This window comes from Nannobrachium achirus (assembly GCF_963921795.1).
Source record: "Nannobrachium achirus genome assembly, chromosome: 20".
Taxonomy (NCBI): Eukaryota; Metazoa; Chordata; class Actinopteri; order Myctophiformes; family Myctophidae; genus Nannobrachium; species Nannobrachium achirus.
This window is the reverse complement of record NC_137827.1, coordinates 33861511-33933599: the sequence shown is the minus strand read 5'-3', so window position 1 is coordinate 33933599 and position 72089 is coordinate 33861511. Positions and strand designations below refer to the sequence as shown.

Genomic DNA, 72089 nt, shown 5'->3' with positions numbered 1-72089 from the left:
CCAGTGCCAAAACATTATAAAGTCTGAGCAGAGGAGGCACAGCAATATATCCTTGTTTTTGGATGAGTGCACTATATGGGCTGTTTGTTTGTTTGCTCGGCTCAGTCGGCTGCATGCTTGCTGTTGTGCAGATGTTTCTTTTTGCATTTACTTGCCCCTCTGCCAGATGTTGTTATAGAGTCAGGAAGACAGGCAGGCCACTGCAGGTGTTCTCCCTAATGAGTCCCAATCCATAGAGCCGGATTGTCCAGGCACCATGCAGGAACGTCACAAGGGGGGGGAAAGTGGGACTGAGTTACTAGGGCCCAAGGTGGAGGGGCCTTGATTATTTTATACTTTAGCTATTGAAAAATAGCAGATCTACTAGCTTACGGCGCGGCACTGAGTGCCACGCTGCGAGCTTGTAGATCTGCTATTTTTTTAAAGTCGTGAAATATATGTATTTTCTAAGCGAACATTTGCAACTCAAATTTTGATTCTGGGGGGTCCCTGGAACTAAATATTTTTAGATGGGGGTCCGTGACCAATTACATATCATTTTGGGGGTCCTTCACATGAAAAGGTTTGAGCACCACTGACATAGAAACATAGGTTTTTCAAAAAACCTTAGAAGGATTTGAAATATTCAAAGACTTTTCACAATAATAGCAGATATACAAGCCCGCGCTGTGAGCTTGTATATCTGCTATTTTTCAATAGTTAAAGCACAAAATAATGCGTAATAATGCGTTCCCAGTCTAAATGGGCTAAACCCCCTCCCACTATGAAGAACATTCATGGGAGGCCTACAGTGAATCCTTGTACCCAGGGCCCAAAATTCGGTGCGACACCCCTGCCAGGCACTACACTGTACACTCTACACAGAGACTGGTCCAGGCTGGATTAGGTTACAGTTCTGGAGGATGACCTTTGATGGCCTCCTTCTCTCTCTCTCTCTCTCTCTCTCTCTCTCTCTCTCTCTCTCTCTCTCTCTCTCTCTCTCTCATGCTCTCGTCTCCCTCCATTTTACACTCTCTGTAACTCTCTATCAATGTCTCTCTCTCCATCTTAGTCTCTATCTCCATCTCCCACTAGCTCTCTCCTCCATTATTCCGTCTTGCAGATAAATGCACAGGAGAGAGAGAGACAAAGACGCAGAGGAAATCAATTAAAGCCCAGTTCACAGAAGCCAAGGAGAAACCATTTCATTGCTTTGATTGGGCTTCCTCGTTTCCTTGCTCTCTCACTGGGCGCTTGTGATTAAATCCAGCCATGGGAGGTATTGGAATAATGGGACTGTATTGTTAAAATAACCCTTCCATAGCATGTTAGTCAGACAAGCATGGGTGCAATTGGGTACACCAACAGTAGAATAAAATAAGGCAAATTGCCCAATCATAGTGTTTCCCTGTGCCCCAAACGTGTTTCATTAACAACTGGTGCCAATGTTCTGTGGTTGATGCCTGTCTACCTCCCCCGATACCAGCCAGGGCAATGATGTTTCAGTAGATCTTGTGCTGTTTGTTGGAATTGTATGCCTTATTCTGACTCACGCAGAGCTATGGACATTCTGACCTCCAAATCCATGGGATCCCTGTGTACAGTGCACATAATAGCAATTTATCTTCTCACTCCAGGAGCCACTCAGATCTACTCAACCCAGCTCACTGGGGCATCTCTACAGTAGTGATGTAAAATGTTTCTAACACATTGTTATCACTTAGGCCTATAGGAATACTATGAGTACCACAATGATTAGTAACTAATGTTGGCTGCAGCTTGGTGAGGAACAACACATTATTATTATTAGACTTATTATTATTCATAAAACTAAATCTACACTACAGCATGTATTGTCATACATTTGGCTGCAGGGGGCACTGTTGGTTTGATTATGATGATAAATTATACACTGAGTACAGGCAATCACTTGATTTGACACCATATCCATGTAAATAATTGGACACACACTATGCGACTTAACACAGCTTTCAGCTCAAATATTTGTTTTCCCCTAGGCAATTAAGACAACACCCCAACCCCATTCCCAGTGTCAAAAAAACCCTGCAGTTATGATAGCATCCAAACAGCATGTCCTATGTTCACCAGCCGGTGGCGCTATTGACACGTTTATTTTATTTTCCCATGATATGCACCCTTTAAATCAATTGTGCATTTAAAAAGTGGTCTGCCGCAAGTCTTAATGGCGGAAATGACACTTGGGTAATTGGATCATTATGAATTCTCAGACAGACGCCCAGAGCTTAGACTCCATGCCAAATGACATAAATTTAGCCTGCTAATCCAAACATCCCTCATTATCGCATCATTATTGTTTCTCTGCAACTGTGTGTTGTTGTTATTATGTTATTCATTTGAGAAATACTGGGTATATTGTGCATGTGCATCTGCCTGAGTTTTGTCTGGGAGCTTAATATGTTCCCTCTGCTTTGTTCCCTCAAACCTTACCTCAAACCTAACCCCAATCCCAAAATTAGGGAACATAGGGCTGACCCAGGGGGCTGACCCCTGCCTAGTCTACCCACGTTTGAACCCTTTCTAAAAGCATGCGTGTGTTTGTGCAGATTAACACAGGTAGGTTAGGTGTGTAAGCTACCATGACTTGATTATCTCTGTTGAACATTATGAAACAGAGCAGCCATTGTACTGAGAGATGCTTTGTGAAGAATTCATTTGGCACAGTCTTCTGTTGCACAAGAACTGGTGTTACATGGCCCGGTTGGAAACAGACACACTTTAAAAGCCTCTGAAGAATATGATAGCCTTAATCCAAAGGGATTAACTATCTTGCACATGTGGGCTATTGATACTCTGACCTTCCCTGAATGAAAATGCACGAACAGTAAGACAAGAGGCACAGAGGCCTAGTAGAGACGGCACGAGACATAGCGGCAGACGGTGAAATATGTGGCAACCGGAAGCACACCCCTTGCAGTCGCCTGAGCAGCCAAGGAACAGCGTCTCTCCATCTGCCACGCCCAGTAGGGGAATCCTGCTACTGAGTGACCACCCTCTACTCCTGGCCCACCGTGTGCCAAGAATACCAGGAGAGAGCCACACATTCATCTGAGCAACAGCTGGTCAATTTCCAAAATGCCTCTCAATTTTCTCAAAGGGAAACGCTGGCAGTTGGAGAGGAGGCTGCACTGTGTGTGGGGAAACCACGGCATTTTCTGAATGTAGAAAAGAAAAAGAAAAAAGGCGTTAATGGAAAGGCAACTGGCACCACAGCATTCTGAATGTGAAAAAGGCATCAGTGGAATGGCAACTGGCACCAGAAAGTCAGATGTTGAATATCCATATGTCTGTCTGACGTGTTTGTCATTTTATTGGTTGATGCCATTGAGCTAGATCTGCCACCAATAGAAGTAAAAAATACTTCATGCGCAATGCGCAAACTCAGCAACTCATCATGAAGCATTCTTTATTATGTGTCTTCAGGGTGGTCATCAACAGAAACATGAACCTAATGCACACGTAGTCAGTCATTTCTTTCTCTCCTGTTCTCTTTTCCCTTTTCTCTAATTCTTTCTCCCTCGCTCTCTCTTTCCAACACAGACAAGCATGACAAAATAGTTCTATCTTGTAGCCACTGGAATGGAACCTTGAAATTAATCACTTAAACTGCTGAGTGCTGACCGATCAAAATAGCACAGAGAGGTTTTTGTGGAGCCATGCTGCTATTTAAGTGCTAGGCTATAAGTGATAAGAAATGACCAACTGCATCATTCCCCCATATGGACTTTTATTGTGGAAATAAAAACATGGCATTTCTGACATATAAACCTGAAATAGCATTTCAAGGAACACGCCAACATATAAATGAAGTCTCAATTCTACTGCTCTAGACCAGTGGTCCTCAACCTTTTCTGGCCGTGACCCCCAAAATAATCACATTTTAACTGGGGACCCCCCACCCTGACGAGCACTAAGAGTTGAGACATTACATTTTGTATAACACGGTTCTATTGTAAAATAGCAGATCTACATGCTCACAACGCCTCGTGTTGCGAGGCGTTGTGAGCATGTAGATCTGCTATTTTCACAATTTCTGCCTCTAAAATTTGAGAATTTGGCCCATGTTTAATTTGTCATTTTAGATGTATTAAAACATCCTTCAATTGTCACTTTATAAATGTGCAGATACCCTCTATCTATACACTTAAACTTGATGTTGGTTTGTTTACTGTTGAGTGAGAAAACAATGTTGCACATTAAGATAATCATCTGGAGACCCCCCAAAATAATTTGGGGACCCTCCTGGGGGTCCCGACCCACAGGTTGAGAACCACTGCTCTAGACTACTAAACACTGCACTGTTTCTGAACACAATCAAATTATTATTGGGATCGTACTGTGCATGGAATGTGGGTAGTTGACATCCTAGACTCTTCCTCCAGGCTCCCAAACTGTGGAATAAACTCAATTGCGCAGTCAGAACGGCATCACATCCAATTTTCCAATGCAGTCTACAGAATACTCCACCTCACCTCTAGTAGCACTCCTGTATCCTTGTATCCCTTCTGCTCACCTTTTTTTGATAGATGCTAGTTCATTTATCAGATATGTTGGTCACTTATTCACGTCTTTGTTATTGTCTCCTAGAAACTCCCCATGTAGGCTCCGGCCATATGCGTATACATTTCGTCCAAAACTCACACAAATCCGTAAACATTGAAGTCAGGTGATCAAGGCATACCAGACTTCTCTAATTCCATTCCGATTGGCTATGATTGACTTCCAAACTTTGCAGACCCTGTGTAGACAACCTGGTCTGGTGGACACCTGTGCTCAGAGGATCGCTCTTTCTAGTTTTACACTTTTTTTGACCATGACCACACTACCACAGAGGTTCTGGGTTCGATTCCATCGTGGTGCATCCAGCTTTGTCAAGCATCTATGCAAACACAATTGTCCTGTGTTCTGGGGAGGGGAGCCGGGTGGGGAGGGTGATAGCACCACATTTATTCCTACGGGCTGGGGCAGCACCTGTCAGCAGGAGGTTTGGGGTAAGTATGACAAAGGCTCTTCATCCTCTCGGTAGGGGCTCCTCACTGGCAGGTGAGTCAGTTGGAAACAACAGCAGCGACAAGACACAAATGTGTGTGGGGAGGAATCAATTGGCAAAATAAAACCGACTACATTTAGGGGAAAAAATAAAAAAATAAAAACGAATGGAATGTAGATAGCATGTTGTTTAGACATAATGCTGTTTTATGTTTACCTGCTATCGTAGTTTCTTTGCACTACATTGTTCTCTTTGCACTAGACTTACTGTATGTGTCTTACCCTGTTGTTTGTTGACTACTGTATATGGGTGCTCAGTTCACTTAGATCTGTTAGTCGCACTGGATAAGAGCGAATGCTTACTGTAAATGCCTGAATTGTAAATTGTAAATTGAACATCCCACACAAAAGAATTTACACTTTCCATACACATAAAACAAAGTGGGCATAATTGATGTAACCCCAGCAGTTCTACTGCAATGGCAACACAGTAGATAGTGTACTCCACACAAAGATTTAGCAACAGAAGAGCAGTCTCCGCCACCCAAGACGGGAGATTAAGTCCAGACACTAAACAAATGCTGTGGTTCTGTTGTATATTCTAACATCCACTTTGGCTGTTGATGATTACGAGGTGTTATTTTGTACTGCTGTCGAACATAAAATAGTAAAAGTGAATGGCAAATTTGTGGATGCATGTTTTAGCAACTGTAGTTGTAGTTGTTCATCATCCAGCAAGGAACAGAGACAGACAAATCTCCAGGGGTCTCCTATATGATGGACCAGCATAACCCCCTAATAACAGGATGGGACCTATAAGCACCACTCTCGGACAACAAGGCTTTGTTTTTCTATTGCACCACAGCCCAAGTTGAGAGCGCCTAATTATAAACCAGTGGACCCTGCTCAGGGTGCACTGCAGGTTTTTCTGTACATGAAGTGGAAAAAAATTGTTAAAACGCTGAATGTGGCCATAGTCAAGTTTGACTTGATCCCTGCAAGCTCTGCAGGGTAACTCCGTCTGAAACGTCCCTTTCGTGTGGCAGGAACAGAAAGCCTTTGTCTGACTCGGAGCTAAAGAGACTTTCCAATGTTGATCCTTCCTTTTTTATTATGAATTCTGGACCCTAATGTGCCATGCTGGAAAAGTCCTGTCACCATGACCAACACTTAAAGAGCCTATATCGGATATGTGAAAAACCAGGCAATGAGATCCTTTCTCTTTTGATGGCACTCTTTTGACACCAACCCTGATTTCATGCATCTCCATAAAGTTAATGTTTCACATTTATTTGATTCTATAACACTCTTCATCAGTGTTAAATTAGCACAAAGGGGTTTACTGTGCATCTGAAAACCCTCTCTGCACCACACGCTTGCAAAATGTGCAATTGTAGCTGTAGCTCTCCAATGTATTGTGTTTAAAACTATGTTTTGTGATCAAATCTTCACAGTTTTATCTGAGAGACATTTTCTACATACAAACTGTGTAACTGACAGGGATCACAAGCTGTCAGCATTTGGCAGAACTGAGAACTGAGTCCCTTGCTGAGAGCCGCAGTATACTGTAAAATGATGCTCACGGAGCACGTTTAGTACTGTTAACTTTGGCTGAGTCAGTCAGAGTCTTCAAGAGCAATTAATCACTGATCAGTGGTATTGAGTACTAATTATTTACCCTTAACAACATGCCACTGTAAAAAAAGAAAAAGAAGAAAAAATAATAATTCATTGGACATTTGACCAGCTGGACAAAACCACAAGGACTTTCTCTGTGTGTAATCAACATACTAAGACAGTTAAAAGTTGCAATAATAATGGTTGAAATAATCCACTGGGAATATCTTGGATGCTTCAGTGACCTAGTAGGCTAAGTAAGTAAATTCATTCAGTGACCTTCAAATTCCCTTCATTAATGTACTACTTATAGCCCTTGTAGTTATCAGCTGTTGTACAAAGTGTGACGACGGTCTACTAGGATGCCTTTTAAGGAGCTGGGGAGATGCTTTGAAACATGACAGGGAACTTCGTGGCAGGGAAGATCACAGAGCATGTGATATGCTGTAAACATTCTAGATCAAAACCTTGCCACCTCCACCCAACCTTCCTTCCACCAGGGCCCTCGTTGGGAATCACCATGTGCACCACACCCCTAGAGCGAGCAGCCATTGGAAACAGCATGTCACGTGTTTAGTTTCCCCTTCATAAGCTTTGTCAACAAACATAGTGTAGTAGAAAATAAAACGACAGATTTATAAGAAGTCAGACTTAAAATAGAGACTTTTAGATTAGACATGGGAGAAGTCAGCGAGAGGGCAGGGGGAGCCTCCCTGGAGAAGCCTGCAAGACGTCTGCCGCGTGAAACAATATATACCCACATTACTCAAAATGACAGTCGATGGAATCTCAGATACACACAGCCCCAGTGGATGCACGCCTGGATTGTGAGGCTTACCCTCCTGTAAAGAAAACAAACGCAACAAACAAAACAAAAGACAGGATGACGGAGTTAGCAGAAAATATGTATAACCTAGCCAATACAATCTCTCTGAAGAAATATGAAACAACTTCATGGATCAACTCCAGTGTTCCTCAGGAAGGATACGAAATTGGCATGGCAATTATTCAAAACAGCAATCATTTACCATACAATACCACCCCTTTGTTTACTCTGCTGCGGTTATGTGGAACGGGTTACCTGCAAGCCTTAAGTCGATTAGCTCTATTGTTAACTTCAGGTCCTCCATAAAGAGCTGGCTGAATAGCAAACTAGACCTAATTATAACCATTAATGCAGAGTTGTAGCAGGTTCCATTTACAGTACCCATGCTGTTTATCCCTAAACGCATAGCACAGCGTTTACACACAAACTAATAGAATTCTGGTTTCATTTCCATTTCAGGACAGGAACTAGAAAGATTGCAGAATACATACACTTGCCAAATAAGCATCATTTACGCTTTGTAGAAACCAAAGAGTGACTTCACTGTTCCCATAGTCCGTCTTTTCTACAGTCTATGTGTGCATGCATGCATGTGCGCACGCATGTACAAATATATGTATTTTCGTCAATACAAATGTCAATCAAACATCAACATATAACTTATACGGATAACTTCATCCTGCTTCTTAAAATACCTCTCAATACATTTATTGCCAGACTATCAACCTGCTTTCAAACTACCTTCCTCACCCAGGAGTCAGCCCAGCTCCTCATCCAGACATCAGTCATATCAAAACTTGACGACTGTAACTCTCTCCTCACTGGCCTCCTGGCATGTTAATCTTCTCCAACTGATCCAAAATGTTGCGGCACGATTGGTCTTCAACCAGCCAAAATTCTCACATCTTCCCCCTTCTCCACTCCCTCCACTGGCTCCCAGTTGCGGCCCGCACAGAATACAAAACTCTGATGCGTGAGAAAGTATGGCACCTCCATACCTCCAAAGCCTGATCAACCCCTACAACCCCACCCGTTCACTCAGATCAGGTAACACAGGGATGCTGACAAAACTCTCGCTAAAAATCCCAGGACGAAAATCCACTTGGCCCCCAAACTGTGGAGGGTGACAGGTTTCCATTCTGACACATCCCCATTCCGAACACCAGGTTAGCATTCATATGTAACCGGAATAAACTCCCTGTCCCACTTAGAACGACAGACTCACTCCCTATCTTCTGCTGTGGCCTGAAGACTCACCTCTTCAGACTCCACTTAAGCCCAGCACTTACTGTAGCACTCGACTAACCCAATGACCATACATGCTAGATAGCATTCTTATGTTTTATATAACGTTTTTTACTGATTAGGTGCTTGGTCTACCTACGTATTTTTTTCTAGATTGATATTTCTATGCATTTGATGTATTAATGTATTACCTTGCTTATTGTATTGATGTATTACCTTGCTTATTGTTAAGTCGCTCTGGATTAAGAGTGTCTGCTAAATGCCTAAATTGTAAATTTTATCAACTCATTTTTAGGAGACAAAAATTGGCCCGGCTAGTACTCAAGGTCAAAGTCTTGTCCAAAGAGACACCAGGCACTCAATCCCTGAAGTTTCCTGATAAGTGGAGTAGACAGTTGCGTCAAGATAGTCACTATATCTAGCTATCATGACAGCTAGGAATGTACAAATCTATTCTCACAACAGTTAAAACTAACTGTTAGGCATATGTATTGTAGTAGTATTTTGTAGTATCTTAGTAGTAAGCAATTGCCACACACTGCAGTGTGTATGACGGGAACATTTGAATAATTAATTCTCCCTCTTTCTCTTGCTCTCTCTCATACGCACATGTAGGCACATGCGTGCATTGCATTCCAAATATAAACACCACGCACACAATTCACGTGCCTATGACCCCTACGTGGGCACTTAGATGTTTGGAAATTCCTCAGCTGTTTGTGGCTTTTTTAAATGATGTCCCTCTACACATAAACACAGGTCCCAAAACCCCACAATCTGCCTTAAATCATCCGGTAGCCTCTCTCACACTTGTGCCCACTTGCTGAAAAGGATCAGCAAGCAGTGGGCTCAGGCTGGCTGTTATGTGGGCTCCTCAGTGCAAACGCTATGTAGCGTGTCACATGGCTCACGTGGATTATGCCTGCATTTGCATCTGTGAAGCCAGAATGCGTGATTGCGCGCTGGGAGGATGGGGCGGGAGGAAACAGGAAGGAGGGAGGAAGGAAGCAAAGGCGGAGAATCTGGATTGTCGCTGTCTGGACGAGAGATTTGGCACCTGTTAGGCCCCTAGCCCCTATGGATTATATAATGGCTACTTGGGGTGAGGAGTGTCTGGGGCAGGTGTGCCAGGAATTCAGAAGCTTAACTTACACACTGTCATACGACTAAGTATAAAGTAAACCAGCATCTCTTTGTTAGTGACTGGTTCACTTCCCTGTGCCAAAGTCCTGTATAACTAAATTGGTAGAGCACATGTGATGTTCATACCACATAGCTTAGCGTAACTCCATAATGTAAACAAACTTGAAATATTCCTCATTTGCAAAGTGCTATTGGATCCTTTTTTTCCGGAAGGGGATCGGATAAGACACATTCCATTTTCATGGTCATGTGATATTGGTGAGTGGGGGCTTTTTCTTCAAGTGAGGCCCAGGACAAAAAAGATATGGTCTTAATATGCTGAACAAATATTCAACTAATGGTATGATGTTATTTATAAAGAAAAATGTTCCTATTGTAACTACAACAGATATTTCAGAATACTAAAACGTCTCTGGAACCAAAAAATAAATACAAAAACTCTTATTATTTCTGTGCTGTCTGTCTGGCTTGTCTGTCTGATGTAGCTCTACTGGAGCAAACTCTGTGTCGATTTGTAACTGAGTGTAGAAATGTAACCTGGGACCCTTACGGATCCATTTGGTATTTGCACATTATCAGAGTCAAATGAACACTGAGGATTTGGGCTCCTTGAATGCGTTGAATGTTTCGTGGTCACTTTATGTATATATTCTTCTTTTTTGCAATAGCTTTTCGACACTTTATGTTTATATTCTTCTTTTTTTGTGCTTGCTCTTTGGACTGTATACTACAGTACTCTTTCTTTTTCTTACTTCTTTGTAACTTGTAACCTTAAACTGCTGTGCTGCCTCTGGGCAACTGAATTTCCCCTGTGGGATAATAAAGGTATCTATCTATCTACCGTATCTATCTATCTATCTATCTATCTATCTATCTATCTATCTCCTTGAAAGAGCCATCAGATCAAAAGTGAAGTAAATGACCTGGATCTGTCCACCCCCTTCAGTCACACAGAGCAGTCTAAAGGGCCATTTATAGTTACGTATGGTTGATTTTGTGTACGTTTTTGGGTGAGACAGTACGTACGGTAGTTACGTCGACATACATAGTTGCTCTATGCTTTATGTACGTGCCGACCCACTCTCCGCTCCAATTCTGCTCCCGTTGGAGCCGCGCGCCACATGGAGGGGGTCTTCTGCACAGCACACACGTGTAAAAACCGAAGCATTTTTAGCCAAAATATGTAGAACCACAGAATTTCTTGACCCGGCGACCGACGTGATGTTTTGTAAGAGTCTGGACTGGTTCTGCAGCTGCTGTCTGTCGCAACATTATCGCGGTAAATGCAACTCCGCGAGGGTACAGATTTAACCACCCAGACTGAGTAATAATAACAACACAGTGCACTGCACCCATCTCGCTTTTGGATGAGAGGCGGTGTGAGTGTGTGCGCGCGCGTTTGTGTGTATGTATTCTCATGCCAATGCACAGCCGTTCCTGTGAGGAATGTCTTCTTGGTTGCAATGACGTTCCTTTTTTTTACCGTTTCTTGCTAAAATTATATTTCTTGTTGGGACACATATAGTTTGTTTCAGAACCGCTGTTATAAGTAATTGTCCTCACTACTGCCACGGTTGACAAAAGTTTGCCACGGCCGGGTAGTTCAAGCGTACGTACGTTTTTATCGGTTTTGATCCGTCAGGTTGAGTGTTGTCCGTAAGGTTACGGAGACAAACAATTACGTCCGGACCTACGGAGCAACCGGATTAAATGACTCTCCCCCTCCGTTTCTTGTGTATTCCGGCGGTCCTTATGTATTACTATGTGTAACCATGGCAGATTTACAACATAGTAATAACCTCGACAACGCCACTTTGGGAGTTTCGCCCAAAGAATAAAGTGCTAATACAACCACATTGAATAGCAACACAGGTTCGTTTGTAAAGTAAAGGGAACAGAGACGTGTTTCTCAAGATATCAAAATATAGGTTTATTCCAAGCCTTTATCAAACAGTAGTTTAAAGTTAGATCGATCAAATGCATGAGGTAACAATAAAATATCAGCTTTATTTATCACAAGTCAGATGGTTAAAAGTTACTATTTACTACTAAGAGTGAAGACTAGGGGGGAGTAGAGAGAAATAGAGGCGATTAGTATGGTGAGGGTTCAAACTATTTCACTACAAACACACACTATAAAAACACACTTACACACTGGGTGGGTTAGGTGCACACTAAACACACAGCAAAAGCATGCAGTGGACAGAAGGGTGGGCAACGAGCCCTCCGCACAGTTCTCCCCCCACAGTCACCTCCAACTCAATCTGAGTAAATAAGGAAACAACAATTAATATATAGCAGTTGGGTTATCAATGAAAATAAAGTACAATGCAAAAGAAACCAACTATAAAGAAAAGGGGCAAAGGCAGCATAAACGGAGCTTATTCCTATAGGATCAAACAAAGATACAATTAGCTCTCATGTATTATAATTATATACATTAAACACATCAACATATGGACTCCCATTTTACCTCAGCAGTTAAGGTCATGTGTACAGGTATCGAGGACGTCTGACTCATGGCAGTTCACAGTATACAGGGACAGGAACACCAAGGGCACAATGGCTGAGGCAGTTCACACAGTATACAGGGACAGTCAGGAACACCAAGGGCACAATGGCTGAAGCCTACAAATATAAAATAGTATTAAAACCACAATAGGGAGGCAGAATATATATAACAAACACATTATTCCACATACCTCAAATTAGACAAGGTTTGGCCCTAGCACCTGGACTACAGAGTTGGCATTTAATCCTCAGTGAGGCATGGAACAGGGGGCCCCTGAGAAACAGGACCATTAAAGGTAAGTACACTCATTTACACCATCATGTTAAAGCCAAAACACCACCATTGCCTACCTGTCTCAGACAAGCCAACCGCCTCTACAGAGAGCCAAGAAGGAATGAGTGCCTGAACACCAGGCTTTATAGGGGAGGGGTAAATGAGTGATTACTCACACCTGTGCGAGTTGGACGTGGACACAGAGCCCTGACTGGAGGCAGGTCTCCCTGTTACATATGCATGGTACTTAATGCTACCAGTATGGCAGTATACCATCCTCTATCTCATCATCCATTTTCACCCTCTCTGTAAACTGAAAAAGTATGTTTTTGCTAACTTTGTATTCACTTACTCTTTTTCAACAATTACAGCCCCACAAATGTGTGTTTTATTGCCAGAGTTAGACCTCTGAGTATATGGCTCTAGTGGGAATCGTATGATCACCACTTTCTTTCCCCCCTAGCCCTGCGTGAGCACTGTGTGCAGTGAACCGAGTAGGACTACAGAAAAGAAAACGATGGCTCTTCAGTCTCAATCCCCTGCCCCTGTGTGTCTGTCTTTATAGTGCATTTGACCTTCCCTTGCACTGGGCCTGATTCTGATACCGCAGCTGAACTGGCAGCAAACCTGCAACCACAGCAAACCGCTGGAGGTCAAAAGTAATGGCCTCTTTGGAACAGACACAGTCATCGCTGAGGGAGGCAGACAGCCCCTATCTACTAGCCTGGCATTAGCCAGACTGACAATGTGGATTCACTCTCACGTCCCTCTGCACGGTATCAGTCTGGACTTCGGCCTATAGGCAACGAGTATGAGAAATCAGAAAATGATCGGGCCAATCAGTGATAGTATTTCACTGTTCAGTTGAAAGGCACTGATTGGCCCGATCATTTTCTGATTTCTCATACTCGCTCCCTATGGGCCGAAGTCCAGACTGATACCGTGGAGGAGTGTGTGAGTGAATGCACATTATCAGTCTGGCTAATGCCAGGCTATAGATCTACTACTGAGGGTAAATAAGGCAGTATTTTTGGGCAATCTAGACGTTCAGTGTTTGTAGAAAGAAGGAATAAACAAAGCCAAAGGGTCAGAAAAATAATATATTGAAATGTTTCCTGGCAACATGACGTTCCTATGTTATTAAGGCACACTCTTTTCTTATACTACCTGTCAGAGTTGCAATGAAATAAATGGCTGTGTATTCTGGGTGACTTAATGGTTCAAGTAATGTCCCAGTGATGAAAACATCACGTGTTTGAACAAATATGTGGCTACTAAAAGTCACATAAACGGCCCATAATCAAGACACTTAAACCCTGTGAGGTTGAATGCCCAGTGCCCACCAAATGCCTAAAAATGAACAATAAACGACACGCGACATTTCCCCCCTTAAAAGAGCCTCAGCAGTACAGTCAGTCTGCCCGGTTGACAGTTAGACGTAACGGGTTTTTTAAAACAGTGAGCTAAGCAGAGATAAAGAGGAAATGGTCAAAGGCATGTAGCCGGTGTCTAATCAGGCGGGACACTCGCACACAGCTGTGGGAAATAACTGAAGAATGTGTCCGTTGCTGTACAACCAGAACCTGCACTTTGTCACCGAGCAGACAGACAGCACCGATGTGTGAAAGAATGACCTCAGTGACACGTACACTCACAAGGCCCTATGGAAAGATCCAGCACACTGCTAGAGGTGAACTGATAGTCATGTGAATGCGTCTTTCGCTTTCATCATGTCAAAAGTACAGATGCAACTGGTTCATTACTTTAATTAGGCAATAGATGTGAAAATCAATGACAAGTCATGTGGCTGGAATTTATTAATTCATGGTAGCCCACTCTCTCAAGTCTATCTACTCTGTGTGGGTAATGGTCTAAATGCCAGGACGCAAGAGGAGGCAGTCTAAGAAAGATGATCTACACCAGCCACGTTTCAGTGACTTGCCTTTCCTTTCCCAACGCATTCCTCCTGGTCACTCACTGTGAAAGGGACCATTGTCACTCAACTAAACACTGCCCACTCGTATGATGAAATAGGGAAAAGGAAAGTGGGTGTACGTGTGCCCCCGTAAACTATTCTACCGGCCGTCTGAGTACCCTGGCTGCTCTCCCGCCTGAGTGACTTGGTTGCAGGCAGTTCCAAAGAGAGTGAGGGCAGATTCAACTGTAGATCCCATAGCCCAGGGTAGGTGGTCGCGTTGTGATTGGCTACTTGATTTTTGGGACACAACATTGTGCACCTTTTGTGGTAACAACAAAGAGCCTCTCCAGTCTCCTGGAGGCAAATAATGAATGCTTAATTGACGCTTAATTCATTATTAACTCGTAGGCCTGGATGAATTTATGATGGATTTATAATTAATTTATTCAAGATTTGTTTTTGGGGCTTTTATGCCTTTATTCGAGAAATGGGGGGAGAGATGGGGAGTGACATGCGGCAAAGGTCGTCCGGATCGGGAATCGAACAGGCAACGCCGCCAGGCATCAATGCCTATGTGGCAAAGGCTGCCTTATGTGGTATGCGCCTGGACCAGTAAGCCAGCAGGTGCCCCAATTTATAATTAATTCATCATTAATTCCTGTTAATTAATGGTGAATCAATATCACATAACCAAAGTTATTATCTCATTAGTTAAGGGCCACCCTGGTGGGTTTGTGGGTGTGCTGTTTTCGGTGGCTTCATATGGCCAGGATGAGTGTTGTTCATAGGCAGTTACCTAATCTTACCTGCATGATGAATTAACGTTTAAGTTAAATTGGTAATAGTCTGAAGAATGAGACTGCAGTGGTAGAAGTTTAACACAATGGTATTTTCTCTGTGAGATCCTAGAGGTGGCTATTAGCCAACTAGTTACACTTAAGAGAAATTGGTTTTATGGTTGTAAACTCAGATAAATTACTTAAAACTAATTTATAAAGTTATAGAATTATTGTCTAAAAAATGTATGTGCTATCGATCAAAAACGGTGTTTGAATGGGTGACATTTAATTTTGGAAGCTATATTTTTGGAGCGGTGAAACTGGCTCCCTATACACTGGAATGTCCGTGGCTGGCTATGTGGCTGGCTATATGTATGTAGCCTGGCAATACCTCTCCTGACCCCCCCCCCCCCCCCCACACACACACACACACACACGTTAAAGGAGGACCAGGCACACACACACATTAAAGGAGGGCCAGGCACACACACACGTTAAAGGAGGGCCAGGCACACACACACATTAAAGGAGGGCCAGGCACACACACACGTTAAAGGAGGGCCAGGCACACTCAACACTCACACACACACACGCACACGCGCACACACACGCACGCACGCACGCACGCACGCACGCACACACACACACACACACACACACACACACACACACACACACACACACACACACACACACACACACAGTACAGTACAGTTCAGTACAGTCTTTGACTTCGAACCGAGGTTTGTTTTTTTTCATTCAGAATGTTACTGTTTGAAATTAAATATAATATACAGTCATACACATCCATAGTTGTTTTGAAGTGCAGTTTCCCAATTTCCAAACAAAGTCCTGTTCTGACCAACTGGACAACTGTGCCAATGATATGGTTTACATTTTGAATGCCTGTAGTTTCATTGACTTTGAAAATTTGGTCAGGAAAGGTAATAATTTGTAATAGTTAGAACACTGACTAAAACATTACTTTTTCTCTGCCATAGCATAGATAGATAATTAGTATTTGGATCATTTGTGAAAATAATCATAATTTTCATACAGGCAGTCTGTGGGCAGCACCTTCTGAAACTTGTGCCATAAGTAGTGTTACTGAAGACAGAACACATAATGTACATGTTAAATGCCAAGGGCTTGCTTGATCCTCTTCGGGATGAAAGTTAGAATTGAATCAAATCCCAAGAACACGTTTAACCCCAAAGGTGGGAAGAAGTTTATTAAAGATTCCATAGGGACTAAACTTTGTGAAAACAACCCTTCAAACCCAAGTACAATGCACAGAGCTGTTAGTTTGTTAAGAGTGGGAGGCCACAAGGAAAGAGAGATCATAAAGAACCATTATAGCCAAAGATGAACAGGACTCTATGAAGAGAAGGCAGGGATAAAGAAAGTAGAAAGCAAGGTATGGAGCAAAAGAAGATGAAGTTGTCAAAGCAGGAGTAGAGGAAAGAACAAAATGAAAAGAAGAAGAGGAAACAGGAGTCAAGTCAAATACCAGATAATCTGCCTCAAACGAGTCAGGGAGGTCATTAGAAGAAAATATAGTGACAGAGATAACAAGAACAAATTGTTGAAAGGGTCGATTTCTATTTCTTGATATTTTGTCTTGATGCTGCAATGTTGAGAAGCAAGACTTTTGTAGGTTTGTAAAATATGTGGGATTAACAATAAAAGTATTTTTTAATCTTGAAATTACTTATTTTGTGGATAGATGAAAGAAATAGCATATTCCAATGACTCGAGCATGTGCTGCAGTGTTTTGTCTTTGAGTTTGAAGAAATGAAAGAAGATGTGAACCCCGAAAAAGCAAGGCAGAAATGTGGTAAGTAAACTCCTACACTATACAAGGAGGTTTTTGCGGGTGTGATACAGGCTAAGCGGGCATCATCTCTAAGCAAAAGCAGCCATGTCAGCTGAAGTGATGGAGCAGCTGAAGAGCCACTCCTTTAAATGCCTGTATCACAAAAACCTCCTTGTATAGTGTAGGAGTTAACTTACCACATTTCTGCATTGGAAAGTCGGAAAAGCATTAATTGTCTACAACTTGTCAACATGTAATATCATTCAAGAAGGCCTGGAGACAAACTGACCTCCCTTTCAGAAATTAACGTTTTACTTTCCCATGGCACAGAAAGAGCAAGTGATCAAACATTCTGTGGTGCATAACGTTTCCTGGACTTCTTCCAGTTTGCTCCAGACAAGCTCAGAGAAATAAGTGGTGTACATGGTGTACACACATGACCGATTATGAGAAGCCATAAAATGTATTTGGCATGGTGGTTCACCGACAGAAAAATCATTAATCAATGAAGACGTACAGTGTGACGTTTGCAACAGGTGGCCACCTATAGTTCTTATGGCCATTTTTGATTGTGTGGTTGTGTGACATGTGTTTGACATCCATTAAACCGTGGCTTCATTACATCAGCAACAAAGTAGTGCAAGTCCTGCTAGTGCCTACAGAGAAACTAAAAGGACCATACCTGCATACCACCATCAATATCCTTGTGTATTTACAGCTTCTGCCATATCATACATAAACCTGTACATAAACATACACAATATTCATTTTAGATTCCTAAGTTCCTAAAAGACCAAACAAACAGTATTTATAATAGGCCTATGCTTTGTATAATGGTGTAGGCCTACAGTAATGTCACGTAGAGCAAGAGTCACAGTCACACAACATGCACACATCCTGTAATATGTTTTGTTTTTGTTTTTTTGTTTTTGTCTCCACCAGCCGAAGGCTGAGGGAGAGTATGTTTTCCCCTCCGTCCGTCCGTCCGTCCGTCCGTCCGTCCGTCCGTGCGTGCGTGCGTCCGTGCGTCCTCGCAGTTTGTGAGCAGCTAATCTCAGTCACCGTTGGCCCGATCGCTGCCAAACTGAGCACACACACTCCCTGGATGCCAATCTAGAACCTCTGCCCCACATTTTTCAAATCAGCCTCATGGTGGCGCTATAACAGGCCGATTTGTGTGGCCTGGTTGTTACCAGCTAATCTCCGGCGCCGTTCGCCCGATCGCTGCCAAACTGAGCACACACACTCCCTGGATGCTAATTCAGAACCTCTGCCCCACATTTTTTAAATCAGCCTCATGGTGGCGCTATAACAGGCCGATTTGTGTGGCCTGGTGGAGACCTGTGCTCGGAAGAGCACTGCTTCTAGTTATACCTGAGATCATCAAGATGCTGCAGCAAGGAGGTGGGAACACACAGTAAAAAGGACATGGTGACTTGACTTACGGAGCTTTTGGAAGTCGTTTTCATGCTGTTGCTTGAGTATCTCTGTGACATTGCTATGACCAGGGTGAGGGATAGGGCCCTAGGCATTTAGACTCTGTAATAGCAGACCAATACAGTACTGACGTCAATTAAATGACATCAGCAACAGTAAGGGAGTTAAAATCCTGCTGGATAAACTCAATACAAAGACATACCGAACACACTCAACTCACTTGCACGCACATGCACACATGCGCGCGCGTGCACAGCGCACGCACGCACGCACGCACGCACGCACACACACACACACACACACACACACACACACACACACACACACACACACACACACACACACACACACACACACACACACACACACACACACACACACACACACACACGTACAACAACTCTATATCAGATCTAGAGTGAAGAAAAATAGCAGAGCTGCTATTTTCCTTTTTCTGAAAAATGTTGATGTTGATTTACTAGTCCTTGCCCATGTGCACAGTATATGAGGGATTGAATGTAGGAGTCTCAGAAGTAATGTTGGAGAACCCAGTAGTGATCAGTCATTTCCAAATTTGTGCACTGTTTCAGCATGCGGCTGTTACCATGGTGGCGGCTTCAGTGGGAACAAAGGCAGGCTCTTTGTGTCTCCATCACTCACGGAAATCACTGCTGTTCATTAAATTATTGGCTGAGGAATGCGACAAAAATTACATAAAATGAAATAAATCCATGAATTCAAGTCTCCATTGGGGTGAGTAATCGATAGCAAATATATATATATATATATTTTTGGATGAACTATGCCTTTAATACCCAACCGACGGTTTCCTGACAACCAACTAACCAATCACAACTGTCTGTGGGGTCCATCCTCACGGACTATGGGATGCGGGCGCTCTACCGAGCCGGCAGCGTGGCGGGGAGGGACTATGCAAATGAGATGATCTGAAAGAGATGCTTTCCCCGCTCCTGTGTGAACTGGGACACAGTCAGTCACAGAGCACTTGCTCGACACAGAGTCACAGAAAGAGAGAGAGAGAGAGAGAGAGAGAGAGCCTGAGCCTCGTGGAAGCTGCTGCACTAGTAAACAAAACAGTTCACTCGTTCCATTCGACCAAAACATTGCAACATGTCTTCGAAGTGTCCCAAGTGTGAGAAGACGGTGTATTTCGGTAAGTGATGGTTGTCCACTTTCACCAGAGCACTGAAATGACTTCTGTTTGAGTAGCAAAAATGTATCTTATGGGGACAATGAATGACATTTCTTGCTGCCACGATATATTGCCTTTGTTGTTTAAAATATGAACTTGTTATTTGTTATTAACTGCGACTAGGATTGTGCTGCAAGTTTGTGGTGTTTTTCCCGAATGACACTTGTCGTTGCATACCTTGTCTCTTGTGTCATCATCAGATCATAACATCCTAATATTTCATGCTGCTAGATGATCCGTAGATGGGACAAACGGTGGTGGGAATGTGTGTTATACCCTTGTCATATTCACTCAAGGGAATAATGTATAGAATAACGTTCACAGCATTCCTTGGATGATGTATTATTTTAGTTCTGAAGAGTGAATGAACCCAAAACCTTCACTCTGTCAATGATTCACAGAGAGAGACAGACCCTGGAGAGTTGTGCTGGCTCAATGTAAACATAGATATATAGGGGCTAAATTCCCCAGCCACAAAAGGCATCTTAGATTTGTTTCTTTATTTAGGTGTTGGCGGGCTATGCCAGAGTTAATTTGTTGTTTTTGGCATATTCACAAGCATGACAGTTGGCACTGGGCGTTGCTGGGTAGTGGGTACCCTTGCCAAAAGTGCAATGATACCATATGCTGAATTTGCCCACTCATAGATGAGCATGGTGACGGTGTTATGCTCTTATCTGTGTCAGTGGGAAAACAAGTAAACAACGTCCCACTCGTCATCTTTATGGTAATAGAGGTCTTTTTTCTTTTTCTTTTGATTTTCACAGCAAAAACACATTAATAATTGAATATGTGAGAAAGAGATCATAGTATTTGTATCTGGAGCGTGATCTGTTTAAGTTATACAAAATCTCTTCTTTCATCCTCATTTCCTCAAGTTTATTTTTTTATACATTTTCTTGAGTAGTATGTATTTATTTCATTTAAGGATTTCATTTAAGGATTGGGAACCCACCCAGTGTTAATTTTGTCGACTAAGACTAAAAGACTACAAGATTCTGATATTTAGTCGATAGGACTAGACTAGACTAAAACTATTTCAGAAGACTAAGACTATTATGTGTGTTATTCAAAAGACTAATGGCTGTAAAAATTATCATTGGTATGTAATGAAATTAAAGCCAAATACATCTTTTACCTCTACATTTGAGAATGGCACTTATCTGTTCTTTTCAAATCTTGTTGGTTTTGCACAGAGAGTAGCAGACAGTGTCAGATGTGATTGATACTGTTACGTTACGATTGACTAGACTAAAACAATTTCAGAAGACTATAAGACAGGAATAAGACTAAATGGTGTGTTATTCAAAAGACTAAATCAACATTTACACTGATGGTAGCCCTGTTGAACCCTGACCAATCAGCTATGTTTATGTTTATGCCCTCAATGCGTAATCAAAAACATTTAATTATTTCCAGCAACGGTCATCCATCCGTACAGTTCATGGCACAGCGAGCTGTGAGCTGTCATGGGGTCAAAATCAATTATAAGAGTGGATGAGAAGCCTTTTATTACATAACAGGCAACGACAGAGTGCACATCACAGCTGCTGCTCATCCTGTGGGTCCCACTAGTCACTGGGCTATCATAATGTTCACAGAAAGTAAGATTTAGTCTCCTGCAATAGTAAAACAAAAAAACTGACTTATTCCTCTTTTACCATTTGTGGCCTTAAAGCTGCAATCTGTCACTATTTTTAACGAATGAAACATTTTAAACAACCTGTATGGTAGAGTATGTTAATACAATCTCACTGTAGTCCCACTCCCTGGTGTCGGACACATGTTGTTTGTCAAGTAGACCTGCCTGGAGTTCATAAGCATAATATCTCCCTTGTTGGGGCGGACTTTCTTTTGGCTAAGCGGAAGATGTTTAGTCCAGGTTTTACAGTTGCAATTGCCTCTCTCTGTCGGGAAAGGACATAAAACGTGTGAATTATAGCCTTAATTCACAGCAATGAACCAGCAAGTGAGTCATAACTCCTCTGCTTTTTTTTCTCCTTCTCTTTTTTTTATATAACATAATACGATCTTTCATTGGAAGTTATTTTTGCAGAGGCTGGTTAGGGTGTAAAATGTGTTAGGGCGGAACATGCCTTGGTCTGAGTCGACACTTGAGCAGCTTGCAGGGTTGATGCTGGCTGGCCCTTCGTAGAATTTAGCCTCAGGCGTCAGAGAGTATAGGACAGCGCTATTCAACCTGCGGCCTGTGGGCATGTCTATGTGGCCCGTCATGGTCATACCAATACAAATATATTTTGTCTACTTTCAGCGTGGACAAATAATATCTGATGTCATTTTTCAGTTTCTCTCCAAGACCCCTTTATACAAGACATTTTTGCATTTTTGTTTGTTCCAAAAGAATAAACTTCATCATTTCATCATTAATGTATGAATGAATGAACCATTGTAAAGCGCTTGAGCACTTGGAAAAGCGCTATAAAAATGCAATTCATTATTGCAATTCATTATTAATCATTCCATGACAATCTTTTTGTTCAATGAGGTTTGGCCTTATCTATCTATAAATGCGAGAAGTCTCTGCGTGCGTGTCTGCGTGTGTGTCTGTCTGTAATCCGCGTATCTCGAGAACCGTTCGTCCCACCGGCTTCAGATTCGGCACGCGCGCTCCCCGCCGCGGCACGGAGTGCAGTGCCGGGCCTCGACCCGACCCGACCCACGGTTTTCCCTAACCGCCGCGAAACGTTCGGAATCTCCTTATGTGGAAATCGGCGCAAAATCGGCGCAAGCGCTGAGTCATTGTGACATCACTGCAGTGCCGGGCGCAAGCGCTGAGTCATTGTGACATCACTGCAGTGCCGGGCCTTGCCTCGACCCGACAGATATCTACAGATATCTCCGTATATGGGCATAAGACTGAGAACTCCATATATGGGCATATGGGCAGATACAGAGATCTCCATATATGGGCATATATAGACAGATATCTCCGTATATAGGCATAAAAGGGACACAGACTGATACAGAGATCTCCATATATGGGCATATGGGCAGATACAGGGGCCTAGCCTCGAACCGACAGATATCTCCGTATATGGGCATAAAAGGGACACAGACAGATATATGGGCATAAAAGGGACACAGACTGAGATCTCCATATATGGGCAGATACAGAGATCTCCATATATGGGCAATACAGGGGCCTTGCCTCGACCCGACAGATATCTCCGTATATGGGCATAAAAGGGACACAGACAGATATATGGGCATAAAAGGGACACAGATTGAGATCTCCATATATGGGCATATGGGCAGAATAAAAGGGACACAGACTGATACAGAGATCTCCATATATGGGCATATGGGCAGATACAGAGATCTCCATATATGGGCATATGGGCATAAAATGGATGCAGATATATGGGCATAAAAGGGACACAGACAGAGATCTCCATATATGGGCATATGGGCAGATACAGAGATCTCCATATATGACTGATACAGAGATCTCCATATATGGGCATATGGGCAGATACAGAGATCTCCATATATGGGCATATTGGCATAAAATGGACGCAGATATATGGGCATAAAAGGGACACAGACAGAGATCTCCATATATGGGCATATGGGCAGATACAGAGATCTCCATATATGGGCATATGGGCATAAAAGATGGACACAGATAGAGTATATGCACGCTCCCCACCGCGGCATATATGAGCATAAATAGACACAGGCAAACAGATGGTCAAAACGGGTCCTATGACAACAGGTATTATGGGATGAGCATAAATGGACACAGGCAAACAGATGGTCAATACAGGTCCTACAGAGATCTCCATATATGGGCATAAAATGGACGCAGACAGACAGATAACTCCATATATGGGCATAAATGGACACAGGCAAACAGATGGTCAAAACGGGTCCTACAGAGATCTCCATATATGGACATAAAATGGACGTAGACAGATAGATATCAACCATATATGGGCATAAATGATAAATGGACACACGCAAACAGATGGTCAAAACAGATCCTATGACAACAGGTATAATGGGGTTTGCATTAAAGGGCGGGGCATTCATCCCCTATTTACATTGTTCCCGAGTTGGCCAGGGCGCCGACTAGACGCTCGGCCGCCCTTTGGGCGGCCGAGCTTCTAGTCTATCTATAAATGCGAGAAGTCTCTGCGTGCGTGTCTGCGTGTGTGTCTGTCTGTAATCCGCGTATCTCGAGAACCGTTCGTCCCACCGGCTTCAGATTCGGCACGCGCGCTCCCCGCCGCGGCACGGAGTGCAGTGCCGGGCCTCGACCCGACCCGACCCACGGTTTTCCCTAACCGCCGCGAAACGTTCGGAATCTCCTTATGCGGAAATCGGCGCAAAATCGGCGCAAGCGCTGAGTCATTGTGACATCACTGCAGTGCCGGGCGCAAGCGCTGAGTCATTGTGACATCACTGCAGTGCCGGGCCTTGCCTCGACCCGACAGATATCTCCGTATATGGGCATAAGACTGAGAACTCCATATACAGATATCTCCGTATATGGGCATAAGACTGAGAACTCCATATATGGGCATATGGGCAGATACAGAGATCTCCATATATGGGCATATATAGACAGATATCTCCGTATATAGGCATAAAAGGGACACAGACTGATACAGAGATCTCCATATATGGGCATATGGGCAGATACAGGGGCCTAGCCTCGAACCGACAGATATCTCCGTATATGGGCATAAAAGGGACACAGACAGATATATGGGCATAAAAGGGACACAGACTGAGATCTCCATATATGGGCAGATACAGAGATCTCCATATATGGGCAATACAGGGGCCTTGCCTCGACCCGACAGATATCTCCGTATATGGGCATAAAAGGGACACAGACAGATATATGGGCATAAAAGGGACACAGATTGAGATCTCCATATATGGGCATATGGGCAGAATAAAAGGGACACAGACTGATACAGAGATCTCCATATATGGGCATATGGGCAGATACAGAGATCTCCATATATGGGCATATGGGCATAAAATGGATGCAGATATATGGGCATAAAAGGGACACAGACAGAGATCTCCATATATGGGCATATGGGCAGATACAGAGATCTCCATATATGACTGATACAGAGATCTCCATATATGGGCATATGGGCAGATACAGAGATCTCCATATATGGGCATATTGGCATAAAATGGACGCAGATATATGGGCATAAAAGGGACACAGACAGAGATCTCCATATATGGGCATATGGGCAGATACAGAGATCTCCATATATGGGCATATGGGCATAAAAGATGGACACAGATAGAGTATATGCACGCTCCCCACCGCGGCATATATGAGCATAAATAGACACAGGCAAACAGATGGTCAAAACGGGTCCTATGACAACAGGTATTATGGGATGAGCATAAATGGACACAGGCAAACAGATGGTCAATACAGGTCCTACAGAGATCTCCATATATGGGCATAAAATGGACGCAGACAGACAGATAACTCCATATATGGGCATAAATGGACACAGGCAAACAGATGGTCAAAACGGGTCCTACAGAGATCTCCATATATGGACATAAAATGGACGTAGACAGATAGATATCAACCATATATGGGCATAAATGATAAATGGACACACGCAAACAGATGGTCAAAACAGATCCTATGACAACAGGTATAATGGGGTTTGCATTAAAGGGCGGGGCATTCATCCCCTATTTACATTGTTCCCGAGTTGGCCAGGGCGCCGACTAGACGCTCGGCCGCCCGAAGGGCGGCCGAGCTTCTAGTCTATCTATAAATGCGAGAAGTCTCTGCGTGCGTGTCTGCGTGTGTGTCTGTCTGTAATCCGCGTATCTCGAGAACCGTTCGTCCCACCGGCTTCAGATTCGGCACGCGCGCTCCCCGCCGCGGCACGGAGTGCAGTGCCGGGCCTCGACCCGACCCGACCCACGGTTTTCCCTAACCGCCGCGAAACGTTCGGAATCTCCTTATGCGGAAATCGGCGCAAAATCGGCGCAAGCGCTGAGTCATTGTGACATCACTGCAGTGCCGGGCGCAAGCGCTGAGTCATTGTGACATCACTGCAGTGCCGGGCCTTGCCTCGACCCGACAGATATCTCCGTATATGGGCATAAGACTGAGAACTCCATATACAGATATCTCCGTATATGGGCATAAGACTGAGAACTCCATATATGGGCATATGGGCAGATACAGAGATCTCCATATATGGGCATATATAGACAGATATCTCCGTATATAGGCATAAAAGGGACACAGACTGATACAGAGATCTCCATATATGGGCATATGGGCAGATACAGGGGCCTAGCCTCGAACCGACAGATATCTCCGTATATGGGCATAAAAGGGACACAGACAGATATATGGGCATAAAAGGGACACAGACTGAGATCTCCATATATGGGCAGATACAGAGATCTCCATATATGGGCAATACAGGGGCCTTGCCTCGACCCGACAGATATCTCCGTATATGGGCATAAAAGGGACACAGACAGATATATGGGCATAAAAGGGACACAGATTGAGATCTCCATATATGGGCATATGGGCAGAATAAAAGGGACACAGACTGATACAGAGATCTCCATATATGGGCATATGGGCAGATACAGAGATCTCCATATATGGGCATAAAATGGATGCAGATATATGGGCATAAAAGGGACACAGACAGAGATCTCCATATATGGGCATATGGGCAGATACAGAGATCTCCATATATGACTGATACAGAGATCTCCATATATGGGCATATGGGCAGATACAGAGATCTCCATATATGGGCATATTGGCATAAAATGGACGCAGATATATGGGCATAAAAGGGACACAGACAGAGATCTCCATATATGGGCATATGGGCAGATACAGAGATCTCCATATATGGGCATATGGGCATAAAAGATGGACACAGATAGAGTATATGCACGCTCCCCACCGCGGCATATATGAGCATAAATAGACACAGGCAAACAGATGGTCAAAACGGGTCCTATGACAACAGGTATTATGGGATGAGCATAAATGGACACAGGCAAACAGATGGTCAATACAGGTTCTACAGAGATCTCCATATATGGGCATAAAATGGACGCAGACAGACAGATAACTCCATATATGGGCATAAATGGACACAGGCAAACAGATGGTCAAAACGGGTCCTACAGAGATCTCCATATATGGACATAAAATGGACGTAGACAGATAGATATCAACCATATATGGGCATAAATGATAAATGGACACACGCAAACAGATGGTCAAAACAGATCCTATGACAACAGGTATAATGGGGTTTGCATTAAAGGGCGGGGCATTCATCCCCTATTTACATTGTTCCCGAGTTGGCCAGGGCGCCGACTAGACGCTCGGCCGCCCGAAGGGCGGCCGAGCTTCTAGTAGATGTAAATGTGGATCTAAACGTCATGACTACTCATGGTGTGTGTTACAAAATCATTGTCTAGACGTCCAAAATATGACCGTCATTTCTATCTTACGGCCCTTGGACTTTTTGTATTTTGCTGGCCCCTGAGCCGTCTAAAGTTGAGTAGCCCTGCATAGGAGGATGAGAGTGACAGATGGTGAAGAAAGAGACTTAAAAAGGCTGTGTTTCAGTCATCGCAGAGGGAGGGTGTGGCTACGATGAGACATGGGTGGGGTCAGGGACAGGGAGGGAGGGAGTCATTTGGACGTTTGGAAATTTTTTGCTGCCCACAGCTTAGAACATCACCATGATGTCACTGAGGAATTCCAGAAAGCTACTGTGGAAGCAGCTCAGCGGCTCCCACCTCCATACAAATCTCCTACGCTGCGTCTCACTCTTCCTTTCCTGAGACCAGAGGAAGAGAGATGGGAGACAGAAGCAAGTGAGGCCTGTGTTAGGGATTGATGTTGCGTCTGTGGTTTGGAATGGCGGAAGTCAGGATTCAAGGGTCGATGATGTAAAGTTATCTTTTGATCTAGAACATACATGGGCAACTGGAGGGCCACATGCGGCCCCCACCTTCATTTAATGCGGCCCACAGGTTAATATTGGAATACTGATATATTACATTAATTCCAAACATGCAAAACAGGAGCCTCCTTTAATTACTTCAGTCCATATTAGTAGTTTTTGATGTCTAGATATTAAAATTGTACTCCTTTACTTATTTGTAATAAAGTTCATAAAGTTTACATATTGTAAGTATAACTAAATAAAGAACACACCGCATCGCGACACATTTAGCGCTTGTAGACTGGCTATTTTTTAACAAGTTATTTGTGACAGTAGAATGATGGAGTTGGACATCAATTTACGAATAAGTTACGTTCAAATATGGAGGTTTCTGTCGACAGCAACAATATGCAATGTTGCCCCCTGGAGTGTGTGTGGAAATACAGTGGCCCCCTCTATCATCAAAGTTGCCCAACCCTGATCTAGAACTAAGACGTGTGTTTCTGATTGGCTCAGTTGTATCCACAAGTTTCCCCGGGAGTTTACTGGAGACTATCAGGACCAAACTTCCGGGTTTAACAGCAGACATACAAGCTCACGTCGCGTCGCAGATGCAACCCGTTGTGAGCTTGTAAATCGGCGGCGGAAGCTCGGTGCAGACGTCTGCGCAATGCACTATGGGGCATTGGAAACTCGTGGATACAGGAATAAAATTGTCCCTTTCTTGTGGAGAGAGAGAGAGAGAAAAAAATGCACTCATGCTGTGCTATATAGAGCGGCGAAAGGCCCGCCCCACAGAATACGCACCTGGCCCGACCAGCTGGCATTGGCCAACGCTGGAATTAAAGGGTGCTCCACCCCGCAGCTTACTGCGTAAACGTAATTTCAAACGGCAGCGGTGAGCCACCGTCTAGGATTGAAATTGTTTTAGGTTTTAAGGAACTGTTTTATTATTTTCCGTTTGTCGCTTTTATTTGGCAGCTGCCGGCAGACGACTTACTTTCATTGCCACTAAAAGGCAAAAATGTTGACTGTGGCATCAAACTGCCGTTCCTCCCTCACAGCTGCTCTCGCAGCTTTTCAATCACGCACGACCAACGTCAAGGAATGTTTTCACTCGCAAAGTCCTCACAGATTTATTTTCGCAAAAGAAAAAAAAGAAGCTCCCCCCCACTCCTAACAAACAAAAAAGAAACACAGGCTTAGCACTGGCATTAAAAGAATGCAAAACAACATCTCTAGGGTTTTTTGAGGAATTGCTTTTTCAGTATTGAGGGTTGAACTTCAGATCCCCATTCCCCAGAGAGTACACATTGTGGCCACACATCTGTCATTCCCAATTCTCTGCAGATATTGGAAATGCACTGGGAACTATTGACTGACATGTGACTACTAGGTCAGTAAGGTCACAGACCCAGATAACCGATGGCATGTGAGAGAGCGAACACACGCAAGAGCACAGCAGCACTTCACAGCATGGCTCAACCAAACAAAAACCTAAATTTGGGTTGAGAGTGGCCCAATATAGAACTGTCTGGCTCTCACTCACGCATGGTAAAACAAAGCAGTGGCTCTTTGTGCAATGAGCAAACAAGGAATTAATGGGATGGGGGAAGGAATGGCTTCCTGTTGATTGAGTCTCTTACTCTCTCGTTTGACTTTCAATGCCTCTCACTTCTCTCTCTCTCTCTCAATAGGTTTCTCTCTCTGTCACTTTCTCTGCCCCCCCCCCCCCCCCCCCCCCCACTCTCCTCTTCTTCAATCTGTTGGTCTTGCCTCAGGCCCAGAATTCCTCTTATGTGTTTTAAGTACAGGGAAGAGGAACAGGGCGGCGGTGGTGGTGATGGTGGTGGGGGGGCGGTTGCCTTTATGGTTTTGCAGAGACTCTCAAAGTTCTTCATGCATTATAATGAGAAACGACATCTCTATTCACACAAGGCATCCTCTGTCTCCGCACGCTCGTTTGCCCTTTTCAGAGGAGGGGCAGAATACCTTGGTCCTCTCAACCATTCCCTGGCGGTGTGGAGGAGCGCTCCATTTCCCACACACTCTTTTCATCCTCCTCCCTCTGTCCCAAACAACCACACAATATCGTTTTCTCTCTAGTCTGGATGCTGCTTTCCATTTGGCTGCCCCACGGGCAGCGCCTGAATGCGCCTTGTCTGTTATGTAACGTCACTTCTTGAGTTGGTGCCTCCTTCTCTGTGCCGTTGCATAACCTGCCACTGTGAGACTAGTGAATGAGGGTCCTTTTTTCCACCCCTCTGCCCTTTTTGAGACGCAAATATGATCCGCTAATGGGCACGGCATTAAGCCAGGTGCTGAAAGACCGGCTGCCCCCCGTGCACAGGTGAAGCGCGGATCAGTGATCCACCTTGCAGCAGGGCAACCTCTTATGTAACTGCTGTGGGATAGAGGAACTGATTCGGCTTCCAGCCGTCTGATCACATTAAAATCATACATGAACCCGAACCAAACCGTGGCGTGAACCATTTGAAAATTGGCCATGCATACAAAGGAATTATTCTAGTGTAGCATTTTCTTGGACATTGATTGCAGACATGGTCAACTTTATTAAAAGACCAAAGTGACTTCTTTCAAAACAGTTACTCCACTGTTATGTCTGTTGTGTCTGTTACGACTCAGTCACAAGATCATGGTGCAAAAGTGGCTATTTTAAGATAACATCAAACCCATCCAATGGCCATATAACCTAGATTTATAACTGTGTTTGCACCATCATGTCACTTTAATTAGCCCACTCCCCAGAATGCATGCCTACTCTGTAGGCTGGTCATGCAGGACAGACTTTGTACCCCCCCTTAGCCAGGGACACAATGTCCTGGCCAGTTAGAGATGAGATGCGGTGTTGGGGAGAAAAGGCCTGGGGGCGAGGGAGGGTGAACAACAAGCCGTCAAGGCAGGACTGTGAAACGGTGCTTTGCCCCGCGGCTCTTCTGACCAACACAGACAGGATGTGAGTTAACTACAGCTCATTTACGTCAGCCAGCAGGATTCACGAGGTCAGCCTCTTTATTCACAGAGAGAGAGAGAGCGAGAGAGAGAGAGAGAGAGAGAGAGAGAGAGAGAGAATTAAGGAGGGAGAGGGAGAGAGGCTGGAGAGGAAACCTCGCCTTGACTGAGAGGCGACAGACGACCTCCAGTGCCAAGTTTTGCTCCAGGGTTGCATCAGCCACGGAGAACCAACCCATGAGTCTCGATTTAGGCTGTTCATCTTCATCATGGGGATTTGTCATAATAAATAGTGCTCTTGGCATATCAAAATAAAGATGATTCTGATTCTATTAGCACAGATCATAGGTACCTCTTGTGGATTTAAGGTACCACTAGGGGAAGGTGAGCTTTTTGGATACCTGATTTGAACAAATTGATTAACCTAAAAGTCTAATTTTAGATTGTTAAGTGAAGTGGAACCCAGACACATACTGTAAGTTCCAGACCAGAAGAATCCGTCCCTCCTCTGACAAAGCCATCATTAGAACTCTTACTGAACACATAGTCAAAGTCTCATCAAATTCATCTTTAATGTTCAGTACACGCCGGCTATTGCGGTCAGCTTAGACGCTATCACTTCCACTCAAGTCAAACAGAGAATTTCCTTACGAATTGGCGTAATTGTGTGTAGTTCAATGAGGCCGCACACAAAGTTTGACTCTAATCCGTCCAGCAGTTTGCAAGATTAGCTTCACACACACACACACACACACACACACACACACACACACACACACACACGCACACACGCACACCTCGCAGAGGTTAATTGATCATTCAAGTGTGCTAGCCGTGTGATGTCATGGAATGTGGCGGATGTTTACAGTGCCCCCCACTGGTTAACATTGCATGCCAGAGTAAACCGTGGAGACTTGAATAGCCATTGTCTTTAACCCTAAGTAACAAGGTCACATGTTCTTTAGGGTGTTGGTATTCCACAAGGCTGAATGGAGGGAGGATGCATTGAAGGAAACACAGGCTGCATGTTTTTTCCTTCCTGTCACTACAGGCGTGTATGCTCTTCAACGCATATTTATCCTGACTTTATGTATAGCACTCGAACCTGACAAACACTTTGATACACTAGGTATATTTGACATTTGCTTCCAATATTTAATATTTGACCAAATGCTATGCCTCCATCAATATGCCTTAACCAGCATTCATCTGTGAACTGAGATTTTAATCCTAGTCTTGTTTCTTTCCTGTCACTAGTTCGGAGGCTGGAGCGTGTGTGGCATGTCAGTTAGGCCACGCTTAAAAAAAAAAAAAAATCACACCCGTGTGAAGTGGAGCTGTGTGTGTGTGTGTGTGTGTGTGTGTGTGTGTGTGTGTGTGTGTGTGTGTGTGTGTGTGTGTGTGTGTGTGTGTGTGTGTGTGTGTGTGTGTGTGTGTGTGTGTGGATCATGTGTACCGATTTTTGTGACATTTGAAGAAAATATGTAGGAAAAGGAGCAAAAAGTGTGTTTTGGAGAAAATTCAAGATGGCGGAAAATCTATCATGGCGCAAATGGGCGTGGCCTATATGGGGAGATGCGTCATGACCCAAGGAATCCAGGGAAAAAATATTTTTAATTTTCCGACCTACGGTTCAAGAGTTACAGGCCAAAACGTAAAGTGGGGTGTTATGGCGCCACCATGCGGCCAAATGACACAATTATTTTTTATTTAATCCTTGAAATCATTATGAACCTCCTCTCCAAGTCTTGAAACTCTAGCCCCTATGGTTTGCGAGAGACAAATAATTGAATGTGAGTTTTTGCGATTCCCATTATAAGTCAATGGGGAAAATTAATTCACTAATAAATTAATATCAATTAAACTATAGAACCTTTCTCTTAGAAAAGTAATAGCCCACGATTCCCGAGTAAGCCGTTCGATTTGACATATGGCGCGAGTGTGTGGTGGCAAAACTGTGGGACTAGTGGCGTGCCGAAGTTTAGGAAGTTCAGGCTACATACAGACACACACACAGACAGACAGACAGACAGACAGACACACAGACAGACCCACACGGCCACGTATAGGGAGCCTGTGCTTCACACAGCTCCAAAAAGAGAGAAAAGAAAATGTATTGATCCAGTATATTCAGCATACATTTTCTCCCTATATCAATGTTTTGATGTCTGAGTGTACAGTACAGCTGTGTTTTTGTACCTTCCATTTGTGGCCCCTGTTCAGTGTTCAGACTTTGGGGCCTTCAGTTTAAAAGGGACGTGCAAGCCTAGTTATCACATTGCTGTGACAAAACAAAAGGTTCCTGCGTGGACTCAGCTGGTGTTGTTAGAGGAGTAGATGGAGAGGGAGAGAATGAGGATGAGGATGGGGGCTGGAACAGGATGTGTGTGTGTGTGTGTGTGTGTGTGTGTGTGTGTGTGTGTGTGTGTGTGTGTGTGTGTGTGTGTGGTGGGGGGGGGAGTATGAAGCACTTGGGTCCATGCAGATGGGTCCATGTAACTTGTGCTAGAACAAAATTTATTCCAATCCACTGATTAGCAGCACCAAGAATTACGTAATGAACAAGAAGGCTCTATTTAACACACCAACGTCAAACCTTCCATCTTTGGCAATACTAATGCCTATTCAATGTTGACGGATGTAGATTATTTAGCGGTGAATAGATACGATATCAGATTGGCGCTTGTGATTAATGCAAGAGGGCTGGTATTCCCTCCCATACGTGAGTAGAGTGTGTGTGTCACATTTCTGTAGACCAGGGGAGGACCCCCTGTAGTAACTCTGAGGACCCCTTAGGGGTCCCGGACTCCCTGTTGAAGACCCCTGCTGCAGACATTTGGTACAGTCATCCTGACATGCAGAAACATTAGCCCATTCAGTGCTTCCGAGATTGATTCAACCCCCGTCGATAACAGGGCCACAGTGAGTAATGGTTAAAGAGATGAGCTGGCGTAGCGTAGCGTGCCATGCAGTGGACAGCACATTGTCCTCATTGTTGAATGGCATGCATTGGATTTCCCTACACTTCATCGTCTAATCGAATTATGGAGCGATAAGAGAGCACTCATACAGTATGAGGCCTCAGTGCCTCGACCGCCGGCGGCCATTGCCCACAGAAGTGCATGCTGGGAGGTTCAGCTGTGTAAATGTTTTTTCAAGGCCCGGTGGTTATTTATCTCTGTCACTGATCACTCAGTGAGTATTTGCAAATAATTTGTAGCGTTTGTTTTAATTAGCTTGAGAGTAGCACAGAGGCTGGGTTTGCTGTGAGTGAGTGCCGGAATGTGTAAAGGATCACAGGAAAGTAACGGTTTGTCAATTTGCCCTTGTGATTTTACAATTTATCCCACCCATCTGGTACTCACGCAAGTTAAAACAAGAATTAAGCAGCTTCAGCTGCCTACTTGTTCTCAACCCAGTTCAGGTCTTCTACTGTTCATGCCTTATACAAGTTGGAGGGGAAGAAAGTCCCCCTCGTACCACCCACCCTGGGGAAAAAAATCCCGTCCACTGTGATCTATGGTATTCGGGTACAGAAGCCCCTGTAACTGATGATAATTAAGAGACTGTAATTAAGGTGTTTGGAGAAATGGGCCATTAGCTAACCCCCCTTAGACCCTCTTGTTAAATTACAAGTTCCGCTGACTATCCAATTACAGTGTTTTTACAACATCAGCCCTGAGTCCTGAGTTCATGTTCTCTATACTATTAGGCTAACAGTGAGGTTCATCATTTTGTATCTAAATCATAAATATTAAAGCCTGCATTAGGTTAAATATGTTACTTTTTGTTCAAATAAAAGAGTGTGCCATGTATCACGTTGAAAGGGAAGGTGTTGTCAAGAAGCAGTGGGTATTTGACCTTGCAATGAACTCTAATTGAGTTCACTGGCAGAAAGAACAACATCTCTTTCCAACATGCACTTCTTCATAATTGCCGTCATTCTAAACAGGATACCTCCCCTCTAAGTATCAGTGCATCATCATGTATTACAGTAGAACAAACAAAACGTCTGATCTGATTATGGCCTTGATTGATATTTTCATGATGCAGTGCCATCATTACAGGCACTGAGTGGGAACACTTACGTTGTGCAATATCTCATGGCTAATCTCATATAGGCCCTGGCCCATTTTCAAAGGACCCATATCTATTGATGTTCATGTGTTGAATTTGCCCTCCGTAAATGTTGATTCCATCAAGCGCCTTATGACTCCAATTTTCCGAGGAACAGAAGGTTAGACGCTCTCAATGGTTCTCTCCGTGGGAGAATGGAGCAGACTTTTTTGTGACTTACAGCCAGAGCTAACTCTGGCCATGGATGATGCTTAAGGCAGATATTACTGAACAGTCCTAATCCGAAAGGTTATTAAAAAAAATGTATAATTTATGAGCAATATTATCAACTCCTGCCATTTCCAAATCGCAGAGGTTACAATTAATTGCATAGCCAAGAGGGTGGTCTAAGCAAGGTATTCTAGTGTTTGAGGTAATGTTTGGTCCATTGAAGTGTAATATGAATTTAACATACTAAAAGGACTATATGTTTTTGCATGTTTACAGTGGATGACTCTCTAGAAGTCACATAGTTATACACTTCATATAGTTTATATAGCATTACTGCTGACAATTTGGGATTGACTGATAAAGCTTGCCAAAATAGTCCTGGCAGAAAAGCTTGTTTTATGAATGAAATTCAGATGTCCATGATCATGGTAATTGACTGATTGAATACTTTATTAAAGTTTGTTAATGTTATGCTGGGCTTATCACCCGTAAATGTAAGCTACAATATCTGTGTTAGGGAATGATTATTCATTTCAATCTGATGTATTCAAAAAGTTAATGTATGCATTGGAAAATTGTCAGGAGTAATGTAAAGTATTCATGAGATGAAAGATAACACTGGCAAAAGATGAAAGAACACTGGCATGGTCCTTTTATGTTGGCAGTATATTATGTTGTTGTAGCTATACTGTAAACAGTAAACAGAATTGAAAATAATATTAGTCTGGAAAATCACAATTTGATTATTTTCCCAAAATGGTTCAGCCATCCCGGGTCATCAGAAATAACAATTAGAATGCAGCTGGCCCAGCAGTGGTCTATTTGTTTCTAGGGCCAGGATTCTCTACAACCATCATCTCACCCGATAATGGAAATTCTGACTGATTAGATATAGAGCTATATCTGGCCTTTTGGCTGTTTACTGTAACTATGTCAAGGTTGCATTCAACCATGTTTGAATATCACAATTAATGTAACTAGGGACTACATAGACTGTTTATAAAGCGTGCCATTGTCATATATTTCCCCCCTCACTGTAACAGTGTATATTGTTGATAAATAACACATTTTTTCTCATCCAAACTTGCATCAAATTGCAGAAACTTAAAGGCTCAAACTGGGTCATTTCTATTGACAGTGTGGGGTTAAATCAGGTTACTGAACAAACACACTGTGAGAATTGAACTTGGCGGTAAGATACAGTACCTCGGTGATAAAACCATATTGACAACACAGTGGAGAAATCCACAGATGGAAGAGCTTAGCTCAGGAGCTTTCAAACATGGCTAAGCAGATTACAGCTGTGCAGGTATCATATTGTCGCTGATGGGTGGAAACCTTATATGTCCAAAATTGTTACTTTTCAGGAAATTGAAAAATGTATGTCATTATTTTGTCACAAGAAGTGGTTAATACTTTTGTCGTTCCTTTTTTGGTCATATTATTATAGGTGAAATGTCGCAGTGTGACCTTGTAGATTGTCTATTTTCGCTATTTTTGCATGACACGGTCATAACACAAAGTATAAAATAGGGATTAAGTGGTTAAAGCAGTGGTTCTCAAACAAGTGGGGTCTCCAAATTATTTTGTGAGGTCCCCAGATGATTGGCTTAATGTAAAAAAAGAAAATCTCACTCAACGGTAAACAAACCTACATAAGTGTATACAGGGTAGCTGCACATTTATAAAGTGACAATTTAAGGACTTTCAAGACCGTTTTAATACCAAACTGTCAAATGTGAAGTAAGCAAGAGGCGAACATTTTGAAAATAGCAGATCTACATGCTCACAATGCCTTGCAGTACGAGGCGCTGTGAGCATGTAGATCTGCTATTTTCACAATATTTATCTGTGGAACCGGGTCACATTAAATGTAATACCTACAATTCCAAGTGCTTGTCAGGGTGGGGGTCCCCAGTTCATATATGTTTGTTTTGGTGGTCATGGCCTAAAACGGTTTGAGAACCCTTGGTTTAAAGGATGACTAATGGCATTAAGTTATGAAAGAAATCATGAAAAGATGAAATATGGCGATAGCCTACAAAGCTTCTGCATGACAGACAGTGTTGTTATTGGTCTGACCTCGGACTGCTAATGCGGCTGCTTTCATTTCCTTGCTGTCGGGCATAAACCTCTTATCTCCCTATTTTACATGAATGCCCTACTTGGTCATACAGCGTCACACAAAAGCATCGAAAGTAGCAGATCTACAAGCTCGAAACGCTGCACAAAGCGATGCGCTTTGAGCTTGTCAATCTGCTACTTTCCCCATTTTTAAATGTGAATCTTTAAAAAGTAACAGTTTTGGACATGTGAGGCTTCCACCCGACAGAGACGATTTGCTGTCCTCTTCTATGAGGCTAAATAAATATCGAGCAGCACCATCATCATCATCTGTTAGCGATGTTTATGACAGAGGGAAGAGGACGGCAGCGTTGTTACCAAAGGGATAACACACTGCACTCAATTCAGATTTAACATTTCAGGCAGATAAAGCTGATGCTTTTACTAGATTAACTTATGAGTGTAATGGTAAAGTCAGCTTAGAATCCTACAGCAAAAACATCACAAGTAACCTTTTTTCCCCCCACCAAGAAGTCTCTTTTCACGACTTCTTGGTGGAAAATCCTAAAATCACACAATTTGAAGTCTTCTTCAGGTTTTGAGGTGGGTCATTGATACTGTAATTTGTATATTAATTTAATTAGAAATGGATGCTTTCAGGTGATGTGTCACATTCATACATTTACAAATGTATTAAATCATGAATATGTCAGACTTTCTGACAAACGGTTTCTGGAAGCACCTAAATCTAGCTACATTTACTGGATAGAAAATTGGGTTTAATTAATTCAACATCTTCAAGTATTCAGATCTTGTTGGTAAATTCTACAGTGGAGATAAACAGGAAGCAAGCTCAACACTCTTACCGCCTTGCATCAATTTAACACATAGTCGTATCGGTGCCCATATACAGCCAGTAAACACAGCAGATTCCAACAAGACAAATGCACTTAAGTCTGCTAAGCCAAGAAGGGAAATCCTGAATCAGACTGTGTTGATGTTGATGGTAGAGAAAAGTAATTTGCCTCACTAGTGTTGACAGTGTTAAAACTAAGTGAATATCCAGAGAATCTCCCCCGTGGACAGATAATTTGTTGACACAAGCGTGTGCATTTAACCCTCACGTTGTTGCCATAAGCAAGCAGGAGAAATGGTGGGTGTCTTTCATTATTAGTCGGCTGTAGTATGATTTTGTGTCCTGTCCACATACTGTATATCCTACTGTAGTTTACGGGCTTGAGGATTGTTAAATGATTCTTATGTAATAAACTGTAATACAGCTTTGCGTTTCAAAATGACAGCTGTCTATAATAAATTCAATCAAATAGGTTTTATAATACATTATGTTAAACTTATGAAGAATTAAATGAAACCGTAGAGCAAGCCAGAGAAAATGAATTAAATATAATGGTGAACAAAGCTATAAAAAGGCTTTCTTGTACAGTAGTGCACTAAGTAGTAGAGCTTTAAAAGATGCTACCACTTTGGCAAGCCTGAGCGCCTCTCACAGGGTGTTATTATGGATGACTTTGTTGCACTGTTCAAAAATAACCAAGCTTTTCTGAAAGCAGTCCATCACAAAAAGTCATTTGTGATCTGTCTCCATTGGCCAAAATCACACTCAGAGTGAGGTTCTGATTCCCAGCAGATCATTCAAGGTGCATGCTCTGTGCCTTTTACACTTGGCACACGTTTGTTGTTATACCTGTTATAACAACAGGTTATGCTGTTATGTCTTCTTGTCAACCAGTGATTGACTGTCACGGTTTCTTTTGAAAGTTTGTGAAGTCACTGCAGACTTTATGTGTGTGTGTGCATGGTGTTGGTTTCAGTGTCTTAAGTTAACTGTATGCTTTGCCGTTTTGTTTGCACAGTAGAAATAGGAAATGCATGTCTGTGTCTATAACTAAATCACGTTGTCAATGCATTATGGATAAATCAGAATGTTGACTCAAACAGAGTCAGAGACATCTTAAGTATTTCAAAGTTTGAAGATTATTACTGTACATGAGCTCACTGGGGAAGTACATCACACACAGGGGCCCTGTTCATGTAATTCTCTGCCCAGTGCCCTGCACGACGACAGTGAAGACAAACCCCAATATGTTATTATGGTTTGAATGTGTGATAGGGTGCAGAACGTGTTTGTCTAAACTCTGAGCTGTTGGCGCCAAACTTGTCAGATTTACCACTACACCAGCTAAAAGGAGTCAGTCAGAGATCACCATATGTGGAGGATGTGCAAGCAAGGTTTGATGGGGTTAATGCAACACCCAAGTGGCAAGTATTATTCAAGATATTCTGACTGGAATACTACCAGTAGTTGTGGGTGAGGGGTTAAAGCGCTAGGCCATGGACACACACACACACACACACACACACACACACACACACACACACACACACACACACACACACACACACACACACACACACACTATAACTAACGCCTCCCCATCATACAGACAGACACCCCTCTAACAACATTGCCCGCTCTTACAATAACAACTGCCCTTTAAAATCAGGGAACTGTTAAACAGCTCACTTTATCACCTCACATGTGCACACTGCGCAGAGCCCTTTTCTCTTGTCCTATTCATGTGCTTCCTTTTCAACACTCTGGAGGTGTCCTGTGGTTTGTGGTTATCCTCCAGTGCAAGGGGAAATAAATCACTAAAACACAAGCAATGATATTGTGCGAGCGCGCACACACACATACGTATTATGTCTGTCTGTGGGCAGATGTATAGCATTCATGTACAGTACTCTAAATACTGTCTAGAGGTGCCTTGAGGTTTGTGGCTATCTTCTGATTTAAGAGGAAGTCAATCACACTCCAGTACACAAAACCATCCACACACACTTCCTTTAAACACTGTCGAGAAGTTCCTGGTGGGTTTGCGGCTGTCCATCCAATTTCAGCGGAAATCAATGATTTGTCATATGACTTATGATGGTCTTCTTATTCAGCAGTAAAAGAGTCCCAGAGGAGGATCCGTTTAATATCTTCTGCTCTGCACTACTCAGCGTTCCTGTGTTCTTTTTTTGTTTTGTTGGGAGGTCGCACCTCTTCGCTACTGGAGCTCTTCTCTGGGGCCTCGTTGTTGGCCGTTTGTCTCATTTGACAGTGAAAAGTGACAGTGAGACTGATGGGGCGAGTAAACATAGACTCCCCACAGGGAGTAGACGGCTTATCCGAAACAATCGTCCTTGTTTGGGGGCTGAATGGTGGGGAATGCTGTAGGGGTGTGTGCGTGCGTGCTCGCATGTTTGTGTCCGTCACTCCATCTGTGTGTTCATACCTGAGTTTCTGTGCATGTTTGCGTGTTAAGAGCGCACAGCTGGAGACACAAATGCATTTGTGTCTCCATCCGGAATCAATGGGGTAAATGTATTATAATCAAATTATTGTCTTAGGAATGTGAAAAAAAGGGGTGGACTATTCCTTTAAGTCTGATTGTGTTTGCTTATGTGTGTGCAATTGTCCATGTCTTGTGTGCGTACAGTATGTGTGTTGTTGGGGTGGGGGGTTCGAGGGAGGCGTAGGAAACAGACCCCGGTGTCCGGCTGTTTGTGCCCTGATGTGATAAGGAACGTGTTTCCTCTACTGTTGAAAAGGGGCCCCTGCAACGACTCCACGGGGCCCCATTGTCTGGAAGCTGAGTGAGATTTATAATTGGAAAGTGTATAATTAGGGCCTGTCTCTCGCCAGTCTAGGGGAAGCAGTCCTTCTATCGGCCCGGTAGACTTGAGGGGTGGAAACGGGGGCGGGGTGTCTGTGTGTGTGTGTGTGTGTGTGTGGGGTGTTAACACAAAGAGATCTATCTGGGTTAGCTGCAGTCGACCCCCACCGTTCCATCTGCACGAGTGCTCATGCCACCGTCTGCCTATCCCTGAGATGACATCACCAGGGCATCCTGTGTGGTACACAGGCGGACTCAGTTGCCCCCTCTCCCCCCACAGTTAAATCTTTGGTGTGACAGCATCTTTTTCTTTTTTTCCCCCCCAGGATTCGATGGTGCAGTGGCACCGAGCTAACAGGCTCATCATTATTCTGTATACTGAAGCAATGAGGAACGTAATTCCCCTCCTTTTTGGGGATGTTGAACGGGGGCATTATAAGCCGCACAAAGCTCGATACAATGGGTGAATAAATAAAGGCCGTTGTTGATGGTAACTCGTATAAATGCTCCTTTTATTTGACTGTTTTCACTCACAATATTTTCTCATCTCCCTCCCCTTTCTCTCTTTCATGTGCAGCTGAGAAGGTGTCATCACTGGGCAAAGACTGGCACAAGATGTGCCTGAAGTGTGACCGCTGCAACAAGCTTCTGACTACAGGGGGCCATGCTGAGGTGAGTGGGAAACCCCAAGCACAAAACCCTATACTGTAGTTTGTTCTCCAGTTCAGGTTAAACACTACAGCAGGTGGGGTGTCCACTGACCTAACGGTCCAGGGAAATGGGCTCTGATGCCTGGCAGGCAGCGTGTCGTGGGTTCGAGTCCCGATCCCGACGACCTTTGCTGCGTGTCACTCCCCATCTCTCTCCCCATTGCCTGTCAGTCTACTGTCCTTTGAATAAAGGCATAAAAGCCCCAAAACTAATCTTTAAAAGAAAAAACACACAGCAGGTAAACATGGCAATATAAGACTGACCATACACAAGTAGTACGCTTTTGTTTACTAGCCTGCCACGTTTTGCATCTGTAGTTTTGAACCTAAACTGGAAAACAAATGACAAAATCAGCCTATGGTTTCATGCTTCTTTAAAGAATACCTGGTGTTTTTCCCCTGATTTATTTTTCACATTTGGTTCCATCTACGTAATCCATCATTGTCAAAACACAGAAAAGTAATTGAAATACGAAGCAATACTTTTAACAGCTTAAAAAGACTAAAAAGAAAAAAGCTAAAACTCTGGTAACAACAGTAGGGTTTATGGTTCTGGGATTGCAGTGGTTTGTAAATCTTAGGATGGAATCATTCAGAAATCCTCAAGATTTATTTTCTAGATACTTGTGATTGGTATAAAGAAATAGGTTGATTTTGTCATTATAAGGACAAGCACATGATAATGTGCTTATAAGGCAAAGACAGAGACACAGCGCAACACAGGCTAAATGGAGTTGGAACAACTTAAGTTCGGGAGGAGATGTGGCCAAGCAGAGGACAATCAACCACCTCTAACCAGCCACTGGTAACTCCACCCATGCCACCCTGTGCCAACCACTCACCCATCTCCTATCAAGCCGACAACTCCTCCTCCACCCATCACAGTGATATATAAACCCGACTTGAAAAAATGGCGGCGTGCATAGTTTCCAGTAACCCACCCTCCCTCCCTCTTCTTTTCTTTTCTACCCCTATCCTCTTCTACAGGTTCCAGGTGGGGTCTCTCTACATACTTCAGCACGGACGCGTGCTCTTGACCCCTAAGCCAAAGTACCTGGGTCTGCGACCCCCGGAACCTCCCCCCTCATGCCTGCCATCCTCCATCCGTGCTCCTGACCATCTAAGCTGCACACTACACGCTTGCGTGAGGTGATGACCTTCGATGATCATGCCAGCACCCCAAATGTAATTCTCTTGCCCATGGCCATCTAAGCTGCACACTACACGCTTGCGTGTGGTGCTGACCTTAGATGACCACGCACTCAGAGTGTCATTTCACGCCCTTGGCCATCCAAGCTGCACACACCATGCTCGCATGGTGCGTGACCTTAGATGACCATGCTGGCACCCCCATGTCATCCATGCCCCGATGACCAAGCCGGCACCTACGTCATTCATGCCCCGATGACCGTGCCGTCTCCCTCATGCTGATCGGGAGTCATAGCCATCTAAGCCGCACACAGCATGCTTGCGTGTTGTGATGTCCTTAGATGACTACTTCGCACTCAGCATCTTGGCCGTTTATGCTGCATGTCCCATGCCACGCATGCGATACGCCCATAAACGACCATACACCAAAACCTAAATGTTGTTCGTGCCCTTGACCATCTAAGCTGCACACTGCACGCTTGTGTGTAGTGCTGACCTTAGATGACCATTAGCACTCTGCATTCTTGGCCGTTTATGCCGCACATCTCATGCCACGCATGCGATGCGCCCATAAACGACCAGGCTCTCGGTCTTATAATAAATAACCTTAACCCTATATTTTGTCTGATGCTTGGTCTCTCTAGTGAAAGCAGGTTTAAATAACAGTGAATGTGATTAGCATAATGGAGCGAAGGCGTGATAGTCTGCTCTGACTGGTTAGAATGTAGTGAGACAATGAGTGGGCGTGATGACAGGAGATTGACAGCGGGGCAAAAACACATGTGGAGGGGTGTCTGTTGGCCTAGCGGTCCAGGCGCATACCACATAGACTCTGATACCTGACAGCTTTTCGTGGTTTCGAGTCCAGTTCCCGACGACCTTTGCTGCGGTCACTCCCCATTGCCTGTCAGTCTACTGTCCTATCAATAAAGTCCCCCCCCCCCCCCCCCCAAAAATGTACACACTACACACACACACACACACAAAGTCTGCTGTCCTCAAACACTGAGAAGCTCACAATTGCTATTATTACATGATGGCGTTAAAACTAGGCCCATTCATTTCTAATTGAAACTCCCCCCTACCTTACTGTAAGCCTGTAACATGCCTCGGATGGGACTTGAACTTCTCTAGCCCTACAGACAGGATCACTTGGTGTCTGTTCTCTTGTCCTCTGTTATGTAATTACAGCTGTATCACCCCTCAGCATATTTCCCTCCAACTGCGGGCCGCAGCAAAGTGCTGTTCCCTGTACGTCTAGCTTTGACCCAAGCACTTACTTATCATCCTCATCCCCTTCTCGCTGTCATGACCCAGCTACCAATTCCATGTCCCTCTCTCTGGACATGACAGAATATGCTGACCCCTCCAGCCTCCGCTCTGATTACGTCAGTGTCAGAGGCAGAACACTTCCCCCGGTCCGCACAGGAAGGATATGATCTGGGTCTGTAGTACACAAAAGCAATTTCCCTGCAGACCCCAGAGGATGCTGTCCTGATGTTTAATCTCTATATGATTACTGTAACATGTAGCCCACAGTACGCGTCCCTCGCTTTATTATTTCTCTCGCTCTCTCATCTCTCCGCCTCCGTCCTCTCTCAATGGACGGCTTCCAAATCCCGCCTGAGGCAGCACTGCCACGATGACAGGAGCCTGGCTTTAGTCGGGGGAACTTTTGTGCCCCTTTCATTGTCATGGAAACAGGGGGTGGACAGGGGGGTTTCAGGTTCAGGGTCCTTGGGAGACATAATTGTATAAAATGCAGGAATGTAAAAGGGATTTTTTTTGGGTCGCGGGAGGGTATGTTTGATGTTATCCCGGGGCCTGTGTACAGAAGGTTAGGCGACCTCAGATCTCTCTTTAAAAAGGGGAGCCTTGGGGCCTTGGCGGGGAGATGAAGCCTGCCGTAGCCCCTCATCCGTGGGCCAAACAGAGGACGGCAGCTCCCGGAGGCTTGATGGCAGATGGCCAAGCTTCCATGGAGAAGGTCACAAGTCTCCACTGTCCACAGCTTACAAGATCATGACTTCACTAATCCACCTCGATGTGGTCTGTTAAACAGGGCCTGGACCCAGCAAAGTCGGGCAGTATTCGGTTAAAGATGGATGAATGGATAGATGCAGAGATTTGTAGGAATGGTATATCATGACTTTCTGGGTATTTCAAACCGTTGTGGTTTTTCTCCTCAACGTTCTAATACTTAAATGTATGTCCAATGGTGTTGCATGCCGAAAATAACAAAGCTACTAGCTCGCAACTCAAATCGGTGTGAGTTAGTAGGTTGTCTATTTTGCGACACATCACACAATGAAGTATAAATTGGGCTTAAAATGACTCTTAATCGGTTCTCTTAATCTGATCACAAATCTTTGGTCTGAACCAGGATTTAGGATATATTTGCATTTAGAATACCCCTCGTAATTGAAATCGAACACAGTGGCATAAGATGCCAAAACGTCCCCGACTCAAATAATCACTAACAAAAGTAATTAATTATTGTGTTCAATTGATCTAGCATGGTATTACCATTGTAGCGATAACTAGCCGTAGAAGGATGGCAGGGGGAGAGGACGTTCTCATATGTCAGGATGTGGGATGTGAGAGGCTGGGAAGTGAGGGGGCCGTGGTCGGGGGGATGGTTAATCCATCTTTAGGGTCCCCCTGCCACTGGCATAAAATAGATCCAGAGGCAGGGCTGACTGCGCGAGGCTGTGCAAAGTACCAGAGCCAGACTGGACAATAGGGGCCTGTGTGTCAGTTGGATCGGTTCTGAGAAAGTCATCAGTGGCCAGTCACGGCCCAGGCTCAGCGTTAGCGGCCAAATCTGTGCGGAACTCATAAATGTCACACAGGATGTCTATCTGTCTGACTGTGTTTTTTGTGTGTGTGACTGGTGTGTGAATGTGAAATATACTGTATTTCTTTGTGCCTGTGTATGTGCAGTTGCACATGTGTGTGTGTGTGCATGTGTGCCTTTAACAGTAGCACATCCTGTTGTGGCTAATGCATTATTGAGGGAACAGGCTTTTCTGTTTCTTGCCGTGTTCCAAGAGAAGAGCTTGTGGGGTTCATTGTAAAGCTGGCACATGGTGGAGCAGCGTGCGTGTGTGCGCGGCTTGTTTCATACCAGGTTTTTATTTTAATTTGTTCCTCTCGCCACTTGGGCGCTGGCGCTGTGCCCGTGGCGTCGCTGCCATCCGCTTGGTTCTTCTCAACTATGGGCATTGGGATCTGGACCAATGACTACCCAGGCCTGTTCTGCCCTCGCTGACCGATGACTGCATGATGCCCTTACATGACCGCCAGTTTCCCAGCATGCACCTGCAGGAGCAGCAGGCCATCCGTGTCTTTTAGACCAGACTGAAAACACAGGCAGGGACGTGCTGCTCGCATCAAACTCTCATACCTTTCAGGGATGTGTGTGTGCGTGCACACGGCTGCACGTAAATAAATTCTTCTGTTTCCTGGATACCGTTGATGTCATTATTATGTGTTGAAAGTGACAATGTCACCAGACGAGGTTGAGGTGGAAATCACAGAGGAACGCGGGATTCCCCTTTTTAGACACGCTCTGTCCTTTCCTCCCTACTGTACTTTACTCTCACGCCAAAATAGAAATGAAATCCACACGATAACAAACAGAGCACAAGGCATGATAATGTAACATCAATGTGTTTTGTCTGTCTACAGGCAGGGTATTAGCAGGAAATTACACGGCTGTGGTAATTAACCAGGTGATGTTAAATAGCTAAATATTTAATATTTACCTTCTGTCTCCTTGTTTTTCTTACTTGTCCCACAGCACGGTGGAAGGCCTTACTGCCACAAACCATGCTATGCTGCCCTCTTTGGACCAAAAGGTATAGTGCATCATTTCACTCTTCACTGTCACTCACATACAGTATCCCTACAGACGTCATACAATGAAAAATGTAAATTGAAAATGAAATTGATTAATTTGCTACCCATGTACAAACAATTTTGTGAAGAGAAGCAAACAGTAAATAAACTAGTACAGTACACCTCGTAATACTTAAACGTAAATAACACTTATTTCCATCTCTCGTTGCACTCACAGGTGTGAATATTGGAGGGGCGGGCTCCTATGTTTATGATGCTCCTGTCAACAACAACAACACCACTGCTGTGGACTCGGCACCCAAGACTGAGGAGAAGAGAGTCTTTGTACCCAAGGCACCCGCAAAAGGTACATGGCATGTTGTGCACTGTATAATACCTCAGTGTTATTATAACTATTGAGAGTGTACAAGCTTTGGAAGCCAGTCATGGTCAATTGGAATGGAATGTGAAAAATCTGATAAATTTGGGAACCCATCAGCATTATGTGTGTGTGGTATGCATGTTCTCTGTATGTGCACACCAAGTCTTTTCTGTTGCTGACTCTGATAAAGACCCTGATACAGGAAGACTCTGGGGACATCGAAAGAGATGGTCTCTGTCAGCATGTGCGATTTAAAGGAGAAACTAGCCATTAAGTCATACTTATGTTGTTTTCCTGTTTACTGAATATATGCATGTGCAGTTTAGCATTTACAAAAGTCATCTGTAATCTTTGTCCTTTGGCTCCACCTACAGTTTCTGTTACAGCATTGCATGTCTGCCACTTGCATTAGCAAGTGGGATGAAAGCAAAGGGGATTTTTGGAGTAAAGGCAACTGAATACGATTACTGTATCTGCCTTGGCAACCAACATCGCACTTGGCAGAAAATATTTTGGATATTGAATTGCTTTTCCAGATTGCTGGATATCTTTATCAATCTAATTTCAGTAGTTAAAGTATCATATAACCTACTAGCACTATACTGTACCATGGAGGAAATGAACTGAGTCACTTCTAAGAGTTTAAGGAAGACGGAGGAGCCGTTACCAATACTGTAATGTGTTTGCAATGTGTTTGCAGCTGGCAGCATCACCACGTTCTCCGGTGAAGCCAACCTGTGTCCCAGATGCAGCAAAAAAGTATACTTTGGTAAGTAATCCCAGACACCGCCTACACACAGAGTGATAAAACGGGTTGGAAAAATGGTTGCCATGGTGTCTGAGATGCTTTTCTTCTGTGTGTGTGTGCGTGTGCGTGTGCGTGTGTGTGTGTGTGTGTTAATAGCTGAGAAGGTGACATCACTGGGCAAGGACTGGCATCGCCCCTGTCTGCGCTGTGAAAGGTGCAGCAAGACCCTGTCTGCTGGCAGCCATGCAGAGGTAAGAGAGGAGGGGGAGAGAGGGAGGAAGGCAGGCAGACAGATAGACAGACAAATAATGAAGGAGAAAAAGTCCGAATTTAAGGCAGTGGTTTTCAACCTTTTTCATATCAAGGTCCATTATTTATTCGGCACTTGAGCCACGAACACCATATCATGAGATTCAGGCTCTCAGACCCAATAGCGAGATAACAGGCAAGCGTTGGTCAAAATAACAATTCTTCTATATTATCTAATTGTGTAGACTTCTTGTAAATTAACAAAGTAAGGCAGATGTTTAACTTAAGTCTTGAGATTGTAAAATGAAACAAAATGGACCCTTACCCGTTAAGGTCCGTTTTGTTTAATTTTACACTCAAGAGTTAAAGATCTATAAGGGTCAATTTGGTTACCAATCATTTAGCTTGGGACCACCTGGAAACCCCTCAAGGACCACTGGTGGTCCCCGGACCACTGTTTGAGAACCACTGATTTAAGGGAACAAAGGATGTAAAGGTAAACGAACGAAGTAGAATGATACAGAAAAGGGAAAGTAAAAAACAAACAAACACAGCCCAAAACTACAGAGTATGTAGGGAAGGGAAGAGAGGACATACACAGTGGGGGACAGGAATATGACTTGTCTTACTTGTGTTCATGCTTTGTCTTGTTTTCTTACAGCATGACGGCCAGCCATACTGCCACAAGCCATGCTATGCTGTTCTGTTTGGGCCCAAAGGTAACCGCTAGGGGGTGCTATCAACCCACCACATATCAGCTACACTTGACACAGATTGTTGTTACATTCAAGCACTGGATCCATGCTGCACATGTTAGTACCGTATGTACAGGAAGTATTACAATGAAGAGCGGTTGCAAAATGTATTGTCAGCATCGAAACGGTCCTGTGAGAATCCGGTCACAGTCAGGAAGTCTTTCGCAAACATTTTAAACATGTGCTCAAAACTGATGCGTTTCTCATTACCCCGCATCTCAACCCGTGATACCCACTGTGCCTGTGGTCTTGTGCTCTTCCAGGGGTGAACACTGGTGGTGTGGGCAGCTACATCTATGACAAGGAGCCCAGTGCCGTGACCCAGCCCTGAGCCTTCCGTCCCCAGCCTCATCCCTCTCTGCTCCGCAACACTCTCTACCATCCACCACAGTATTATTTGTAGCCCCTCTCTCTCCCCATGTATATACTGACCTGAAAACACAACCCTGTTGCTCACCTAGATCTTCTCCTTCGTCTCTGCTGTTCTCCTCAACTCTGAGCCCCTCCCTTACGCCTAATGTGTACTTGGTTGTGCGTCAACGATAGCAGATCTTCGAGCTCAAAGCGTGTCACGCTGGGACGCGTTGTGAGCATATAGATCGGCTGTTTTCGGTGCGCGGCACTGGCGTGCAACTGAGTATAAATCAGGTTTTATTCACGATACATGGTTCCCAGGTCTAGACTCCCCACCGGGGGTAATGATTCATTCATTAGTGTTTTACTGCATGTACTGTACTACTGGCCTCTCTGTTTGATGGCTGCCTTCCCCTGCTTCACTTTAATGATTCATGTTATTCACCCCCACCACCCACAACCACACGTATTACATTTCACCTTGAGAGCTGCAAGAAGATAGGAATGTGCTCTATATAATTTCAATTTCTGCACCCTTGTAACATCGCGATTGAAAGCATGTGTGGCAAGGTGGTGGGGTGGGTGGGGGTGTTTGATATGATGCAAAGTGAAAAACCATCTACTTAACTGGCCGAAAGTGATTCTCAGGTGTGGAGTGGTGCATTATGGGTGGGTGGTGATACAGTGCATTCACGTTCATGTGCTGATAGCCGGAGGAATGTCACCTCGGAGGTGGCTGAAGCACACACAAGTGTTCCTCAGGAGCATGTTGCCAAAAGGATTTTCTTTCCTTTTCTTTTCTTTTCTATTCTCTTTTTTGTTCTGTTTGAAGACTGCACTATCTACCGTTTGGCTGCATGACAACATTCCAGATCAAATGGGTTTGGAAGAAGAAGAAGACAGAAAAACTAAGTGGGACTCAGTTACAAAGATGTTCAGATTATTGTCTAAAGATGGCACAGCTGATGCTTTAGGCCAGCGTATTTCTTTCTTAGGGGTTCTGTTACAAGTTGAATAGGCAGAAAGGCACTTAAAAAGGATGTAATCATTTTCATGTTTCTGGGTCTAGTTTGGGCGGGCATGCGTGTGTATTACTTTTCAGCACAATGTCAGAAAATGTGTCAATGTGTTTTTAACTTTGAAAAGCCACTCATGTCGGCCTTGTCTCAAGCTAGACACATGTACATGTTTTAAGTGACATGTTCTTTTTAATGTTGAGTGGGTTAAAATATGGGAGGGTAAGGGGGCTGTGGAAAATAGGTTCTAACTCGTGCCAGGGGATAGGGTGGTATTTATTGATTTCTTAATCCAAGTCCTTTTAAAATTGCATTAGGCTTTGTACTACTTCCCATGTGGGACACATTATAAAGGAGGGGACACATAGGCAACATAAACTGTATAATTCAATGAATCTGACATTTTTTGGTTATTTTCTAGTAAATAACCCTGCTGTTATTTTTCCTTGTGATATTATGATGACGACATGCTATTTGAAAGTATTGTATCTTTTATTTGCCATTAGCGGATTTCTAACCTGTAAAAAGAGCAAGACACTGCAGACAAGTCATTCATGTAAGAATGTGCATTCTAGTATTATTGCGACTGTTACTGTGTTTATTTCTTTTCTATTCTATGTAGCTGAGCTCTCAACCTTGCAGGGCCAAATATTACACGCTGCACCTAAGCACCTGCTGAATTTGTCTTATTTAACCTTGATAAATATATTTTCCCACTGTTGTTGTTTTTATTTTGGACTTGCAATAAACACTGCTCTGTGGTATTAGTGAGTTTGTTTTCATTTGCTATTCAAATATTAGCTTTGGCTGTATGTGAAAATTTGCATTGGAAAGTTAACCTTGAGTGAAGAAAATGTGTTCCATTTGTTGACTACTGTACATTGGGCTCCTTTGGTCTTTAGCCATGGCCCTGTAATCACACCCTGAGTTGACTGACTTATATTTAATAAGAGCGACTTGTGTATTGCCTCATTAGCTGAGGAATCAGCTTCTGTCACAATGCAAGGTGTAGTTCCCAGTTTAGACAGGTGTCAGAGAAAAAGAGACATGCATTGTTCTGAACCATGTAAGGAGTCTAATTGTGTGCGTAGCCAAGCACACACTGCAAATAAAGTGCTATTTGTAGGGTATTTTACTGGAGTTGTCATTGTATGATGGCGTTTTTTCACCTACTATATAATGATGCCAAGTTGAAAGTACTTAATAACATATGTTCTAAGGCCGAGGCTACTCCATGGTACGATGGTTATGGTGTAGGTTAAGACTTCAACTCATAGGTTAGGTTAAATTTGTGTGATGTGAGTAACTAATTGGAACGCTCCCACCTACTTGGTGTGGGAGGTAAACTCATATACACACACAAACGTTTGTTCATTGATTGACAGCCACAGGAATGCCTGCCACCTGAGTTTCAGCCTTACATCACCGTTAGAAAACATGCAACAGTTTCACTCTGAACAGGTACCACAGCATTGCACCGCACACAATACATACACACCCACAATAATTGTGTTATACTGTATATTATTAGCAACATAATTGCTGATGTATGTATGGGCTAATGTTTTGTATTACCGGTATATGCTTTAGTTCCACTTTAGTAAGTGGGCCCATGAGGATGTACAGCTTTTTATTGGTTGGACATTAATATCTATATTTGGACAGATCCAAACAGTGGAAACACTACGGATACTTTGTACTGGGTCTGTGTCGCGTTGGCCACACCCAGGGAAACTATGGTTCATTTGCATCCATTTTTATACTGAGGATTTGACTGTGTACGGTTGCCTGGATACCAAACAGAAGTCCCTTTCCCAGCCAGTACGTAGAGTCAAAGGGCTGCCAACATGGAAGACTTATTGTTTTTCAAATCAATGAATGACGACAGACCCTACTTTACACACACACACACACACACACACACACACACACACACACACACACACACACACACACACACACACACACACACACACACACACACACACACACACTCATACACTTGGCCGACCTTGATGATAGAGGTTGCCAAATAAAACAATGTGTTAAGGGCAAAATTAGACAGCACTGTAAAGTCTAGTTCTCAGGGTGTGTGTGTGTGTGTGTGTGTGTGTGTGTGTGTGTGTGTGTGTGTGTGTGTGGGGTGGGTGTGTGTGTGTGTGTGTGTGTGGGGTGGGTGTGTGTGTGGGTGGGTGGGTGGGTGTGTACTTGTATTATACTTGTGGGGGTCAAATGTCCACACAAGTACAATTGATAGATACATTTATGAGGAAAGGTTTTCCTTTTCGGTGCACGACACTGGTACAACTCAGACATGGTTAGGGTTGAACAAATGTCCTTAGTGTTGTGCGTATACGTGTGTGTGTGCGCGCGCGCGTGTGTGTGTGTGTGCATGCCTGCGTGCCTGTGTGTGTGCGCGTGTATGAACTTAAAAATAGATGGAGAATCATCAGCCCCTATATTCACACCCATGTGACCGTCCCAGCATGTACATTATACAGTATGTGTAGAATGTTTGTAGAATAACATGTATCATTTGACATCTACAGCACTGTTTCTCAGCCAAAGGTTCAGGCCTAAGGCTCAAAAGGCTTAACTGTTAGAAGCACCTTGTTCTGACAGGATTGTGAATAAAGACAAGCGAACATTATTTCATATTATCTCTTGATTTTTTGGGTTCGGACTTGATCAACCCAAAATCTGTGTGTGATTCTCATCTTTTTTTTTTTTTCTTTTTTAAGGACCACCTGTTTGATATTCAATAGGCCATGAAACTCCATTTGATACTATTTTCAACTGTAGCCTATCTCTGGGACCCCACTCTGCACCGTAAGATCATCCTTGTTAATTTAACTCTAATGGTGTACAAACAGGACAATTTTTTTGTACACTCTCAGAGACCTGTCCACCATTTGATTCCCAACTACTAGTAAGACGCCTCAGGGCGACATGCGACCTCGCCCTAAAGGGCAGAGCCCCTAGTCGTCCCAGGTTCGATTCCAGACCAGGCCAGCAATGTCATTGTGTCCCCCTGAGCAAGACTCTTAACCCGTAATTGCTCATGCGCTCCTTGTGGGCAGCGAATCAGTTGGGTTGGACTGAAAATACTGAATTTACCTTGCGGGAGAAGTAGGTAACTATTATTATTATATTACAAATGGGTCCTGTCCCAGTGTTTGAGAACCCCTACACTGTATTTGTGCTGTGCATACACTGTTATAGGTCCAGCTGTACCACTATTGGGTGTGTCAGTGTGTACTCAGTTTATGTGTACATTTTATATTGGCCTGCACACGGCCACCAAGGAAAATATTATGTACATTTGCTGAACTTGGGCGATAAACCTTCTACTACAGTATATTATGAACTGTAATGTTCTTTCAGCTGACAGAAATCTACTCCTCTATGTCTTTTCCTAAATGGACAACTTAGCCTTCACTGAGGAGAGCAAAATTATGTCTCGCATCATAAAACTATATTTCCATCATCTACAGTAATTCCCTAAATAGAACTTATATTCCAGGGCTGTGAAAGTTCCATGGACTCAAGTCTTCTACCATATGGCCCAAAAAGCCTTTGTAACGCAGCCAAAGCAACCTTACTGGCGAGGAGGGAGGAGTGTATGGGTCACTTATGGAACGGGGACAAGTCTCGATGGATCACTTAGTCACTTTTCCCTACGTTCCAGGCCCTGTTTCAAGTGTAAACACTTCCGGCGTGGTAGATTTGAAGTTGGGTCATGTTACAAAGACGGGAAACAGACAAATCAGTCACTCCATTCTGAGAGGAATGGTGACATTATCTCATCAAAGAGAGGTGGTCTTTTTTAGCACCATGAGAAATGTGAGCTAAAATGAGTCGAGGGAGGATTCAAGCCAACCACAATCAACCAAGTAATAGCTCACTAAGTATAGTAATTTAACATGTTAAATTAACAATGGGACCATTTACTCTCCCATTAAAACATAACTTTAAACTTTTTACAGTCAGGAGGCAGGCTGACGCCGACCCACTACAACGTGGTTCCAAACCTGAGGCCTGGGCCCAAACATCATAGGAGGCTTAGGCCTTTTCTGTTTGGAGGTAAGCTAAAAGTCTTAAACGTTTTTGCACAAAACCACTGTCTGCCTATAGGTTCTCAATTCTATATCAGTCCAGCTCCATACAGAAAACACAAACATTTCCAAAATAGAAAAAATAGGAGATTGGCTAATTCATCATATGAGAAGTAGGCTATACAAGGCAACATAAGTTTGTACTGTACACTGCACTACACTCCGGCCACTATGCCAAATAGTAATCTGTGTATTTAACTCTGAGACTCAGTGTACAAATGCATTTCTGAGAGTGTACAAAATGCATTTGTACACTCTCTGAGTTATTTGTAACCTGTGTTGCAGTACGTCACATATGTCCGCAGTGGAAATCAATAGAGATCATCAATGCATTATTTCTTCAGTAAGATAAAACACAAGGAATTGGTGGGTGATTTATAATTTAATAACACAATCTCACATACACATATTTGTCCGTGAAAGTTCAGACAGGGAAATGGGATGAGTTACATTAGCCCCTACACTCAAGGTACCCTTGAGCAAGCACACGTAACCCTGGGTAATGTAATAACATCAGATAAAGTAATTTATCTGTTATCTGAAAATGTTAACATCTTTAGGCCACCTTTCATCTGGCCTACATCTTTGCACAAAGCGCCCAAAGTTTGTTGTACGCCCAGGGTCACATTGGCAGCAGGATGCAAATCTCAAGATTAAATTCACTCTGGTATCTAACTCCCATTCACTGACAGGCTGACTGACCAAACAGCCAAACTGTTTTTCCTATTCAGTTAGCAATAGCAGGGCTGAATGAAATATCAAGGCACATCCCAGTAATTAGACTCCACACTTCCCAAAGCTCACTGATCCACAGTTATTATAAGGCCTGGATGTTAACCATAGCAAAAATGCATTGGCCGCGGGGTAATGGTTTTTCCAGAAACCATTGTTTCCGTCATGCTGCTATTTTAACGGAACATCTGTGATGGGAGATACACAGCAATGTCCTGAGTGTTAAATTAACACTTTGGAATTTACTGTGTGTCCACTTGTCTAACAACTCCATGCCGTCGCCCATCCCACATTTCCATGTAGGCACTCATCCCAGTTTAATGACATGTGCAAATGCTATCAGTGATGTCTTCATTTCATTGATGATTGTGCATCAGGGATTCGGGTTACACCTTCCCACAGAGTTTCCTCTGACACACAGACAGGAATCTGACCCACAAACACACTTACAACACTCTCTGAAAAGCACACTAAAAAAATCTTATTTGCAAGTCACAAGACACTTGTGATTGTGTGCAAATCCAGATTTGAGAACCAGAATCAACGTAATCGTCACATCGCAGGTTTGAAGCTATAAAACAGTGAGTGAAATTATATATTTTGTGCAAGCTCCATAGTTTGTTATAGTTTGGAAGAGCTGGTTCACAGAACGACGTCTTGGTCAGTGAGAAATGAGAATCCTCTCCCCTTTTGGCTTCTTCTGGCCAGACCAGGCTGGACACAACAAAACAGATGCATCTATAAATTCTGTATGTTTATGGGATAACTGTTGAGTCGAGACCTCCTCCGGGAACCTCCTCGTGACCCCCCATGGCCCAGACACCAGCCTCCAAGCTCTCATTCTTCCCTCTTCTGCGCGGCCAAAGGTCATCTTCTCCTACCGCCCGTCACGCAATCAGCACATACAGTACTGTAATCGCATGGCACAGGTGGACTGGCCAGCATTTCAAACTGATGAGAGAGTAGCAGAGAGACATGAGACCATGGCGCCGTGCCCCTGTTGAGGCTGTTGAGCCAACAGGCCCTCCCCTTGCTTTTTACACCTACACTTACAGTAACAGTACTGTTCCCCCCATCTCGCTTTCTCTCCCACTGGGTCCCTCTGGGTCTGCCCAGCCTACTATGAGGGGATTTTCATGCTTTGGTTTTAAGGGATTCTTTTATGCATTGAGATCGGCAGCGAAAAGAGACCAGCTGCTTCTCCAGGTTATCTCACACCCAGGGGCGTCACACCAAATTCTGGGCCCTGGGTACAAGGATTCACTGCGGGCCCCCCATGAATGTTAACTATTGAAAAATAGCAGATCTACAAGCTCACAGCGCGGCGTCGAGTGCCGCGCTGCGAGCTTGTATATCTGCTATTTTTGAAAAATCATGAAAATGTGTACAAGAAATCTATGTTTCCATGTCAGTGGTGCTCAAACTGTTTCATGTCAAGGACCCCCAAGATGATGTGTATTTGGCCACGGACCCCCATCTCAAAATATCTATTTCCAGGGACCCCCCAGAAGCAAAATTTGAGTTACAAATGTTTGCTTAAAAAATACATATATTCAAAGATTTTCACACATTTCCACGACTTTTCAAAAATAGCAGATCTATATCTGCTATTTTTCAATAGCTAAAGTTACTAGGGCCCCTCCACCTTGGGCCCTAGTAACTCAGTCCCACTTCCCCCCCCCTTGTGACGCCCCTGCTCACACCTATTGTGTCACAGCTGCGATCAAACATGAGTCAGGGGTGAGGGGGGTCAGTGGGCAGAGGGAGACAAGGGGGGGTGCGGTTAAGTGCCGTCCTGGCAGAGATACTGGTTTATACATGCCAGGAATGCACATCGTCTGGTAGATTAGTCAGCGAGGCACTGAAAACAGAGAAGCTCACTTTGGTTTGACTTCCAAGAGCAACAGCGAGGCTTTCTTTCTCCTCTCCTGTTTTATCTGGTCTGCACAGAGGTGGATGCAGCCAGGGAGCGATAATGTGGAGCTGCTTTGTTTCTACAACCCTGTGGCTAGACATGGCATTCTTGCAGAGATCTCAGGCGGCTGATTTAGAAACTGGTATTCAAGAGGTTTCATGCTTCTGAAGTGTTGGTTGAAGTAATGGGCGAAAAACTGTCCAAGTTGTACAGTAGTCAGGGACCCACAGGCCCGAAAGCTCAAGGAATAGGGTTGAACGTGATGTCATGCCGTACTTTTTATTTCTGTTTTATCTATTAGTTTGGTCATTAAGGTCCACAGAATGAGACGCCTGCTCTGCCGGAAACATTGTGGAAAAAAGTTATGACCATTTGTATATTCACTGGAACATTGACTCCACTATACAAGAAAATAAAAAAGCTAAAATCTGCTTTAAGTACCATGTGAGGGGTCAAACTAGGGGTTTTTCATGATTCTGAATCCATTGCAAGCATTTGTTTTGCAGGAAAAACATTCCTTGGGCTAAAACGGCCCCATAAAACTGTGAAAAGTGATGACTCATCACGGCCATGTTGAGGACCAACACAGGTGTTGGTTAATTGCCCATTAATTGCCTGAACTAAACCACCCAGCCTACGCTGGTTCATGTCAGGCCTCAACATGAAGGGTGCATCTCTATGGCTTGCCTTGCACTTACGTTAATGTAACGATTATCTGTATATTTCGATTACATACCAGCACGAAATTAGCTTCAACAACAAAAAGACACTAAGAGAAAATGCTGTGTGAGTTTTAGGTGATCAGATCATTTTTTTATTTTTTTTATTTTTGGGGGGGCTTTTTTTTGCCTTTATTTTATAGTACAGTAGACTGACAGGAAATGGGGAGAGAGAGATGGGGAGTGACATGCGACAAAGGTCGTCCGGATCGGGAATCGAACCGGCGACGCCGCAGGCATTGATGCCGAAATGGCAATGCCTATATGGTATGCGCCCTGACCAGTAGGCCACCGGGCGCCCCGATCAGATCATGTTCAATGTGTTCTGCCACACCCCTCAGACATCAGGAAACAGCTGCTGAATTGACTACGTGGAACAGCTTGACCCGCATCATTACGTCTGCCCCGAGTCTTTTCCCTCTTTTGTCACAGTTTCCTGTTTTTCTGTACTTATTACAGGTCCACATTGTACACTTCAGTGCACGTCATAATCTAATTACGCATACCTGTATTTTCGCTATTCTGCAGGCTATACTTCAGAACCCTGGTATATAATTATATAATGATTAAAAGGATCCAAAATGTGGAATCCAATGGCAGCGTTTTTCACAGAATATAATTATAATTTAAAAGTGTCTCCATCTCATAATGAATGGTCATAATGCTCATAAAAAGCAGTTCCAGTGTTATTTTCCACACAGCAGGCTAAACATCATGCTCAAATTTAATGGGAATACCACTCATTTTCAACTTTGAACTATGTCATTAATATACCTTAGAGCTGTTGTGTGGAAATAAGAAAAAAGTTGCCCCCTTCTATGTTCTGTGTTCATTAAGATGTACTCTGCAAGCCAAAGAACATCTTCATGATGTCACTGATCACATGACACCACAATCAATACTCCAGTTCAAGGCAACACAGAGGGAGGGGGGGGGACCTTTTTCTTTTTTCCACACAACAACTCTAAGGTATATTAATGACATGGTTCAAAGTTGAAAATGAGTGGTATTCCCCTGTAGATGGTAGTGAACAAGAGTTCCTTGGTGTTTAAGAGCATCCCCAACTATCCAGCTTTTAGCCAGGACAAGGTCTGGTGTGTAGGCTGCTTAACAGTCCACTAGGCCTTATAGGCCTGCGGGGGCGTGTGAAAGGCACTATTTATCTGACCTGGTGTCCACTCCATCTATTTCTAATCTGTGACTAATCTGAGAGATAGGATGTGAATTGAAAGGCTTGGAGACACCATTCAGTTGGTCCCGAACTCCCGATGAAGATCCAGTTCAACTGCATTGCTGGTCTTGACAGAACTGCAACTCTGATGCAATTTAGTCCAAGTGTACAAGTGGTTGTTTTCGCCATTGGAAGAGCATGACGTTATTTTAGTGGTTAAAGTAAAAGATTAGATTTCAGGTGCACACAGTATCTATATTAAAACGTTGTATTATTATATAAACTAGAAGCTCGGCCGCCCTTCGGGCGGCCGAGCGTCTAGTCGGCGACCTGGCCAACTCGGGAACAATGTAAATAGGGAATGAATGCCCCGCCCTTTAATGCAAACCCCATTATACCTGTTGTCATAGGATCCGTTTTGACCATCTGTTTGCGTGTGTCCATTTATGCCCATATATGGAGAGATATGTCTGTCTACGTCCATTTTCTGCCCATATATGGAGATCTCTGTACCTGGTTTGACCATCTGTTTGCCTGTGCCCATTTATGCCCATATATGGAGTTTGCGACCTGGCCAACTCGGGAACGATGTAAATAGGGAATGAATGCCCCACCCTTTAATGCAAATCCCATTATATGGAGATCTCTGTATCTGTCTGTGTCCCTTTTATGCCCATATACTCTATCTGTGTCCATCTTTTATGCCCATATGCCCATATATGGAGATCTCTGTATCTGCCCATATGCCCATATATGGAGATCTCAGTCTGTGTCCCTTTTATGCCCATATATCTGCGTCCATTTTATGCCCATATGCCCATATATGGAGATCTCTGTATCTGCCCATATGCCCATTCTCTGTATCAGTCTGTGTCCCTTTTATGCCCATATACGGAGATATCTGTCATGGAGATTTCAGTCTGTGTCCCTTTTATGCCTATATATCTGTCTGTGTCCCTTTTATGCCCATATACGGATGCAAACCCCATTATATGGAGATCTCTGTATCTGTCTGTGTCCCTTTTATGCCCATATACTCTATCTGTGTCCATCTTTTATGCCCATATGCCCATATATGGAGATCTCTGTATCTGCCCATATGCCCATATATGGAGATCTCAGTCTGTGTCCCTTTTATGCCCATATATCTGCGTCCATTTTATGCCCATATGCCCATATATGGAGATCTCTGTATCTGCCCATATGCCCATTCTCTGTATCAGTCTGTGTCCCTTTTATGCCCATATACAGAGATATCTGTCATGGAGATCTCAGTCTGTGTCCCTTTTATGCCCATATATCTGTCTGTGTCCCTTTTATGCCCATATACGGAGATATATCTGTCTGTGTCCCTTTTATGCCCATATACGGAGATATCTGTCGGGTCGAGGCAAGGCCCCTGTATTGCCCATATATGGAGATCTCTGTATCTGCCCATATGCCCATATATGGAGATCTCAGTCTGTCGGGTCGAGGCTAGGCCCCTGTATCTGCCTGCAGTGATGTCACAATGACTCAGCGCTTGCGCCCGGCACTGCAGTGATGTCACAATGAGTCAGCGCGTGCGCCGATTTTGCACCGATTTCCGCATAAGGAGATTCCGAACGTTTCGCGCCGGTTAGGGAAAACCGCGCGTCGGGTCGGGTCGAGGCCCGGCACTGCACTCCGTGCCGCGGCGGGGAACGCGCGTGCCGAATCTGAAGCCGGTGGGACGAACGGTTCTCGAGATACGCGGATTACAAACACACACGCAGAGACTTCTCGCATTTATAGATAGATAAATGTCATAACACCAGACCCGATGTTTCGGTAGATACTTCAAACTCGTCTTCCGTTAAAGCTACAATCCAAGACTTATTAACAATAACAATTTAAAAGATTCATTTTAATTAACATAATGAAATTTAACATAAAGTCATTTAACATAATGAAATAACTCATCAAAAAGGAAGAACTCACCATTCAAGGACAATATCAGTTACCATGCAGGGACATGTGTTTGAATTAATATATACATGAATGACATCTTATGACCCCAGAAGTCTTTAAATGTGGCATTCACCCTAGGATTTTATTTGCTTCAAGGTCCTTTTTCAACCCAACACTTGATGCCCAATTCCAAAGAACAGAACCGGACGGAAATTATTGTGAGAATCCAAAGCCACACCTAGTGATGTCACAGCCCCTTCCGTACTGTCGTTCTGTACCCACCACACAGGCAAGGCCCATTTCTCCATACAATGGACCCAGTGTGCACACTACAGAACTGACATGGAAAACTGCTGAGGCGGGGAGCTTAGCTGTAGTGTTGGAGGCAGTTTCCAGTCAATCACGGAGGAGGGAGAGAGATGACTGGAATGTCAACGACAGATTGATAGAGGAACCAAAATGACAAGACAATTTATTGCAGCCAGGCATGTTTGTGAAGCTTCCCATATTAGTCCCCAAAACTCAAGTCTTCGGTCATAAAATGGTGCATAAAAATAGAACAAAACAAAAAACTCATTCCTTGAAGTGACTGCACATGGTTTCTCTTTGCTGTAGGTTAACAGCATTCACTGCAACATAGTATTATGCCAGCAAAAGAAACCAACAGGACATAAACCAGGACACATCTCAAAGAGAGAAAAAGGGGGCACAGACAAAATTACAATGCTGCACACCAGCATGTAAAGATCCCCAGCTGTTGCTGTGATATTATTTCACAGGATTCTTGAGCGGTCAGAGCTCTATTCCCACATACAAGCCCACCATAGCTTGGAGGGCTAGCCTATCACTTGGGAAAACATTTTCTCTGTGCTCTTTTTTTTCTTTCTTTTTCTTTTTTCCTTTTTGCCTGGAGAGAGGATCAGGGTTTGTTTTTGTTTTTTTGAGGAGACGGTTACCAAGGAGACCAAAGTTTCTCAGTCTATGGTAAAGTTATTTCTAACCTTTCTCTTTTATCATTTGTATCATAAATAATAATCTTGTAGAAGTAGTTAGCCTCCTAACGCTGAAAGGTTTTCCTCCTAGTCTCAGTAGTGAAGAAAGTCTCAGAACGTTGAAGAAACTAGATTAGAATCACATTTAGTTTACAGTATATGAACGCTGATACTGCATCCAAAACATGTTCAGAAGATCCTGACCTCTCATGAGAAAAACATGTTATTAGCACTAGATTATGGGATGCCTTGTGAGCTGCCAGAGCACGACAGGACAGGCAGCGGTGCGTTGCCAGAACTGTGGCTCAAAATCCCCCCACCACAAGAAACATCACTTGATTCAAGCCAATGGGAAACAAACCACTTGATTCAAGCCAATGGGAAACCACAGCAATATATGGCTCCAAAATAAAAGAATGCTGCTTTGCTTAAAAATACACTGACAGCCTCATGAAAGTCTTTTCACGGCAACTGAACCCATCTTCACCGATATTATCCAGGGATCGATTCAGTTTCTATTATTGTATAGCAGTGGCCTTCTACAGGGGGTCCTCCAAATCTTTGTGAGATAGAAACTTTTTTTCTCCTTTTTTATATTAACCACTTGAATCCTAACGTCCATATTCTGAGAACTTTAGCCAAAAATAGCAGCTCTACAAGCTCACAACGCCTCACGCTGCAAGGCGTTGTGAGCTTGTAGATCGGCTATTTTTGGCAAAGAGGTTTGGTGTAGAGGGGAAAAAAGAGCACACTAAGTACAGAGTGAAAGGTCAAGTTTATTAGGCCTAAGTATTGACGGTTCAAGTGGTTAAACATCTGAAAACACAAATTGACATGAAAAATACACTGATGATTGTGCTGTCAAACGATGAAACTATATGGAATCTATGAAAAGATCGCGGGGGTCCCCGCTTCATCTCTCTCTCAACTAAGGGGTCCTTGGCCTGAAAGCGTTGAAGACCCCTGTTGTATAAGATTGGTGTATTTTTGGTATAAAGGTTTGAGCGGCTGTGTGCTTCAGTGGTTGCTGAGCAACATGCTAAAGCTTGAGGTTGCAAGCTGACGTTGTGTCCAAACCCGTTTTCATCCTCACTCATTTTGAAAGCACCTCTTCGCTATCTGGAGCTCTGTTCAGTGTCTGACTCCATCCCACTGCCATGAGTCAACTTCCTGGTTCCTCTGAGATAGAACCTACACAGGAGCACTGCTGTTGGGCTGCCAGAAACCACAGCAATTACAATGTCTCTCGCAGGCACGTGCACACATAGACATCAAAGGGGGCTTGAGCCCCTGCCCTATTATCCGCCTCCAAAAAGTGCCCTCTCAAGACCATGAATGCAGTTTTTGCCATGGTGAAAGAAATGCAAATGCCCTCTTTCCATGCCATACCTGAAGGCAAGAGAACTGCCTTGTCCAAACTCTCCTGAACTTGAATGCAGCATCTTAGGTTGAAAGAATTGCCCTCTCGGTGTAGAAATCCATGCCGTACGCCACATCTCCAGTATTGACTTGATCGAAAATAGCCGACCTCCAAGCTCACAACGTGTCGCGCTGCAACGCATTGTGAGCTTGGAGGTCTGCTATTTTCGATATTTTCACTTAAAGGCCCTTTTAGAAATGTCGGCCCCTGCCTCTCTAACATTCTCTGCATGTCCCTGGTCTCCAGCACACTGACTTTGAAATAATGATATCTCTATTCAGTTGGACCTGAAAGGACAGGGAAAGTACAGAGTAGGAGAAACGTTTTTGGCTGGTAATAGGTGAACCACAGAGGTCTGGGTACTGTAAGACTGATGTCTTAACTGTTGTATGTCTGTCCTAACAGTGTCCTGACAGTTAAGTCAACACACTTTCTCAAGGAGTCGTACTGAAACTCCAGTGAGTGGGAGCGACAGCATGTTTGCTCTGCATGCTTTTCATTAGTCATAATCATCTTGTGTATGTTTCCCATTACTGTGTCATAATCCCACAATTCGTAGCCCTCTTCAAATTCACCAGCCCTTTTCCGGAGGTCTGCCACACTAAATGAGTTGCATTTATGGAGAGCCAACTGCCATCGTAAACAGGAGACCGCATCCCGCATAGGTGGCCACCGGCCATGTTCGTAGTGATAGCAACTCCAGCAACAGCAAACAAAGATATTCAGATTATCATATTCATCACTGAACTAAAATCACCTCTTGACGTTTCCACAAAACCACTGAAATTGTGTGTTTGATTTGGTTGCAAAAGACAATCCAGGGGGCCATCATTTATGACCTGCCAGAGGAACGAGCTGTCAAAATAAAGGTTCTGCCACGATTCCATCCTGTCAAGATCATCATCCTATGCAACTGTTATCTCTACACAGCATATCCATCATTATTTGCATGAGGTTGATCCTGTAGTATTGTGCAGTCTGTCACTCACATCCAGTGTCTAACAAGAATGAGGAGCGAGTCTCAGACCTCAGTATAATGTTGGGTCACTTTGGCTTGGCGCCATTCACAGATTTTGTCCAGACGAAAGACTGATTGCTTCTCCAGGAACACGGTGTCTTTGTGGCAGAAATACCACGAGACCTATTTAAGTTCCCTTTTTTCCATTGGCTCAGAATTCCCCTATTGCACAGAGCGTACTGCAGTGGGCTAATTGCCAAATACAAGCTTTCAATCATTTTGGCCCACTTATACAGTATATGCCAAAATGGACCAAATAAACATGTGAGTACGATGTATAGTAGATCAAACAATGTTGATAAGGAGTAGAGAGAATACAAAACATGAAAGTACATCTAAGCATTATTTTACGAAATAATGTGATGGTCGAGTGACATTAATGGTTGTCCCTAAATATCAGAGAATATACATCATTAGGTAGGTAATGTAGCCTAAAGTATGACTTCCTGTGCCATCGGGTAAATTACATCACACTCCACTAACAGACTCAAACAGATCTATCTTAGGATTTACATACTGTATGACATAACATCATAAGTCAAACATGCCAACCTCTTCCTTTATTTTTGCGAGTCATACATATGTATGATTTAATTAATCATTAACCAGTAAGACTCCCTAATCGGGAGATAAGCGACCGTTGGTCGCTTATCTCCACAAATATCACAGCCTCCACCTCTCACGTCATACGGGCAGCCATAGTTACACCTGGAATGTTGAATCTCCATATATGGAGATAACCTACCCATCACACAAAGTCTGACCTCACCAGCCCATACCTGGGCATGGACGACTTATATCTCCATATACGGAGATGGCCATATATGGAGATACGATGACATCACAGAGTCCACAGCTGATGATGTGGCGTGATGTCATACAATACACAAACAAGCCCTATATAAAGGGGCAATTCTCACCAGGGAAGAGAGCATTCCCCACTAGCTGAGTATCTTAAGATGGTTGGATGTGATGATAAGCCACAAATAGGCCAAAAGTTTGTTTTACCAATTATCAAGAAAATACGGGCAGTTGACAGTTTGCCATTGTTACTCATTGAAGTTGAATCTCCATCTGAATCCCTTTTATGCCCATATATGGAGATCCCTGCTCTGAGTATCTGACATCACTAATCCCTTTTATGCCCATATATGGAGATCCCTGCTCTGAGTATCTGACATCACTAATCCCTTTTATGCCCATATACAGTATGGAGATCCCTAACAGAATCCATTTTATGCCCATATATGGAGATACCTGCTCTGAGTATCTGACATCACTGTGATGTCACCTGTTTATGCCTAAATATGGAGATCCCTGCTCTGAGTATCTGACATCACTGCGATCTCACCTGTGATGTCACAGTGACACATCACCTCAGTATCTGTGATGTCACAGTGACACATCACCTCAGTATCAGGCGTTACACGTATACATTGAGCAGGGCAAAGGTGTGACGTGTGTGACGGACGGACGGACGGACGGACGGACGGACGGCCGGTGGAGGTTTTCATACTAAACTGCGACCTTACGGTCGCAATAACCACCATGATGTGTGCCTGTGTATGTTTTCTACTGCACGGTTGGTCACCATTGCTACTGGCTGTCCCTTGCATGACTTAAGTTACGAGGAGAAGTACAAGAAAAGCATGTAATTTCCTGCAGTTAGTGAACCATTAACAGTGACTGATTTGCAGTGGGATTTTCTGTGGCATATGGACTAAAAATGTAACCTTACAAAGCTTACATTTGATGATTACTTACAAGATTCAAGACTTAAATGCACATCTTAGCTGAGATTGAAACGAACCATGAAGCTTTTTAAAGAATCAAAAGAAAACCATGACGCATTAATGTAAATTGCCTGTTAGGAGTAGTGGGCAGGACAAGCCATTCCAAAAATTGGTTTTCTGCAAAGCAAGGAGCGGTTTCCAGGCCTGTTCGAGGGGACCACTGGCCTTGTGAGCATACTGTATGAACCCCTCCTTATGGTGCAGTAAGTCACACAGAGAACATCTCCTATTGGTTAATGAAAATAAAATGACGCTCTCTTCAGTAGTGGATAAAAAAAGCTGTATCTCCTGCACAAATCTACCCTTTCTGCCTGGCACTAAGCCTTTCTCCTATGCTATTATTTTGTTGTATCATTTGATATTATGATCATTTTGTGTTTTACAAATTACATTGGTTACTTCTTACTCTCAACTGTTTGTAAATTCAATCCGTTTGGTAAAGTTCTAAGAAAAATATATGTAATCATTAGCCAAATCATAGGCGTGGCACAGACCTAGACAGGCATTTTGCAGGCCATTGACAACCACAGGATTTGTTGCGAATCTACGACAAAACAAACTAAACGGTCAAGGCAGTGGTCTCCAAAACAGAAGCCTGCTGATGTCATCGTTGAAACACTCTTCAAAACATTCTGTTTCAAACATTGGAAACCAAAAACGACAGATCAAAGTCTGCCCCCCGAGAGTCTGGCCCTGAAATATAGCCTATCTCAGCCTCAAGCCAATTGGCACGCTGCAGATACAGCTTGGCTCTCAGGCTGTGTAGCTCAAACATTGTACAAGGAGGATTTACGGTCCACATTTTGTTGATCAAGTCAAAGAAGGCGTCAATGGGGTGAGACAGGCCCATTCAGTCGTTAAACCTGACAAATTACTTTTGAATGAAGAAAATCCTGTGTTTACATGAATGTACAGTATTGACATTTATGTTAAACAAAATACATATGACCTCACAAAAGATTTTCTCAAACCTCTAACAGGATCTTAACACTGTTATAAAGCAGCGTGAGTTGGTATCTTGGCCAAAAATATGCTCATAATAATGTCCAGATATCTTAAAGCGTTGAGGTTTTTGGGGTACCGAAGGGAACGCCTTGACAATTGAAAGACTGTTGGCAAGTGCTAAATCACAGGGTTCGCGGTCAGAAGATATCTGACACCTCTGAGGGAACGATAGTTGATCTATAAAGATCTGGGTTTATGGAAGAACTGTGCACGCGCTTGTGGTTTCTGTTTACAGTGAACTGGAAACACCTGCGGGGCTGAGAGTTGAATTACCGGCTCGTATGCAACTCAAGTCCTGTAGGCCGTCAAATAAAAGAAGAATTGTGCGTTTTTAATTACTTGTGTGATGATCATGGCAGAAGCTCCCTCCCCAAACAAAACATAAATATGTGAAGAATATTTATTATTATTGTGCCCTACTTGTGATTCAGTGTTCAGAGTTCCCATTGATTCTGGGTCTCCCACAGATAGCCACAGAGCTAGCTATTTTTATAGCACTTTGTGTGATTGTGGAAGATTGCAGTCATCTACTTAACGAATGAAAACGCCATAATTTCAAGGTTGGCGTTTTTCAAAAAGCTGGTTGCCCATTTAGCTAATGACTTCCAGCACTGCTACTTCAGAATCTAAGGTTTATGTGGTATAGTAAAAAGCTGAAGTGGGTTGCAGCAGACAACAAGGAAGCCACAATGGAGCTGTTGGTGTTCTAGGATGCTCTGTTAAACCATAGACCATAAAGAATAGTGTTGAACGAACAGCTTCAGGCAGGCAATTGGATTGGACAAAGATGCAGCCCGATGGCGCTTACAGTTCCCGCAAAGCTAACCGTGTCTGCACTTTGTTAAAGACCCAGCCAAAACCCATTAAAGATCTTGACTGCCTATCCAAACTCAAAACTAACCTAAAAGAATGGGTAACCTTAAAATACAATTTGGCATAGCATAGTTTAACTCCATGAACACCTTGGTAGTAACATCCTCTCCACCCCACCCCTCCTTTCTCTATAAATATACCTTTTGATGCTACTGAGTTTTCTACCGCTATCATATTGCATTATGTTTTACTGAGGAATTGAGTACAATGGACCACAATGGAAACAAGCCGCCTGGGGCTTTATGTGTTATCCTTCCAACATAACATTTGGCTGTACCACCTGCACTGTTTATAAAGTATTCAATTCAATTCAATTCAATTCAATTCAATTCAATTCAATTCAATTCAATTCAATTGAGCTTTATTGGCATGAGAAAACATTGCCAAAGCAAAATATTAAATAAATATTAAATATTATTAAAACAGTTGAAAATGGGGAACATAATACAGTTGGAGGGGGTACAGCATTCAGAGCATTGTGTAAACAGAGCTATGTCACATTCAATCAATCAATCAACTCTTTGTCAACTCTTATGCTAACCAGATATGCAATTCATTTTGGTCATTCTTCTGCCTATTACATCATGGTTATATCCATAATCACAATAAAGAATGTCAATGACCTCTTGTGTGTTGTTGCTGTGTATTGTTCAAGGTCTAGTCTTAGCCTGAGTGATGACCAGGTGATGTTCAATCTTCTGTCAGCACAGCTTTGTGTGGTTTAAAGCTTCACAAACATCACAGCATTTTAAGCACGGCAAGAGTTCAGCAATGTTGACACAAGTATGTTGACAAAGAGTTTAGGTTATCGCAAGGCATGTTCTGTTAACAATAAAATATGTGTGTGTGTGTGTGTGTGTGTGTGTGTGTGTGTGTGGGGGGGGGGGGGGGGGGGGGGGGGGCTTACACATAGCTGTTGTAAAGATCTATATCCATGGAGTTAAGGGTGAATTATGAATCTTCAGTCTCCAACATATACCAAATGTTGGTAAAGTTATGTGCAGTAGGTTACAGTACAATGGAAAAGCATTCATCTACAGACAAATATATCTCTCTAAATGTGAACACAGTGAGTGCTCAAGGGGAGTCTGTGAGACTGGATACTAGGCTAGCTGCCTTCCAAAACCACATGTCAGTGATATATGGACACTTTGGGCAAGATATTTTTCCTCAAGTATCCAAGTGGCAGGCTAATTCTTTTTGTTGGAGAATTTATTTGCCGATTTATTATGGATAAAGTTTTCTTAGACAATCTACTATAGGCATGTCTGACTGAACAGTCTACTTTTTAACCACTTCTACACACATAATAAACTTGCTCAGGGTCGGTTCGGTACTAGCCGGGTCTGTACTATCTGCATAGTGTTGTAGCTTGTAGATCTGCTATTTTCTATATAGACCGGTGCCCGTTGAGATCTCCATATATGGGCATAAGGGGACAAAGGCAAACAGATGGTCAAAACGGGTCCTATGACAACAGGTATATTGGGGTTTGCATTAAAGGGTGGGGACAAAGGCAAACAGATGGTCAAAACGTGTCCTATGACAACAGGTATATTGGGGTTTGCATTAAAGGGTGGGGCATTCATGGGGTCCGCTCCAAAAAAGAAAATAAAAGAGACAAAGACAAACATAAGACAAGCAACAAAGCGTGGGACTGGGAGAATGACTTGAATGATGCAGATTTAAGCAGGCTGTGTATTCTGCTTAAAGAAGAAACAAACAAAAAGCGACAGAGATCTCATATATGGGCATAAAATGGACGCAGATAAACAGATATCTCCATATACGGGCATAAAGGGACACAGACAGACAGATACAGAGATCTCCATATATGGGCATAAAATGGACGCAAATAGACAAATATCTCCATATATGGGCATGGGCATAAAATGGACCCAGAACTATATCTGCAGTGATCTCCATATATGGACATAAAATGGACGCCGACAGACAGACAGATACAGATATCTCCATATATGGGCATAAATGGACACAGGCAAACAGATGGTCAAAACGGGTCCTATGACAACAGGTAGGCATTCATTCCCTATTTACATCGTTCCCGAGTTGGCCAGGTCGCCGACTAGACGCTGGGCCGCCCTTTGGGCGGCCCAGCTTCTAGTTCAGTAAATTAAGAGTTAGATATTCCCATAATAGGGATGCTATAGGGCTTAAGTGTTAAAAAATATATTTTTACTATTTATAGAAGGCACACTGTCAATTACAAAACCTTATATCATTTTAATTTCCTTTCTCTTGCTTCTTGCTTTGGGGATATCTCACTAAGTATTATTGCCGTTTGTCAAGTCAGGACAATCTTTATTTGCATAACTTTTCATACAGGGAGACAAAATATCAAACAGTTATTTGGATTTGATATAGATAACACTCTTTCTGTCTTCGTCACATTGGAAAGCACGCAAGTTCTTTACAAGCATATTTGAGTTCATTGACTTTAAAGAAGCGAGAAAGACTTTAAAAGGAAGTGGCGACAGAGAATCCTCAAAAACACACAGCTTTTTCATTTCCTGTTATTGAGGAAACTGGTTGCCATGGCAAGAGGATGCAAACAAATACTTGCCAGTTGCTAAGGAAATTGCAGTTTCACTGCAATGTTTATTTGTTCAAGCTTTCTTTTTTTGTTTTGTTGTTGCAACACATACTTGTGTCCCTGCCAGGTCTGAGCCGTTAAATGGGACTTAATGACAATAGTTTAGTGGAGCAGGGTGGGATGCTTTGAACTATATCTAGCTTACTCTAAATGGTTTTCATAGCATTCTTTTAATGGGAAATGTCTGCAGGATGTTTTGCTTTGAATGTAGTCGATAATGGCCATTTGGGACTTTTTCCCTTTTAACGATAATGTAATTCCCATGATTCAAATGTATATGTTTGACCTGTTCTTACAGCTACAGCAACAGTGTGTGTGTGTGTGTGTGTGTGTGTGTGTGTGTGTGTGTGTGTGTGTGTGTGTGTGTGTGTGTGTGTGTGTGTGTGTGTGTGTGTGTGTGTGTGTGTGCGCATATGACATGTGTATTTGTTTTGAATGTGTGCCATATGTGAAACGCAGATCTAACAGTCCAAATCAAACACAAATAGAACTAGTCTGGCTTCTCTGCCTTCTTGCAGAAGGGCTCTGGGATGTTTTAGATGAGACTATGCAAGAAAAGTATTTGTTTGTCCAACTCAAGACATGAGCATCCAAAAACGACTCCACGACTCCAACAATACTTGTTGTAGTCACCTCATTCACTCGCTATTAACACGTATAAAAAGACTTGGGCGTGTGCTGGCATAAGTGGTGAAGCTCAGAAGATCTGTTCACAAATCTGAGAGCAAACTATAAGTGTATCTACCGGTACGCCCGTGGCACACAACGTGATGAAAGCTGCACGAACTCTAGCTCCTCTGATGATGTAATGTTACAATAATGACTCTACAGGTATGTGAGCAAGAGAAGTAACATTATGATTAAGGCAATTAAGGAAGTCTTTATGTATGCCATTGCCAACCATAGGATAACCCTCACAATGGGGCCAATCTGATAGCCAAGTGGTTAAGGTTATTCATCTCTCAAGACAGACTCTGATGCTACGCAAGTCAGATGAAAAGGAACAAAACAGAGAGGGCGTTCTCTTTTATTTGAACATGGTTAGCCAGATTGGGGCGCATAGGCTACCGCATGGCTGCAATGCCGTGATCACGTCCCCGGTTGGATTCTCATTTGCTGAATGTATTTCCCCTACTCTCTCTCCACTGTCACGTTCAAATAAGGGCTTAATAATAATAACAACCTGCATAATAATACAGTATTTCTGTCTGTCAACCTTCGTTGACTGGATACTTTTGGATACTGGATGTTTTGGGGAGTTTCTCACACTATAACAGACTGACTATCAATGAGTGAGCATACGGTACATAGATTTTTTTTAGGTATTGACACTCAATTTGGTTGAGAGAGAGACAGAAAACACAAGCCTGCAGCTTGAACCAGTAAAACTCCCTAATCGGGAGATAAGCGACCGCCACGTTGCATACACAGACTTTAGAAGGCAATCGTAGCCAATCAGGAGGGAATATGGGGAATGGGACAGATCCATGTTGATGACATGACTTTAGAGATGTGTACCACTTTACATGATTTTAGGCCAAAAGGAGCATTGTCCAAAAATGTGTTTTGCAAAAATCGTCCTGATGGTGGTGCTAGAAAAGGGCCATGTGAGAAATCAGGGGCGGAGGTTGTGATTTGCCATCCAAGGAGTGTGAGTACAAAGTTTGGCATGGATGGGGCAACGGTGGCCGAGATAAGAGTAGGAGCAAAAGTGTGACGTGACGTGACGTGACGTGACGTGACGTGGCGTGGCGTGGCGTGACAGACAGACAGACAGACAGGCGGAGGGACAGACAGCCGGTGGAGCTTTTCATAGTAGCCTACAGTAGGTTACAATGAAAC

At 43.4% G+C, this 72089-nt stretch overlaps 1 protein-coding gene across 1 annotated transcript; it reads left to right on the top strand.

Annotated features, from left to right (window-relative positions):
- The first annotated feature begins 19574 nt into the window (after positions 1 to 19574).
- crip2 (cysteine-rich protein 2) lies at positions 19575 to 50152 on the top strand. Its single transcript, XM_080750546.1, has 8 exons — positions 19575 to 19747; positions 41326 to 41420; positions 46410 to 46467; positions 46686 to 46814; positions 47530 to 47598; positions 47734 to 47828; positions 48488 to 48545; positions 48845 to 50152. Exons 1-8 carry the CDS (start codon positions 19705 to 19707, stop codon positions 48910 to 48912), a joined length of 615 nt encoding a protein of 204 aa, XP_080606672.1. The 5' UTR covers positions 19575 to 19704; the 3' UTR covers positions 48913 to 50152.
- Positions 50153 to 72089: the final 21937 nt, after the last annotated feature.

Excerpts from the sequence above, each read along its gene's own strand:
- crip2 (XM_080750546.1), top strand. The coding sequence starts at position 19,705 with ATGTCTTCGAAGTGTCCCAAGTGTGAGAAGACGGTGTATTTCG. Across the intron at positions 19,748-41,325 it reads TGAGAAGACGGTGTATTTCG|CTGAGAAGGTGTCATCACTG; the intron begins GTAAGTGATGGT and ends TTTCATGTGCAG. Across the intron at positions 47,599-47,733 it reads CAGCAAAAAAGTATACTTTG|CTGAGAAGGTGACATCACTG; the intron begins GTAAGTAATCCC and ends GTGTGTTAATAG.